General features: G+C 37.3%; 2 long non-coding RNA genes across 2 annotated transcripts; one reads left to right on the top strand and one right to left on the bottom strand.

The window, feature by feature from the left end:
* The first annotated feature begins 25,375 nt into the window (after positions 1-25,375).
* On the top strand, positions 25,376-48,002 carry LOC135411611 (uncharacterized). The gene is made up of 3 exons (XR_010429224.1): positions 25,376-25,956; positions 43,405-43,555; positions 45,604-48,002. It is a non-coding gene; the product is annotated as an uncharacterized LOC135411611 (long non-coding RNA).
* LOC135411612 (uncharacterized) lies at positions 47,116-53,722 on the bottom strand. The gene is made up of 2 exons (XR_010429226.1): positions 50,376-53,722; positions 47,116-47,291 (listed from the first exon to the last, which is right to left on the bottom strand). It is a non-coding gene; the product is annotated as an uncharacterized LOC135411612 (long non-coding RNA).
* Positions 53,723-72,089: the final 18,367 nt, after the last annotated feature.

The following is a 72,089-nucleotide window of genomic DNA, read 5'->3' as shown; positions in this document are numbered from 1 at the left end:
GAAATAAAATGTATTACAGCCAAATTTTCATATTCTTATGATCTCAGCTGGAGAGGATTGTTGGACTAACTAAGGACTGACTTAACTTCTTATTTTCCAACTTTACTACATCAAAGTAAGTGACTAACAGCCAGAATTGGCAATAAGTAGCTAGTCAAACCTCTGAACTAAACAGAGGTAGTCAGCAGAGCACCAGAGGCATCTTTCTGTGTTTTTTATCCAATTAGTGCATACTTAAACAAATTGTAAAGCTATGAAGACAGTGAAGGCTTGTGCCTTTGACAGAGCTTTTCAGTTGTCATTACAGAGCATGTTGATTTTCTATTTAATTATGGGTTCAGTTAGAAGCTTTGGTTTCAAATTTCCCCCTTGGTCACTTGGTTCAGTTCCTATGAAGACCAGCAGAAGGGTGTTCACATAGTAAATATTTTTACAAACTCTCCTGTCCAGATTTCTCTGTCATAGTGGCATACTTCGGGGCCCTTCTGCTATTTTTAAGGAGGCCTCAAAGACAGAATTTGGGAACCATGACAACTCTCTGGGATGGCTGAATGAGGAATAAAAGAGACCTGAGAACATGGGGAAGGTAAAACTCCTGAATTATTGTAGTGGTGGAGAGCAGAGGGGCCCCCAAAGGAAGTAGCTCCCATGTGGACGAGGCGATGGTGCTCTTTGGTGCACAGATCCGATGAGATTACCATCAGAGACCACTGCTCATCCTTTCTGTGTTCTTCCCATCCTCCCTGTATTCGTGTTGGGCATCCAGGGAGTGCTGGTATCCTCAGCACAGCCTTCATGCACCAAGCTCTGGCCAAACTGCTCCTTACTGTTTCTTTGTAGCTGATTTCCCCCTCTTATCCTGGAGCCAGAAGGATCCCAGAATGCCTTAAAGCCCAAAGTCTGTGCCATGGCCCTGAAACCACAGAGCTATTCCAGCTAAATTTCTGGTTCATTCCTACTTACCAGATCCTCAGTGTACCTCTTGCAGCTGGTGTGGCAGATTACACCAGCTCTGTTAACACTTCACAATGTTTCTGGAAGTCCCCAGTTCCAGAGCTAAGGAGTGCTGATATAGACAAGAGATGTGGAAATGTTTACAAAAGCTGTTGAATGAAATCAAAATTTTGCTTCTGTCAACTGTGCTTTAACTGGGATACTAATAAAGACCCAATGAAAACTGTCTCTAGCATTTGCTTTTTTATTATACTTCTGAAAGAGTAAATCATAACAACTCTGTACAGAATCTGCTATTTACTTCAAAATGCAGGTCAAACGCAGCAAATCAAGCTGCCAAGTGATACATTTCTCTTTGACACCATATGTTCCAGCTCCTCTTGAAGCTCCCAGTATCCATCAGAAGTGATGACTGTACATTAATACCTTGTCAATCAGGACATATAGTGCTTCGTGATAACACATAGGAGAGGGGGGAAGAAAGAAAAGTTCCTCTGGATGAGGTGTGTTTGGACAGATAGGGAGGTCAGCTTTTTTACTTTGAAGGGGCAATACTGCACACCTCTTCATGAAATTATACTCACTACTAAAGGAGTTACTCCTGCATTGTGAAATCTTTTGGGAAATGTAAAGCTGCTGTAGCATCTCTTGTGATATTCACTTCTATTTTCTGTGCAGTCAACAGCACCATTTCTGTTTCTCCTTGTGAGAACCAAGACAAGAAAAAAAATGCAGGTAAACTGTTACCACATTCTACTGTAATGAACCATATACTTCTGAAAACCATCTTGAGATTATACAGACTAGGATGTGCTTTTCCCTGGATTATTCCTGGACCCATTGCTTAAAAATTGGATTATTGTTCTCTGTAAGTTTTTTTGCTTGGTGGGCCTTCACAGACTCATAGAATATGCTGAGTTGGAAGGGACCCATCAGAATCATCGAGTCCATCTCCTGGGCCTGTGCAGGACACCCCAAGAATCACACCATGTGCCTGAGAACATTGTTCAGATGCTTGAACTCAGATAGGTTTGGTGCTGTGACCACTTCCCTGGAGAGCTTTTTCCACTGTTCAGCCATGCTCTGGGTGAAAAACCTTTTCCTGATATCTAACCTAAACCTTCCCTGATTCAGCTTCATGCTGTTTCCTTGAATTCTGTCACTGGTTACAAGAGTGAGGAGATCAATACCTGCCCCTCCACTTCCTTTCATGAGGAAGTTGTAGACTGCAATGAGCTCTCCCCTCAGTCTCCTCTTCTCCAGGCTGAACAGACCAAGTGACCTCAGCTTCTCATCCAGACCCTTCACCATCCTCATGGCCCTCCTTTGGATGCTCTCTAATAGCTTTATATCTTTTTTATATTGTAGTGCCCAAAACTTCACATAGTACTCAAGCTGAGGCAGCACCACTGCAGAGAAGATTGGGTCAGTCACTTCCTTTAACTGGCTGGTGATGCTTTGCCTTATGCCCCCCAGGGCACAGTTGGCCCTCCTGGCTGCCGGGGCACTGCTGACAGATTCAACTTGCCATCAACCAGGACCTCTAGGTCCCTTTCCAAAGTGCTGCTCTCCAGGTTCTCATTCCCCAGTCTATACACACAACCAGGTTTTCCCTACCCCAGCTACAGAATCCAGTACTTGCTCTTGTTAAACTTTATATGGCTGGTGATTGCCCAGCCCTCTAATTTGTTGAGGTCTTTCTGTAGGGCCTCTCTGCCCCTGAGGGAGTTGACGGCTCCTCCCAAGTTAGTGTCATTAGCAAACTTAGTATTCCTTCAAATCTTGCATCCAGGTTGTTAATGAAGATGTTGAAGAGAACTGGGCTGACGATGGAGCCCTGCAGAACCCTTCTAGCCTGATGTTACCCCATTCGCTATAACTCTTTGTGCCTGACCTGTGAGCCAGATGCTCACCCATCATGTAACACTGTTATTCAGTTGTAGGGTGTACGTGTTGTCCAGAAGGATACTGGACTGGCTTTGCTGAAGCCCGAAAAGTGTACATCTACTGGCTCTTCCAGATCAACTACCCTGTCACAGAAGGAAATCAGATTCAACAAGCAGTACTTCCCCCCCATGAAACCGTGCTGGCTGTGATCAATGATTGTATTGTCCTCCAGGTGTTTTTCAATACTTCCCAGAATAATCTTTTCCATGATTTTACTGGCACTGAAGTGAGACTGATAGGCCTGAATATTCCAGGGTCCTCCTTCTTGCCCTTCTTGAAAATCAGGACGTTTGCCTGCTTTCACAGCCAGTTGGGACCTCTCCAGATTCCAAAGACCACTTGAAAACCCTTGCTTAGTTCATTATCCATGTTGAAGACAGAGGCAAAGATTGCATTAAACACCTCTTCCTTGTCTATGTCCCTGTTTGTGGGGTGACCATCCTAAACCTGTAACTGGCCAATGCTATTTCTATGCTACTTTTTGCCATTATTACATTTGAAAAAAACTCTTTTTATTGTTCCCTGCATTTCTGGCCTGCTTCAACTTCAGTTGAGCCTTGGACACATGAATTTTCTCCCTGCAGCAGCAAGCAGCATTCTGTATTCTTCCCATGTCACCTGACCTTGTTTTCACTGGTCATACACCTTCCTTTTCCATCTTATTTCCAAAAGAAGATCTGTGTTCAGCCAAGCCAGCCTTCTGCCTCTCCTGCTTGACTTCTAGCATTTGGGAATTGCTGCTCCTGTGCCCTCAGGAGGTGATATTTGAAAAGTGACCAGCATTTATGGACCCCAGCACCTGCAAAAACATTTTCCCGGGGTACCTTGCTTACTAATTCCCTGAGGAGCCTGAAGTCTGTTCTCCTCATGTCTAGAGTTGAGGTTTTGTTTGCACTTTCCCTCTTGTCGACAGAGATTTTAAACTCGATCACTTTGTGTATGCTGTGGCCAAGACAGCCACCAACCTCCACTTTGCTCATGAGATTCTCTTTGCTGACAAGCCACAGATCAAAGAGAGCATCTTTCCAAGTTGGGTCCCTTTAGACTTGTTCCATAAAGTTGTCATCCAGGTTTTTAAAGGAATCTGCTGGCCCAGGTTGTACCAGCTGTGTGATGCTCCCAGTTAATTTCTGGCAAGTTGAAGTAGCCCAATAAGGACAAGAGCAGTTGACTCGGAAGTGTCCCTTAGTTCCTCAAAGAATAATTTGTCGGCATCATCGTCCTGGTCAGGAAATCTATAGTAGACTCCTATGATGACATCCACATTGCTTATCTGCCCAGAGACTCTCAACTGTGCCATTGCCAACTGCGAGCTCCATATATTCTAACCATTCTATTACATACAGTGACACTCCTCCACATCTTCTGCCCTGCCTATCCCTCCTAAAGAGCCTGTAACCATCCAACAGGTCACTCCAATCACAGGACTCATCCCGCCAGATTTCACTTATGCCAATGATACCAAGTCTCTAGGGCTGGGCGAAAGCTTCAAGCTCCTCTTGTTTGTTCCTCATGCTACATGCATTGGTTTTGAAACATTTCAGGTGTGGTACTTTGTAGTCACCACCTCATGAAGCAGATTAAGGGATCCCATTAATGCTCACTTCCTGAAGTTTTGGCGCACTGTCCCATTGGTCGTCACTGCCAAGCCAGGTATTTTCCCTTTCCACCTTCCAAGCTAGTTTAAAACTCTGTCAATGAGCCCTGCTAGTTCCTGTCCTGGAACATTTTTTCTCCTTTGATAAAGGCTCATCCCGTCAGGTGTCAGTACACCAGGTGCTGAGTAGATCATCACATGGTCAAAGAAACCCAAAGTTTTTTCACTTACACCAGTCTTGGAGCCACTCATTGACCTGATGAAACTGCCTATTTCAATCAATGTTATTCCTTGTTACTAGAAGGATCAAGGAAATCACTACCTGTGCTTCTGATCATTCAAACAATCATCCCAAGGCCCAGAAGTTTCTTTTGATTGCTCTCAGACTTCTTTTTGTTATTTCATTGCTGATGCCTTAAACAACCAATAACACAGAGCAATCAGAGGGCCTTACTAGACTGGAGAGTTTTCCAGTCACGTCTCTTACCCAAGACCGTGGGAGACAGCAGACTTCCCTGTGAGTTGGGTCTGGCCCTCCATTCCCCTTAGAAAGGAGTTTCCTATTACAACTATGCTTCTTTCCCTCTTAACAGAGAAGGTCATGATGCAGGTACAGATGGTGGTTTTTTTAGGAGGTCTCACTGTCCAAAAGGACCTTCACCCACCTCATCAGTTTTCTGGTCTTCTAGTTCCATGGCTTCATACCTGTTGTAGATGATGTCAGTCCTACTTGTTCAGTCTCTATTGGCTCCTCCCGTTGAGGTCTGAGAGGAGGTCTTCCTGTTCACCTTGTCTGCTAGAACTGCCATGCAAACTGCTGAACTTCCTGGACTCATCGTGTAGTTTCTAGAACTGCAACTCCTCAATCTAACATATGGTATGTTATCAGAACAGTCTAGGGGATAATCATTCTACTTTACTCAAGAACTTGAGATTTCAAAATCTGACTTCATTTCCAATTGGGCAACAGCCAAATATTTTGAAATTCTCAGAAAGAAAAAGAGAAGTAAAACAGATGGATCAAAAGATTTCAACTGTAATGTTTACACTGGAAGTAATTTTAATATTTTAACACAAATTTGATAAAATTTGTAATTTTTAAACAGAAAAACATGTTTTATTTCAGGAACATGCTCATGGAATATTTTGAGGCTCCTGGAGGTACTTTCACTGTTTCTTTATAGGAAGTTTGCATAAAGCAAACATGGGTTTGAAAACATTTTATTTTGTCTAATGAAATATGTGTATTAAGGTGTATTCTATTTGTTTATTCACTAGACCTTCTATGACCTATCACAAAAGTAGAAAGAATGGTGAGGCTTTCTGCTGGAAAGCAGAAAATGTGAAGCAGAACGTCAGCTGAAGTAAAAGATTATTAGTCTTATTGAAATCTGCCCTCAGAATCTCAGAAGTCCCTACTTAAAATTTCCAGCTATATACATCTGGAATAGCAGGAAGGCATCATGCGCTGCCTTTTGCTCATTTCTGCAGTGCTCAGTTAGATAGGCATTTTCATTAGGCAGTTCTGTATGAGTGAATGTGTGTCATCTAAACGTGGGCATGAAGTTTCAAGTGTAATTTTGACTTCTGTATGGGCAACCTATATATTGTAAATGTATTATAAAGGATGTATATTTTAGGCAGAACATCTAAGTTATGTTGTGGCCAATATTCTGCATGGTCAGATGTTCAAGCTAAAATATTCAGCATTTATAATCGTTAATTTCCGATGAGCTAATTCAAGCCATAAATCAAATAATGTTTTATGTCTCAAAGTAAAAAATTTCCCAGCACAGTAAATATGTAGTGGCTCAAGATGCTTCTACGAAAAATTTAGAAGTGAACACATGGAAGGTATTTTGATTCCTAGAAACACAAACCCTTTGGAAAATATATGTACAACTTTTGGTACACTTAAAAATATGTAGTATGCAATTTTTGAGTACTACATGGACATTTTACTCACTATCTGAATTTAAAACTGTTTTGCATCAGACCTACAGTCTGCCTGTCTTAGCTGCCTGCAGTAATTTCTTAGTAGGGTTGTGTGTGGTGTATGTGCTTAAGAAAATAACATTAGGTTGTGCTATCTGATCTTAACATGCTGTACTGTTGTGGTGAATTTCTTAATGCACCAGGGTGTCCATCAGGCCCCAGATAAAACCACAAAGCCAAGCCAGTGACGCAAATCAGCAGCTGATATAAACAAGTTGACACAAACCAGAAACTAGCTAGCAGTGAACCTCCGGAGATGCTTCTTTTTTCTCTTCCCTTCCTTTTTTGTTCTGGTGTTTTTTTTGTTGTTGTTATTGTTGTTTGGTTTTTTTGTTTAGTGAAGGGAAACATTTCTCAGCAACTGAAATGCTTTTGCATTTGCCTCAAACTTCACAATTAACCTAAAATTGGCTCTGTAATCTGCAAGTTTATGAGAAAGAATGTGATGCAGACTTCTAGTAATAATTTATAGACAAACTGTGGGTTCTGGACTTAGAGTGTTTGTTGATTTTTAGAAGTACTCCAATGACCTGCTTTCCTATTTATATGCCATTTAATAATCCATAAGAATACTCACAGAAGAGACCTTAGTGCTTTATTGAAGTCCTGTAAGTTTTTCTTAATCTCTTTGCTATTAAGTGATTAAATGCATAAAATCATGTTCTTTACAGTTAGAAATATCTCTCTCAGTTTCCTTCTCTCCAAACTGTATCTTTCTTCTAAGGGTATAGGTAGTACTTTATTTTTACTATTTACTTCATAAGCACAAGCATCATCTCATTCGGATTTACAGGGTCATCCTTTGCCAGTGTATTTACTGCAGCCATGTACTATGTTAGTAGTACTGTGTGAGTGCTACTCACAGCACTTTGAGTAGAAGTGCTTTGTTCCATGAGGCAACTTGTCCTGCTTTCCTCCTCCATTCAGGCAAGTACGATCTTCCAGCCTAGGTACAGGTTTGTCTGTGTAACTGCATCTGCAACCATACTGTGCACCAGTAGCATTGCAACCCCCTCACTTGACAGACACAGCCAAGCCAGCAGAAGTGCAGAGGGACATGATCAGGACTATCCACCTCCTCACTTTTCCCAGAATAGTTACTGTTTATTCTGCTGTGTGTTGTTATAAGGTTGTTCAAGTACCTTATTTTGTATAAATAAATCATTATTAAATATGTTTATAACATTATTTTTGACCATCTTGTGACTTGTACTAAATAAACTCCCTCCTGGAAAGCTGTGGTTTTTTTCTTCTACGCATTTTTTTCTGAAAGTGTAATACTCCAAAGTTACTTTATTTTATTTATCTTCAGCTTTTGGGATCTCTTAAAGAGTATGTCACAAATGAAACAGTAGACACAAACTGATCGTAAAGGCTGACAGTATTGAAAGTCATGGCAATATGAGATAAAAGAGAACTCTCCGATCTATTTCTGACTGACACTCTAGTTTTAAATTATATCAGTTTAATTGATTAGCCTTTGTTTGCCAATGAGAATAATTGGCAAATATTTACAAAACTGAAAGATTATACATATATTAAATAGCTAACATTCATTACCAAAAATTCTTTTGAAGAATGAAATGCTGTCTATTTCATATAAGTTGCAGTGAAAAATAGTGTTTGTCACCTGATAGGGAAATGCCTGTATGACCATGCTAATATGTCTCATCATGCTACAGATCTGTTCCTATTAAAGGGACAATAAATACAATGTAAAAGATAGTGCTGTAACAGGAAATTGCTTCCATATGTGGCACACACATGCTAGGAAAAATAGATTTTCAATATCTATTAATAGAAAGATGTCTTCTACTGGATATTATAATTTAATAAAGAGTCCCCAAGGTTAGTTAAGAAATGCTAGCTGTTTTTGCAAAGTTGCTTTTAATGCACTTCTCGCAAAATTTAACCTTCTGACAGAAAGTGGGTTGATATGCAAAAGATAAGGAAACAGCACCTCCTCATATGTCTTTTTTCTTATGATCTTTTATCCACCAAATAAATTACAGATAATATTGCCTGCATTTTTCTAGTCTTCTGTCATTATCATCCCTTGATCTCAATGTGATACATATGATGATGATAAATAGGTATCTTTAGAGGCAAACATGGAGTGTTGAGAAGGTCTGTAGACTGAGACTGATATTTTTTCTCTGACATCCAATTTTCGTGGTTTTACTATCAAAAAAGATCCCCAATAAACAAAACTACAAGAAACCAAAACTTGAAGCTGCTGTGATTAGCTCTGTTCAGCTTTGGGAAAGGGTTCCAGGTTTAAATTCAGATTTACAGGTTATGTATTTAAATTCAAAAATCTACTCTTTTCTACCTAAGCATGTGTTCTGCCTACTGCTCAGTTCATTGCAGTATTAGTAATACACAGCATAGTACCACCTATGTACTGAATAAAATAATAATATATCCTCACTGTGTTGCTGCTTTTAGCACTGGATTTTACATTTTATCTGTTGTAAGAAGTGCTGTTGCAATTTGAAGAACTACTGCTCATGAATCACTATGTAACGGAACTTTTTCATGTGCATGGACTCAGCCAGATGCTGTCAGGCTCCTATGTCAGATGTAGACAGCGCAGAACTATCAAGCTCCAGTCCCTCAGATGCAGGTGGGAGGACACTGAAACTCTGGCTGGGTACAAGCACAGTCAAACTAGAGTTGGTATCTGCAGAGGCAGACTAAGAGGAGTGACCAAATCATATCCTTAAATAAACGAATGAGAGGAATTCTCCTCTTCTTGGTCTGCAGTTGTAGTTCAATTATGAAATGCTGTTACTTCAAAGTGGCAATAACAGCAGCAGAGCAGTTCTGTCGACAAGGTTCTCACTGAGCAGCTGAAGCAAAATCCATATTAATGGATGCTGGTAGCCCTGTAACATGCATGCTCACTTCTGTTCTGCATGGTCCTCATCTCCACTCCTTGCAACTGAAAGGAGAGACCGTGTTGCCAGTGGACTAGCAGAGTGGTGATGGCGTGGGATATGGAGCCTAGGGCAGTTGCTCTGCCTCCTCTCTATTCAGTTTTGCCTACAGCGATGAAAAAGCTTGAATTGTCCAGACTTACAACAATGAGGTAGTGACATCCTTCATGAAGTCAGTCTTCTCCAAGAGCTCTGCTGGGGATGGTGGTTTGAATGTGGAAATCTCCCAGAAAGGAGGACAAAGAAATGACAATCTAATGCAGAAGCTTAAAAACCAAACTGCTGGCAAGCTCCAGTGGATGGGTGGAGGGGCAGCTAAAAAGTTTTATCTACACTGTCTTTTGACAGTTGCCCTCAGCCCAGCGTGTTTAGCCATTAAGGACAGCAGACCTTCAAATGCAATACTCCAGGCGGCGGAGGTACAGCAGGATGTTAGCTACCTCCCTGTATGAACTGGACCAGCCAAGACACTACCTTCAAGCAGCTGTGTAAGTAGGTGGATGGGCTGCAGAGGGTGCCATTTTAGAGCCATAATTGCAGAAGCCTGTCACACCCTGTGTTGACTTATGCACTGAAGCGTTCAGGCAGGAAGCTTAGGAAAGGCAGAAAAAAATGAGATAATATTTTTATTATAATAGGCACTCGTGGAAGAGGAAAGTGCACTGCATGGAAGGCGTATCCCATGATATGGAGGAGAAACTTTTGGCAGTATTCAGGATGGGTTTGAACTGGATTGTTGTCTCCTGAGAGTCCTATGATCTCACCTGAAAGAATGCCCAAAATTAATTTAGAAATCATATACAACAAGGAGGCATATGCAGATAATGGCTCAATCTCACATGTTCTTGAAGGATGAATTGTAACACCAGAGTCCCCAGAGGCTGAAGGGAGGATGTGTGTACTGTCAGCCCTTGCCTGGAAGGTCTAGGAAGTCTGGCCTGGGGGACATATAGAAAAACTATGTACAGGAAATATTCTAGAGCAGTCAGGGGAAGCCTGCCTGCAGTTCCACAGCCTACAGGGGTCAGGGGAATATTGACAGTATGTAGGCCTAATGTGACTGTTTCTAATACAGTCTGAATAGTCTGCAGCTGAAAGGACCTTATCAGGACTACCTGACAGGATTTGTTACAGGATGGGATATGTGCTGCTGCCGTCTTTCACCAGGGACATTATTAGGATGACAGATGATGCTGTTAAAATGGCAGTCTGTAGCAGCGTTTTAAAAAGGTCTTTAGAGTTGCATTTTTGTGTAAGACTTGTATAAAGTGACAGAAAAAACTACACTGTGAAAAGCTAAATGTGTGTTTGTGGAGTGGAAACAATGTCAAACATGAACATGAATAGGAGAAAAATGAAAAAAATGGACCAGTAAGAGAGTAGAGAGTAGGGAAAGGTGGTGCATAGAAACAGAGGTGAATATTTCAAAGGTCTAATTTGAAAACAATCATCCAGATTCCATTTTTTTTTCTAAATCTCATAAAAAATATTGAAACAGTGGACCCTATAAAACCCTGAGGTAGAAATGTTTGGAGGCTTTTTTGTAATCTGTACTTATTTATATTCATTAGTATTTCTGGGGAATACAAATTGCTGTAGAACATGCTGTATTGATATGTCTTGTTCTGACCAGAGCTGAAAAAAAAACAGGGAGTGAAATTAAAATTATATGAAATATATAATGATTGACTGAAATTTAACATGTAAACTTAATAGATTTAAGACATTTTAGATAAAATCAGTAGGTGAGATAGTTATATATTTGTATATCTTCTCTCATGGTATACTAATGGCATTTTAAGGTAGTATATTTAAAATAGATAAAAAATGATCACAGAAGTGAAATTTACTGTATAGAATGGATTTTCACCAGGCAGAATAGTCTAGAATTAATGAGGATTCAAGACAGTATAAACTGACAATATGAAAAAAATCAAACTTAGATGAGATTTAGAAAAGTAAGAAGAGGTAAAATTTTTGCACTTCACTATAATCTTTTACTCTGAATCTGCAGCAGATCAGCTGAGCACTACAGCAAGAAGGATAGTAATCACAGCTTCTAGTCTGATCACCTTTTCTGATCTGGTGAGGAGCTTTGTATGTTCTAATTTCTTCCTGCAAAACCACTTTATGACTGAAAAAAATTGCATCAAATTATTTGAACATCAGCCGCAATTACAAAGCTCTTAAGAATTGTAAGGAGCTGCCTTTATAACTGTATTTATCTGGTGCTGCTGTCTACCTTTAGTGATTCTTCCACTTTCAGTAGGATGTGGATGGGATAGAAGCCTTTGTCTGTACTTGCTGCTTCACTGCAGCTCTCCATGGCCCATGCTTCTTTCGCCAGTCATTCAAGAGCAGCTTGGTCTTTTTCTTAAAGATACATAGTTCTCTTAAGACCTTGGCTAGCTGCTTTGGTGAGAGTTTTCATCCTCATGTTTGGCAGTCATAGAAAACAGTTTTACAAAGCAATCCATACCAAATCTAGTCCCTAGTGTGGGTGCCATCAAGAAACCATGGGAAGATGCAGCTCTATACAAGAATAGGATTAGATAGGAAACCTGCAGGGTATATTCCTTCAATTTTTTTTGCCAATCTGTCACTGTATTTGAAAGAAATTAAAATGTTTTGTAAAATGATGGATGAGAATAATGAGCTTACTGGAGCCACTCAGGAGTTTTAAAAGTGCTCAGCTATTAAAATAGTTAAATAAGAAATGTGTGTAACTGCTATTTGTAGCAGTTACTGTATCTGAGGACATTAAGGAGGAAAATATAGTAGCAAACTTTAGAAGACCGTGAGTGCTCTGGCAACTTACAGGCTCTGTCTGGCTTTATTACCAGCCATATCTTTATAAATTTTAATAATGAATAGAATGAATACTCAATACTAATAAACAATGCCAAAACCCAGATGGCTTTTGTAGAGACAAGCTGCTCTTGCTCATGTATTATGCTTCTTAGAAAGAGTCAACATGATGAGTTAAGCGTGATGAGTTAAGCGTACTTGTATTTACAAAAAAAGGTTTCATCAAGTCCTTTACAATGGTTTTTTAAGAGGCTAAACTGCTGCAGGAGAAAAGAAAAATATATTCTTTCAAGGATAAATTAGTGGTCAAAATATGAGTAAGTTCTCATGGTGTTGCAGGATTTCCACTGGAGTCTCACAAGAGTATGTGCTAGGAAAAGTGTTCAGCTCTTCATAAAGACTAAAAAAAGCAGTAGGACAAGGATATGAAGAAATTTTCCAACAATCAAAAATTGTTCAGGATGGCCAAAACTAGGGCTAGTTGCCAAAGGACATTTGTAATCCTTAGCAGTGGGTAAAAAGATGATGCATGAGTCTTAATATCCTTAGCAGTGGGTAAAAAGATGATGCATGAGTCTTAATATCGATAAAGTACCAGGTTGAAGGGAAACCTTAATTATGTCTGCAAAGCAATCAATTTTGAATGAGCATCCTTTGAAGGAAAAATGTCATGGACTCTTTGGGCAGGCCTCTGAAACATCAGCTTGGATATTACAGCCAAATCCAAGAAAAGAATGAGGAAAGGAACAGAGAGTAAAATAAACAGAGTCATTACACCACTAAATAAATCCAGGATATGCTCACGTATTGAACATTATGTGCAGTCCCAGTTACCTCATTCCAAAAAGTAAATATTAGGATAACCAAGTACAAAATGCTGGTAAGGAGTATAGAACACAGGGAGTTAATAGAGTAGGAGAAATACTCTGGTGTGGAAAAAGACAAGAGGTGAGTTGAGAGGAAAAAGCATAATAAAATAATGGAGAAGGCATGTAAGCAATCATTATGTACTTTGTAACACAGGAACTCTAACAAGAAAACAAAGGAAGCACTCTTTCACACAATGCATGGTTAAGTTGTTGGACTCATAGCCCCAAGATCTTGAGGCCAAAAATATGATTGTTTTCAAAATGAAATTTAAGATTTGTATTGCCAGTAAACATAATGCCCCAAATACACCTTCGGTCTCAGAAGGTCCTTTACTAGATTGCCAAAATCCTTTCTAGAGAAAGGATCACTGTGTTTGTCTGTTTTATACTCCAAGCAACTGCTGTTGGCTGTTGTCAGCACTACTTTTGGCAGCACTGTGTAGCTACTTGCTCGTTAATTTTCTTGTTGTTAACTGAAATTGAATACCTTTTGCGTTTTGCAACTATCAATCAAGGATTTGAAAACTGTAGTTTGGAGGGGCCGAGGGGCTTTTGTATCCTTAATGGTAAAATTTGAAGGATTCTGCTTATCAGGAAAGGTGACTATACAGCCTGTGAAATCCTAGTCCCTTAAAGCTATTGCAAAGTAAAGACATGAACCCCTGTTTTAAAAGGCTTGCTTTTATTTGTTTGTTAAAACATGTTTTGAATATCTGTATATAGAGTTGGAAATATTTCCATTCAATGTTTATTAAGACTTAATTTTTGTTGTAGTCATGTCAGATAAACAGTATTGTTTCACTTCATATTTCTATGTGTTTTCAAAGGATGAAACTACTAAATTCTGCCAGGATATTTTGTGTCCTATTTAGAAATAGGCCAATTTCAAAAGTTTTCAGACTCAGATGGGCTTGTGTAATGATCCCCATTTGAGCTGGGGATCTGCAGAGAACAGGCACTCTCATGAGACTGCTGGTATTTCCTGTTTCTCATCAGACCAGAAATACAGTAGCAGAGGAAGAGCTTTTCTCTTAGCATTGTATGATATTTGAGCCTGAACCTAGGAAGTGCTACAGTGCATAAAACTGAAAGAAAACAAACAAGCAAATTTAGTAACCTTTGCAAAGCCCCAAAAATGTTCCTATTTGGCTTTTGTTTGGACAGCAGTGGTTCACCCCTCCCTAGTTTTGTGATACATTTTTGTTCAGAATTAAGGACTAATGTGCCTGAAGTTAATGCTTCTGAGGTTAACTACATGCTTTTTGTACATATGTTGGCTGAAAAGCTCTGATATAAGTATTTTACATTGTAAAGAAAGAAGTATTGTACAGTGGCACTCAACAAACTGAACTTCCTTTTTTGACTAAAAATATTTGTCCAAACATATCACTTAGTGAGGTATGCATTAAATTAAAATGAGATGTCTGATTTTCTTGATAGAGATCTAGTCATTTCTTTGTAAAATATGCAGTTCTGAATATAAATTGATTTATGCGTAGATTTTAAACATAAAAGGCCAAGCATCAATTTCAGAGTAGACAAGTTTGAACCAGCACGGAAGATTTCTATTGACATAAAGGACTATAGTATCACAGAGTGACTAAATGTGCGCTTGTGTCCATACACATTTTACATTACAACAATTTTTAAAATTCACATTAAAATAATTGTAAAATTTGTTTATTGTAATGATATGTTTGTGTGTGTAGATTATATTCATAATATAAAACTTTCTTTAGGAAAAATAATGCTGAGGAGTAGGTTGTCTTGTCTTTTTATATTTCATATTTATTTCAGCTGCATCAGGCTTCAGTTATTATTTTCACCTTGCCGACCATGTGATTTTGCTGTGGTGAATATGTGCGTAAGTGAGGTTTTTCTTGTGGATTTCCTGCAGATACTGGGGATTTACAGATTGTGCAAAGGTAGCAAGACGGTTTATTATTCCGGATGTTAAGAGATGTTGAAGGCTTCTGAAATGTTTTGTTTAAAATATTCCTCTTTTAGTATATTAGAGGAAAACCTACTGTGAGAGCCCAAAACACAGTATCTAATTATCCTATCTGTGGTGTGTTGCTATGCTGTAAAGCCATTTCCTGTGAATAAATCAGTAACAGAAGCAAAATTGTACTGCTGCCGCTAATTTGAGACACTTCGGAAACTCCACTCAAGATCTTTTCTTAAAGAAAACATAAGTCATATATACATGTCCTCAAATTTTTAATTTTGTTTTTCACTAGTTTTACAAGACTGGAAAAAAGCTTTTCCATTTACAATTGTTACTGGGATTTTCAAATTTGGGTAAAACAGATCATTCTTAATCACAATTCAGTTGTCAGATAGCAAAAGTTTTCCATACTGAGGAAAGCTACTCCTAGTTGCCGCAATAGTGAAACTTCTTTGTCTTGAAGATACTTCAGTGCAGTAATCACAGGAAATGATTAGTGAATCTAGACAAGATGAAGGTACTTCACCATCTGGAGGTGAGCCCACCCATGCTTTAAGCTCCTTCTCTGGTGAATACCGAATCTGCACTGGCCCAGGTTACACCTGTCTGCAACCTGATTTTTTTCGGTTCCTTTCTCTTGGTGATTCAGAACACTGAATTAGCAACATGTCTCCTTCTGCAGTGTTTCCGGGAATGGAGTGCATCAAAACAAAATTCAAAACTTGCAATACTTTAAGAATGTGATTGCCTAAAATCGACAGGCCCTGCCGAAGACTAACAAAGTGGTAGGAATGCTAGAAAAGGAACTGCTAGAAGTAGACACCCTTCTTGAACGTTTCCCCTTTCTGGAGCCCAGACATAATCTACTCTGGGCTTTCAAAAGGATTTCTTTATTCTGTGGAGGTGCAAATCTCAGAGCAGATCTCTAAAGTCTTGCTTTAAAAAGCACATGGGTTGGGCTCGTGTTTATTTTAATACATGGCCAGAGGCCCAGCTGGTAGTACCCATCTTTCATATTATAGGTTACTGCTTAGAGCACTTTTACAGGAAGTACAATGTTTTGGTCAGTGATTTTATCTGCTTAAAGGTTTTTATATTGACTACTTTCACAACCTGTAATAAAATCCTAATCAGAGACTAGAGGAAAGTAAAGGAGAATATTTTTCATTGCATTTAATGAAAGTGTGCGGGAAAAATTCAAGAATTGTTGAGTCAAGAAGAAAACTATGAGAATCGGGAATCGTTAGTAGTTTACTAGCATTTCTCTAGGAGCAAAAACTCATGGTCTCTAATGTCTGTTCTGAGTATCATACTTGTGTTTTACATGGAAGAATTATTTAGTAAAATACAACGGTGTTCTCAGGTGGTATTTAGGGTATAGATTGGACTTCATCAGTTCAAATTTATTAGTTAGAATATATGTGCTGCAGTTTAAATTGCTATATCAACATATCGTGAGTGTACTGCTGAACAGCACTTTCACTCTTAGTGATTTTAAGATGGTTCATTTGCTGCAATACTACAGGAATGTGAGCATTTTGGAGGGGGAACTTCCAGCGTGTTTGAGCCATATGAAATCATAACCAGATATGTAATCAAACTAAAATTTAGACTTCTCTGTAAATTTTCTCATGTAAATCCAGGTGCTCTAATACAGATAATATATTGCTGCTTACCTGGTAATCCTTTGTAGATTTTTAGCTCTAAACTCAGTAATGCTGCCTTTGGTATCTTCTTTAAATGGCACAATATAATCTCTTTTAGCAAAGTGTCTCAATTGGGAAGCAGAAAGAAGATGCAACAGGTAGGCCATATGCAAAGACAACCTGTATTAACCATTACATTACACACAGGTTCTTTTTCTTAAACTCTTAGATTGCCATTCCTTTATTCAAAGTCTGTCAATGAAAATTAAAATTGCAAATATCTGCCTTTGCAGAAAATTCTCTTTGCTTTCAATTAAGCATGATTCTTACTCTCAAGACTTCGCTACATGAAATTTTCAGCAGTATTAAAGATTTTGTGTCTGGCAACTGTCTGGCAACACAAAGAACTTTTAATACTTATGAGTTACAAAAATTTTTATCAGAAAAAACTAAACTCCAAACCTCCCACAAAACATCCAAAAAACCACAGTATTTTTTAAACAGCTCTGAGAGTTTTACAGACATGAGCCTTGGAAGAGACTTTTAGCCAGTGCAGAGTATGGCAGGAAGTTAGGTAGTTTGTTTGTTTTGCTGTGTCATCAGGACACTGCTTACTTAGTATATAGTCCAAAAAAGGGGTCTGCTTTTTAAATGGAAGTATAACTCCATGTGCTCTGTGTTCCCACCAGTCCCATAGCGAATGTTTGTAAATCAGTGATTTCCTGAAGTGGGAGATAAATGAGAATCCTCTGTGATGAAAATATATGCCAGAACTTATGGGAAAATTAAAGCTTCCTATTTTATTTATTGTTTCTGATCATACATTTTCTGTTCCTAGAACTGTGAGTGCAGATGGATTAAAAAAAAAGCAAGGCAAAACAAAACACCAAACCAAACAATATCACTTCCCTTTTTTTTGGCTTGAAATTTGTAAAATACTCTACATATTAAATTCAAGGTGAAAATTTTTACAAGATCTTTTTTTGCCTTAAAGTCTTCTTACGGCTAAACAAAAATTCTAGTCTAGAGAGAGTATGTATTTGAGAGTTATATACACTGAGATGTATTTATAAAGAGATTATTTCTTCATCTCTAGTGTTCCTTACCATGGATTTTATGAGAAGAAATCTCACAATGATCCCCTGAAATGACTGCCCGTTTTTCTTCCATCTGAATATTGGGCTGGCACTGCTGAGATGCGTTGCAACATCTGTCTAGACTGCATCATCTGTCCTTAAAATCTATGCAGTACATAAGGGTTTGCTTTTTACATCCTGCCAGCTCTTCACCCCTCTATGTTCACATCCAGAGAGAGAGAGACTGGCCTTCATGGGAGATAATGCCAGGTAGGTACTAATTTAGGATGCAGGCAGAGTGAAGTCAAATATTATGGCTGGAGTAAAATACAGGATTGTCGAAGGCAGAAGTAAGGAGATATGAGATGAGGGAACGCTCCAAATGGGTGTAGTGGTGTTTGTGCAGTTATGTGTATGTGTAGAGAGAGGATAAGAGAAAAATACCAAAAAAAGAGAGAGAAGGAAGAACATCAAGAAGCTAAAAAGCCCAAGATGAGTGATATTTTTAGTATTCTTAGAAGAGTTTTCTCCTAGATCATCAATTTGCAGCATAAGCAAAACCGTGGTAAGATCAGCAAGCTGTACCCACACCCAGCTCATCCACCTCTGGAGACTGGGATTGAATAGAAGGATTTCCTGGAATGAAATGTGGAGAAATGTTGACCAAAACATTAATAAATGACTACCATGTAGTTATCAAACATACATCAGTTGTCAAAGTCATCATGAGCCCTGTAAACCAATTAAAATGGTTAGTGTACATTTTCATTCTTTTTATGGTAAGAGAGGAGACAGTAATACAATAAAAGGAAGATGTGCCCCAGTGAGGTCTAGAGTTCAAGCAAAATACTTCGGTGTAGTCTGTGAGCCTCAGCTTATCTGCAGTAGGGCTGAAGATATTTCTAAATCAACAAATCCACCCTCAACAAGATAAAAAATACAAGAGAGAGAGAAGCAGGGGATAGGTCTAGCATGGGGCAGAAATGTAGGAGATCTGGTTTCTGTTGCTGTCCCTCTCATTAGCTTCTGGTGGACAATAATGATGGAGAAGTAAAACATTTTCCCATATTCCCACTTTCCCTGCTTACGCTCTTGTCACATCTACTTGATATCTTGTCTACCGTCTATGCTGATATAAACCATACCCACACTGATATTACAGTGGTCAGCAAGCATGTGTGCTATACTGACCCTTGTTCAGCTGCAGGGATGTGTGCAACCCCAGAAGCAGCCTTGCTTTGGGCTACTCAGGGGTTCCTTTTGCCCGTCACAATAGAAAACCTTATAGGCCTTGTAGAAGGGACCCTACAACAACATGATATCTCCGTGTCCCAGCGGAAATGCAGAGAGGCAGCGGGGCATGGCTTGGCATGGCAAGTCTGTCCAACCCACACCACAGATTGTGAGCCAGGGTGGCATAAACCTGATCTTTCCACTTTCGGGGTGATCTCTGAAATAACCCTCAGTTTTCTCAGCTGTTCACGCTAAAAAAATGTGCCAGGCGGGCCTGTAACTCATCATGGACCCAGACCTTCACTTGTAGTGCAGTTTAGATGTAGCCATAAAGGCTAGAAAAAGGGGCCAAGTATGTAGTATGACTTTCTATCTACTAAATAATAATATGCTACATAATAATGTTTCCTTCAGTACACACATTTCTGATCTTCTCTTTTAAAGGAGTAATGCAATGAATTCTGTTTTTCTACATTTTAATATTGCTTTTTAGATATTTACTTTAAAATAATATTAAATTGTAAATTTCCAGGAAACAGTTACTTCATTATTACAGAATTAGTAACTGTTACTGCAGATTTTGGCCTGTTTCCACAAAAATAGGAAAATAACTTTACCAGATGCTGATGAGTCTTTTGCACACTGGGAGCAAGTCTCTCTGAAATAAGGAAACAACATGAAGAATGATGCCATCAAAAAGTATTTCCTTAGGAAAACACTGAGACTCTTCCTTAGGATTCAAAATGTAAATACACGTTTTTCCACTGCAGTGCCATGAAAGGAATCTTCTGTTCAAACAAGGTGACTGTAATGTTTAAAGGTACAGTTGCCAAGTAGTTAAATATGAACTAAATTATTTTTGCTATGTCTGACTATGAATGGAAGGTTACACCTTTCTTCTCTGCTTTCTTTCCTTTACACCCCAGTTTTTCAGAGCAAAATTACCTTCTAATAATTTCTTTCTGGAAGAGGTAAAATGGCAACAACAGTACCACTATTGGTACTGAAAGTTTTTAAAAAAATGTATGAAGGAATACTGGATTCGGATGATTAAATCTTCAATTGTCAATCGGTGGTATTATATAATCCCATTTAAATTAATTGATATAGTTATTATGTAACATGACAGAATTTAACATACTCTGAGCAATTACTAGTTTATTCTGGCTATTTAATTTCTGATAGTAAATTTAAATAAAAAGTAGAACATCAAGCCTTGTAACTATTACCTCTACAAAGGAGATTTTTGTTTTAATCTCCTGCTGCCATCATTTTGAAATAGCTTTTTTTCCCAGGTTCCCCTGCTCTCTTACCAAAACTCAGTCTAGATTTTAATGATTATGTCAAAAATCTTTCACATTAGTCTGCAAGATAATATTTAAAAAAACAATGATCCAATGAATTTTGCAATAGGCGGAATGGAATCATATCAGTGAATATAAAAATTGTATTTTGAAAGATTGAAAGACTACTAACATCAGTAGTGATAGTGAGCAAAGCCCTGTAGCTCTCCTACACTGGTGTAACTAGAAAAAAAGAGAAGAAAGACATTCACTGAATTTATATTGCATATGATCATGACTTCTCTAGGTTACCTGGACTGGTATCTGAAAATCTCTTCTAAAAAGTTGCCAGTCTCTAGGCAGAATAACATTACTATCCCAAGACTGTCGTAAGCATATGTGTGAGTGGTATGTTAGTATGTCAAGCCCAGCTTCTTGAGATAATTGGAATCAGCTTGGAAAAAAACACTGTCAGTGGAAAAGGAAGTTATTCTAAAGCACATATTAAGTGCCACTGCTATTTAATACACACATAATTAGAAATACTATAAATAGAGTAGACAAGTTAGTCTTCTGGTTGCTTCAGCTGTAGCAGAAATGTTTACAGTGCATGATTGTGTAAGTCCCTTCTTGTCCAGCCATATGATGAAGGAAAAGATTGGACATGACCTATTCAACAGCATGCTGACATTTGTATCACGAGGTTAGAGCAACATGAGACAGACGATAACTTACGTAATGAACTTTTGAAAACGTTTTTAGAAGTGATTCCAAGAGGTTGGCTTATTTATTAGGGAGAATCTGATGCTGGGCCCATTGGGGAATTTGAGCAGGGGCCCCAAATATGTTCCCCAATCCTCTTGCAGCAAAGAACCTCAGGAAGAGTGTGAGAAGATGAAAGTGGGATATCTTTGGAAGATTAATTACTGAACATGGAAAAAGAGTCTTGGAGAGTATCACTTCTTCCCTCCTCCTGAAATATATTTCCCATGACCACCAAAATTAATCACGAGTTAGGGTTCATCAACTGAATTCTTGGAGATTTCACTGTAGGCTGCATTATTAGAAAATGGATTACTTTGAATGTTGACAGATTCCTAGTAAAAATAGAAAAAAAATCAATAAAACTTTGGAGATAGAATGAAACAGAACTCCCTTCTATTTCACTGCACAAGTTTTGTGGAGTTTTTTCTTCTTTTTCTGTCTTGTTTTAACCCATTTTGCTTTAATTTTTTTTAATCCACATTTTATACCACTCATAACAGAATGTATTTCTAATTATTTTTATTTGTCTCAGTGTAGTCACATACAAAGTCATAAATACATTCTTTGATCTTCAAATCTACTTGTTAAAACCTTTTTGCTAAACTTAGTTGTTAATAATGTATTTGTTAAAATAAACTACATCAAGTTTCCTTTCTTTTACTGACCAATAAACTGACTCCAATTGTATAAAACATACTTGCTTTTAAAAAAAGAGTCATCAAATCTTAAAGTTATAGTTTGAGATACAGTGTGTTTATTTTTTCACAGAATAGATCAGTTAATAAAAGTATTATGCATATTTTTCTGAGTCAGACTCTTTTTTGCCTTGAATTAGGTCTGATTTTTAAAGGAATATTAAATTTGAAAATAATGATCTTGTAATTATAGTTAGGGCTTATTTACCTTTGAATTTCAGGATATCCTGCAATGATAAAAATGGCATTCTTGCAAAATATTGTTGGTTTTGAGCAACAAGTTCCAATTTTTCCAGTACCTATAGGCCTCAGATTAATAATACCACACTTGGAAAATAGTATGAATTGATTCAAGGGATGTATTAATACAGAAAGAAGGTAAAGGGAATCAGTAGTGAATGCATACCAGGTCCATTTTTTTCCCTTTCTCACTCCCTAAATGATCTAAAGTTGGGTCTTGGACTGTTCTCAGATGTTTTTAAATTCTTTAAAATCCTACTGTGCTTGTCCTTGAAAATCACCTTTTTCATAAGCCCTTCTGAAAATTTCACAAAGTTCTGAGTATTGAATAGACAAATTGATGTACTAAGTCAAGATTAAACTCATCCTTACAATAGGATTTAGTGTATTAGCTTTATAATAGGATTAAACTCTTACTAGCATGAAGTAGCAATGGGTGTAGAGAAAAGTAATGTCTCTGTAATGATAAGTCATACATATTCTAGGACAAGGACTAGTCCTTGATCTTACATCTACAAAACAAAGATTTTGACCACTCCAGGTAAATGTTATTCTTTGGTAAACTGTCAATTTCAAAAGGACTTTTATGTATTCTGAGGGCAAAAGTCAATCAGTGTTGAGAAACATGAAAAAATTCCCCAGTTGTAGTCCCATTAAAGTTAATGCTTAAAAGAAGAGCACCTTAAAATTAACAGAATCGGAATTTGAACTTAAAGGTGGAGGAGTCTTGAGGACAAAAGCACTGTTTGATTGTTGCGTATTTTCTTTACAAATAATGAGCACATAATTGTTCAAGAAATGAAGTTTTTGGAAAGTTTGAAAGGTTAATAATTGAGTTTCAACATTTTGAAAGAAGCCGGGGGAAGAGAAAAGAATAGGATCTTAACCTCTGAAGCAATAAACCTTTGTATTACCCAGGAAGTCTCACTGCCTTCTTGCTAATTGCTTTTAACATCTATAGCCATACTTATATAAAACCAAGAGGAACATAATCCCTTTCCTAGAAGTACTTTAAGTTATACAACATAAAATCACTTTTTATGTGGGAAGAATTAACAAGCACGGGGGGTTTTAGATGTGGGCCTTCTCCTAAACACTCATCAGAGTAACATTTAAGCAGCAAAACAGCATTTTAATGGGTAGTCTCTCTGGAAATGTGTAAATAATTTTGGTCTTGCTTTTTCAGTTTGTTATTTTCTTTAAATGGTTTTACAAATAAATGCTTTGATTGTATTTAGTAACCTTAGCTTTTTGTCATTAATACTCTTCATTAGGAATAACACCATGTCTAAGCTTAGCATGTATTAAATTTGTAAATACAGACCAAGTTTTAACCCAGGATTTCATTTTTGGAGTCTCTAACAAAAGAGATCACATCTGTGATATGTGTTCCTACCTAGAGACCCTGTGGCTTTGTACATCTGGAATGAAACAGAAAAAAGTGCCTTGTTATTTAAATATTTACATTAGCTGGAGTTGACAGTAGCATCTCTTAACACTATGATGGTTTGATGGAAGGAATATCTGATATGTATTAGCTATAGGAGTTTTATCTCACTATTCCCTCTATTATATGAATTTCCATAAATGTGACAAAAGTCAATGTCCCATGAGCACAATGTGGGTTGGTATCCAGAGATGAAATGGAACTTATTATCTACACCCATGATGTTGTTTGCAACTAAGAAGTCATCTTGGACTTTCTTCTGTTTTCAAGTAACCAGGCTGCAAGTAGTGATTAACCATTTTATTCATACCTCTTATTGTTGTTTTTTGTAGTCTGTTCATAAGGAAGAAGTTGCCATACATTGTTTTAGGCATAGTCTTTTCCCCACGTGCCATGATCCTCACTTTCATCGTAATAAGTTTTATGTTACATCGAAGATGAAGCAGAAATTTTATTGACATAGAATGTGATGGTTGGCTTGCAGAAAATACATGTTGCTTTATCAATAGCAGCTGCATAAATGGAGAGCATACATTCCCTCAACAGTAAATAACAGATTACCACAACTTAAGGATAGGTTCACTTAACAATTGTGCTTTCACTTTGAAGGCCATGTTTTCCTTTACTTAAGAGATTATTTTAAATCTCTGCCCCTGTTAACATTAACCTCTAGCATTTCTGATATATCGGTATTTCAAATACTTTTGCCCCAAAAAGTTTAAACAGTTCAGCTTCTCTCAGCTTCAGAGAACGTCGTTTCCCCTAGTAGAAGTTAGTAATTATGATAAATGGATGTACTTTCATGTACTTTCATTTAACAGAAGGGCTTTCTAAATTCACTGTCTTCACATCAGCAATTTACTTATCACTGTCATCTTCAGGTTTATCTAACTGAGGTTTGATCTATTCAGTTCTAGGACTAGCTGCAGAACTTATTTCTGAGTTTGTAGTGTAGGATTCAGAGATTCTTTTGCTAATAGAGAGCATTTTTCTTTGCAAATTAAGAACAAATAATCTTGGGGGCATAGGCCTGAAATAGATCATTATAAAGATGAATGTGACTTTGACTTTTATTAGCAGTTGAATTTCATCCATGCTGAATATTAAGAATAACAGTAAGACAGTTTAATTCTGAGGGCTTGTCAGATTTAGGAGGGTATCTATACAGCACAGTGGAGCATAGCAGAGATACTTCTACTTACTCATGAATGCCCTATTTCTGGAACTTAGTCTACCACTACCAGATTGTTTCAGGACCTTAGCTCTGCCTGACTCTGTGTCATGTGGATGATTTAGATCAGGTTAGCATCAGCATTGACAGAGCTCTATCACATGGTAGAGATACACTTTTAATCCTTTTGCAATTGCTATGTTACTGAGCAAACCTTATGTAACATGCAAATTTTACTGTGTTGCCGCTTTCAACCTAAAAGGCATCTGACATCTCTCTTGAGGTTGCCTGGGACTTTGACAAAAACTCCCTTGCACAGAGAAATCATTTAAACATTAAACTGTATGGCTGCGGTTACTGGCTGATAGGATGATAGCAAACACTACTTTAAGTAATAATTTAAATTTTAAAAATTATGTTAAAAGTGCCTGGTCTTCATTGAGAAACTTTAAGCATTAACAGTGATTAGTCAGTCCCGTTAATTAGATACCTGCTGCACTAGAGCAATAATTTTTAGGCTATACAATATTTCCTTTAAAAAGCTGGATTTTATTTGTATTCCATGTGGTTGTCACTTCTACAGTTAATGGTAATGACATTTTTACTGATGGGGAAGTACACATCATCTGAAAGAAATCCTGAAGGTCAGCCAAGCAATTCATCTGGTAGTATCAGTAAATCTTCTTTTGCTTTATATCATAGTGTAGTGACCATCAAATGCCCTCCCTGCTGGAGGAAAAAGTGCTGAGTGTTGTGTGATATCATCCCTGGGAGGCAGCAGGAAAAAAGGCAGGGTTAATAGAAATATGTATTTGGCCAGTGGATTGTAACAAACCCTAACAGGTGTTGGGCTGTTACCAGCATATTAATCTGGCCAGCAGCTGATGTACTCCTATTTTAAGGTCACTCAGTGCTACTGACTTTTTTACGAAGTCCTCTTGGTATGATGTTTCTCAGGGAAGTTGATTGAAAAGTTTTATAGGCTGACAATGGACTGAAAGGGATTATCATTTACAAGTGACTAAGGGCAATATGGCTGATCAGATCACATTTGAGTGTCTCAACTATTTAGAGAGGATTCTGAGATATTTTCAGCAATTGGTTGCATCTTCAGATCTGTGACTGCTTTCTTTCTTATATTTTAGAAAGAAAAAAATATGTATTTGTATCAGACACAATTATGTTGATGTGGAAATTCCGTCTTTGGAATTTACTTTTTCTTGTATGCTAGGATCTGCTTATTTTCCTTAGAACTGGAAAGAAAATATACAACCCTAAAACATGGTGAAGCGTCTTGCCTTACCCATAGCATCTCTGTGTCAGCTTGTTCTTCTGATCTGCAGGTAAGGTGAAGCTGTGGAAATACTTTAATTTGTAGAGTAGTTTAAGCAATTTTTAATGCTGCATATGATTACAACAGAAATAAAAATACCAGTAGGTTTTTGGCACACAATGATTAACGTCATCTGGAGGTATAAGTAATATTTTGATTTACACTTTATTTCTGTATCTGTTTCTACAACAAATCAATAGCTACTAGACCAACCTGGATAATTTTTGAAGGGAGTTTTTGAGATGTTTTCTTTTATATTTCACTTTGTAGCTTGAAGAAAAATGTCCCATAACATTATTCATTGAAACAAAGTGACTAAAATATTTTCCTCTTTGCCCAGTGAAACGACAATTCTTGCAACTGAAATGATATATCCTTAGGTCATATTATGTTCAGCATAATCTTTTCCTTATAAATCTCTGGTATATAGTTTGCCACACAGTCTAGAAATTGTGATTGATATATGTCTTGTCAGTTATTGATAATGATAATATCTTGATTGGTAATATCTTAACAGTTATACTTTTTCAAGTACTTTTTCAAGTATTGGAGTCTCTGTAGGGGCATCATCAGTATTGTGTCAAATAGCTGCTGCTATTGAGACATTAGGCCAAAATCATGTCCTTTTATTTCTTTGGCAACATCTGACACAGGTATACTAATTCTACGTCACAGCTCTCAAAACTAACATCAGAATAATATGCACTTTTGAATGAGGATGCTCACTGCTAGTTATGCAAAGATTACTAGCACTACTGCTGTATTTGAACATTCTTCTGGGATAATGCAAGAGAACTTAGATGGTTCTTTGGACTTGATGATCTTGGAGGTCTTTTCCAACCTTAAAGATATTCATATTATCTTTGTGAGGTGCCATACACATAGCTCTATACTGAGGAATAGATTATTAGAGCAAGGAAAATAAGAATAAAAACACATAAATGTGCAAACTGTTTTTAAAAAGGTACACATTTTCTGTAATGTGAATTTTTTTCAACTCTCTGTTCTGATACTTTAGGTAATACAAGTTGCATAGCACTAGGTTTTAGTGTCACTTTTTTATGGAATCTCCCTTAGACTTTCTCACTTTTCTAACTTGTTAGTCCCACTAGACATATCAAATTTAGCAATACAATATGATAAGGTTCAGTGAAAACTGTCCATTCTTTCTACTGCAAATTGCTAGGAGGGCCGAGTGCTTTTAACTTATTAGGCAATAGTTTTTGTTAAAATCTTTATAAAGTTGTATCTAATGAGTGAATTAGTAGTTTGAGAACGGCTTTGTTGCTCTAGCATTAGTCATTCCTACCACTTTCATTTCTTACGCACCACTGACTTTAAAAAGGCTGCTTCTTTCAGTTAAGCAAGAGTCTGAAGGAAAAAATAAGCAATTATTTATCTCCTTTAGCTTGCAGTCTTGTATAATCTTGATCTTGTGAGATGTGTTTATCCATGTTATATCCATATCCTAGTTATGAGGATCAAAAAGCCCTAGTGAAAGAAAGGGGAATCCATGTTTTATCTGTATCATGGGACACATAATCCGTCTTTTCTGCACCGTCAGAAGCACATCACCTCTTTTTCAAATTGCCAAAAGCTTTCTGACTCTTTACATTTTTAACTTATGCTTCTAAAGCAGGTACTTCAATCAAAGCACAGTTCTCTAACTTGTGTTTGTGTTTTGAGGGGCTCATAGGGAATGCTGAAGGGTGTGTGGAGGAATGAAGGCCAGGATTTCTAAGTAACTTCTTTATTTCGCAGTCTTTAAAATGGAAAATTTCCATGTCTTAAGAGGCTCTTCTTAGCCTTTCGTGACTCCTTACGGTTGACAACCCCATTAATGTGATAGTTCTTTAAACTATAAATTTCTCTGTATTTAGTCTTCCATGAAGCCTCCTTCTTTGCATATTTGCTGCTGGAATACCCTTTTTCCCTTTTTCTTAGACCTGTTTAGTACAGCTGCTCATGATGAATTCTTTCTTATCTAGAAACTAAACGAGGTAAATGAATTTAAACAGCAATACTGCTTGAAGCTACTCTTCTCTCTACAGAAAGATTCACACATAGAATATTGCCTGTTTCCAAATTGATTTCAAACCTATTTCTGGGTAGTTGTTTTTGAAAGAATCAACAAATCTACTTCATTTAGCTTTATCACCATCTGTAGGAAAATTCTATGTGTGCCAGTACTGCGAAGGAGTATGTTGTAACACATTAGGTTTAGTGAGTGCCAGGAAGGGCTAGAGGTAGAGCAAGACATATGAAAGATAACCTGCCCCTCTGGAGGGGAAGACTTTGAAGTTCTTTGCAAGGACAGCTGGACACCATCTGATAGTTTATAGGAGATGCAATCCTATACCCGCACAGCCCTCTGAGACTCAGGCAATGGCTAGAGGTTTTGGAGTGTGTTATCAGTGGGCTCAGTCTAACTGAATCTTGATTGTTGTGAGCAGTCATCATGGGCTTTGCTAACACAATGTATCACACTCCAAACATGCTGATGATAACCAGTCATTGCTCAGTGGCATAGTAGTTCAGTATTGACAACTCCATCTGAATGACCATCTCTCCTGCACTTTATTTTGTGCTTGTCCTCATCCAATATCTGAGACACGAGAGTCACATTCCAGTACCATGTCACACCATGCATCCCCCTTTGGATGGCTACAATACAATCATGAAAGGTACTGTTACTTCAGATATTATTGTAGGATATGGTAAGGGCCCAAATCAGTCAGTGCCATTAAAATATGTGAATAAAGACAAGCTTCTCTTTTTGGGAATTAGCTCAAATTCAATACTTACCACCAGGAGTTATTGTAGTGGGTTTCTGTGGCTAGGTTTGGTAGCGGGGGGCACTACAGGGGTGCCTTCTGCTAAAAGCTGCTAGAAGCTTCCCCTGTCCAGTGGAGCCAATGCCAGCCAGCTCCAGAATGGATTTCCTGCCCCTAGCCAAGGCTGAGCCACTCAAGAGTGATAGTAATGCCTCTGTGATAACATATTTAAGAACAGAAATGTATTCCAATGGAAAGAATTCCGGCCAGGGAAGAGCGCAGTGAGAACATGTCAACGATGTGTGAACCAAGGTCAGTGCAGAATGAGTGGGAGAAGGTACTCCTGGCACCAAAGCTGAGGCCTCTGCAGTCCATGGTGAAGACCATGGTGGAGCAGCTGTGCCCCTGCAGCCCATGGAGGACCATCGGGGTGCAGAGACCCACCTGCAGCCCATGGAGAAGCCCATGCTGGATCAGGTGGATATCCGAAGGAGGCTGTGACCCCATGGGAGGCCCAAGATGGAGCAGGGTCCTGCCAGGGACCTGCAGCTCATGGAGAGAGGAGCCCACGCTGGAGCAGGTTTTTCCCTGGTAGGACTCGTGGCCTGCATGGGGTTCCCGTGTCGGTACAGCTCATTTGTGAAGGACTGCACTCCATGGAGCAGACCCACTTGACAGCAGTTTCATGAAGAACTGTTGCCTGTGGGATGGACTCATGCCAATGGGGTCCATCAAGGACTGTCTCCAGTGGGAGGGACTCCAAGGAGCAGGGTAAGGACTCCTCTCCCTGAGCAGTGGCAGAAACAACAACTGACCATAACCCTCATTCCCTGTCCCCCTGCACTGCTGGGGGGGGAGGGAGAATATGGAAGAAAGGAGGGGTGGGGAGGAAGGTAGTTTCAAGATTATTTTACTTCTCACTGTTTTGCTCTGATTCTGTTAGTAATAAATTCAGTTAATATCCCCACTTAGAGTCTGTTTTGCCCATGATGGTGTTCAGTAAGTGACGTCTCCCAAGGCTCTTATCTCAACTCATGAATCTTGAGCTGTTTTTTCTCTCTCTCCTCTGTCCAATTGCAGAGAGGAGTGGGAGAGTGGCTGTGGTGAGTACCTGGCATTCAGCCAGGGCCAACCTACTACAGTTATAAAACCTGATGCCAGGCATTCAGTTTATGCTCAGGAAATGCTCTGGTTGTGTCTAACTTGACACAACCAATGTCTGGGCAGTCATTAGCTTGCCTGCCAGAATAGGCTTTAACCTTCCTGTGTCTTCTTTTCTCTGCCATTAGAGGAAGATGTATTTATAAGGCAGAAAGTACACATAAGAGATATTTTTCAGAACTGTTTGAATATACTTTGACTAGATTTTGTTTCATTATAAACACTAATTAATTATGATTACACTTCTTTGCAGGAATGAATCAATTCTGACTCCATTTTGAGTATAATGTAATAAATAGAATAATAAAATAAAAAGAATTGAGTCAAAACCAGAAAAAAATTACCTTGCACCCGAATAACCAATTTATCTGTGTTCAGTAGTGATATGTTCTGTGGCAAGATAGCAGACAGAAAATGGTCTCCTCTTGGATTCTGTCAGCTGATATCAGATACTGTTTGTGTTTATTTAAATATTTCATTGTTTTTACCATTATGTGCACTGCTGTAGTATTTTATACTTTAGCTAGTGTCCATAAGTGTGAACAATGTTCTGTAGTGAAATTGTAAGTGGGTTTGTAGGTTTGGTGAGAAGTCCATCCCTAGGTTCCTGAAAGATTTGTTTAAAAAATGCAGCAGATTTTCATTCTCTTATGTCTGCACACACGTAACAGTTGTTCACCTACTTGGAGATCTCAGTGATAATTTTGGGGGCAGTTTATCACTTCTTATATTCTGAGTCCAGGCTTCTACTTCAGAGATTATTTTGTTCTCAATGCTCTGGGTCTTTGGTCTTTTTGCTTCTGGTGGTGCATTTATTTATCTCATCTTTGTAATTCCATCATTCTAGTGAGACCTGTACAACGCCTCCACTAATTTTTGACCATCTCAACAGAGGCCATGCAGCTATCAATTTCTGTCAGTATATAATTGCTTTGCAGTTCTTCCCAGTTCTTTTGTTAAAATGAGTTAGTAACTAACTTTGCTGTTGCTTCAAAATGAGTTGAGGATCATGTTAATCTGCCATATTTTCATGCTCAAAGACTGCCTTTGCTTAAAATGCAGCTATGCACATGTGATTTGCCTAAACTCTATTTGTGTAATTTTGGTAATAAGATCAGAGTGCTTCAGAGTTCTGGTGTCTGGCTCTAAGTAATCTCAGTGGTCATGAATCCCTAATGATCGCTTTTTCCTCAAGCATAATGCTTAAGCATTTAACATATGCAAACATCATTGTATATTGGTTTTTATATCTGAAAGACCCTGAGAGTTTAAAAATTCTGATATTCTCTTCATTAATTGGTACCTATAGATCTGTACCTATGCTAAAATACATTTGTCTTTAGTTTGTTGTTCTCTGTGAGGAGGCCTGGAAGTATCATACCATAGCTTATTTTTTTTTTTAAGATTAATTTCCTTGCCTCTTTATGGCAGAAGTGAGATTTTTGTGTTCATATACCAGAAAGTGAGAGGTGTATCTGAAAATCCCATTAGAATGTCTTACTGTCAGAAATAAGTAGCCACACTAATTGGCACTGACACCACTAAATTAGTAGTCACAGATAACAGCAGCAATAGTGTTATTTTTCCACTGCAGATTTCTAAAATTCTTATCTATCGACTGAAATGAGATGAAGAATGATTTTCCCACCCACTTCTATTTGACTGTACTTTTCCATGACATTGGAAAATATTATGTTTAACAGATCTCTAATATTCTTCACTTGTATGCATGTAATAGCCATATCTCTTTAGTGCTTTTGTTTACACTATTTGGGCTTTGCCTTTTTTCACAGGATGACAAGTCATCTTGGAGTTTTGTTGCTCTAGACAGGAAGCATTTTTTCATGTCCTTAACTGTTCCTGTTATATTCATGTACTACTATTCATTGAATAATGAATACATTCATTGTATTCATTAACTACTGCTCCAATTGTATATATATATATTCTGTATATATTCCAGAATTTCCTTAAGTTAGGAAATAGTATTGAAGGCAGATGATGTTCTAGGTCAGTCAGTTTATTCAGTTTGAGATATAGTATACCTGGGGATTGAGTTCTTCAAAAAGACTTTGGCAATTTTTAGCTATTTTGCTGCAGCTCTGTCAGGCTGTAATGTTCTCGTGGATAACCTTTTGTTTTATTTGCATATCTATTACAGTAATCATTTCTTTCAGATTTAATCTTAGATTTCTACCTTTTTTTTTCCTGGAAACAGCAACTATTGTTCTTGCACAATTTTCATATTCTTCATACTTGTGATTAGTGTTGCTCCTATGGTCTTCTTAAATTTGATTTGCCATTACTATACGTAGATACATCGTAATGTTAGAATGCCCACCTTTGGAGAAATCTCTGCCACAATACTGTGACTGGAATACAGGTCATATGAGGTCCTGGTATCACTTTGGGAAATCGAAGGGAAGTTAATTTTTAGAACCTTAAGCAGCATGCTTTTGAACCATGTTTGTGTTTTAAATATTGTCAATGAAACCAGCATACATATATTTAAGTATAAAATGCTTTATATAAAACTGATGATTTGCATTTCTATGTCGTGTCCCACCACAGTAATTCCAAAACATTACTGTTTTCCAGTTTTTAGGTCTGATTGCTAGATGTAAATTGCTGTTACCAAAATATAGATAGGTGCTACCAGGATATTCATGTAGCTGCTAGATTAACAGAGAGCTACCGTAGCTTCTGACTCTAACTAGCTTTTTAGTCAATAGCCTTAAATTTGGACTTTTGGAGTATATACTTGTACATCATGAATTAAGCATGTTACAAGTGGTTGACACAGAATAACCAAGGGACAATGTTCAGTAAGATTTTCATATCTAAAACAACAAAACACCTATTTTAAGTAGTAATTTTGATATTTCATTATTGGCCACAGTGTACTGCAAGAGAAAATTGCTACTATGAATATATAAACAGTCCTCTGGATGCTGACAATTTCAATATAGCAGCATTTAATGCCAGTTATAAGGATTTTATCTGTCTGGAATGTCAGTACAGTTCATATGCATATATAGATTTTATATAGGAACCAATGATACTTATTTTGGACCTCAGTTTAGTAAACCTTACTCTGGAGAACACCTAAGCATATGCTGTCTTGAAGATGAAAACATTTTAATAGGTGTTTCAGTGGTTTATCTATTTAAGAATAGTTTTGGGGAGAAACAGTCTTGTATGTTCTCACAGAGAAGGAGTGGTTAAACTGGTTATTGAAAACAAACAAACAAAAGAACCACAAAATTCCTCCCCAGGCTCAAAAGCTTTTTAACTTCTGCAAAGGCAGCAAGCAGAGTACTTTACTTCTGTTGCCAGTGCAAGAATGGAAGGTTTTACATCTATGTAGCTTGGCAACTCTGGTAACAGCATTACTTTGCAAGAGGTGTTTGTTTACTTTGCTGATGTTGGGGTCCATTCTTTTGTATTTGTTTTCTTTTTCTTTCCTGGGGTGATAGGGTTGAAGCAACAGGATGAGAGATCTCAAGCATGCTGCTTGTAGTCTGACAAATATTATAGTCTGGCAAAACTGTATGGTTTCCTTTATCAAGACAGCTGTGTTTTTACATAAATGATCTTAGTTTGGCCTGCAGATGGATTATGCCTGATACTCAAATGTATTACCTTGAAAGGTCATTCTGGATGCCAGTCCAGAAAGCCTCACAGACTGACATATATTCTTGTTTAGTACTTAAGAAAATAGTACTAGAATGAAAAGTACTTCCAAAATAGCAAAGAAAGTTATTGCTACTCACGAAATCACTTTGAAATAAAGATTGCTGAATGGGCTGCTTCATTTTGATCACAGGGAATAGTTAAACTTTTTTGAATTAGGCTCCTGTTAAATAGATTTTTATGTCTCTTAACTGTCATCAGGATTGTTCATAGAAGTATGACAAGACTGGGATGAGGAATAATTCAGAGCAGTCATATATACAACACTGCAATTTGCAGCAATAAAAGAAATTGGTTTTTTATTTTAATAATCACTTTTTATACATAATTTGACCAATGATCACGAAAACTCATTCTAAGGAATGTCAAAGATGAACTCAAAGATATTGCCCTGTTTATTAAAAATCAGTTACATGAAAATCATTATTTTACACTTTCACAGAAGCTGTATGTTCATCACATAATATAAAAAAGGGGAGATTTAAGCGAGAAATGGGTTTATTGCTATCTATGGAAATATTATGTGATTTTCTTTGTACTTCTATGCTAATCAATACGTATAAAAGACCTTTCATGTCATGAAAATTTTGAAGATGTTTTTGTAGGTCTAAATGCTGAAGAATTAATTAAATATGTTCCTGTGACGTGTAACTAGAGACTTACATATCCTATCAACTGGCTAGGTAAGATGCCCAAAAATCATATGCTTTAGTGGTAGAATTCACAGCTGATCATGAGATCAGTAATCTTGAGTCTTGGGCTTTTATCTGATTTGGAATCTGGCTGAGGCTGAGGCTTAAACATCACAATGAAGAATGCCAAAACACATGAAAGTAAGACATGTTTTTAATTTAGTGACCTTATGAAGAATGGAGACGCTCACAGTAACCCATTCAAGCTTTCTTATTTGCAAGTTCAGATTGGATACAGGTGCAGTGAATCAAACAGGAGCCATGTCCCACTTTTGCTATTTCCAGTTGTCTGGCTTGGTTTTTATGTGCTGCCCAAAATAGTATTTGGACACTAAAGCAGTAGATCTGAAACCTTCTAGTCTGGTTTTTCTTCTCAATGTGCACACCATCTATAAGTACGACCCAAGTTTTTACATTCAGATGCATACATACTTGGAACAAATTGCTTCACATTTCCTTAAATATGATGGTTTTGTGGCAAGAAGTGGAAGGGAAGATGTCTTGTGATGTAAACTTCTCAGTATCTTATCCTGTTTTTATCCTTACCCAAACATAGAAAAAAATGTCTGGAAAGAACTTTATGAAGTCATGGTTAATATCCCAGGTACAAAATGCTGAAATATTAAATGTCTTTACAAAAGAGAAGAGATAGAGACCCATGATAACTGTTCAGCATTCTGGACTAACCCATGTAAAATTAAATCTGCATTGTAGTGAATACTAAAAGACAGTTAAGCGACCTGAAGTCTATTTTTCAATCTCCTAATGTCACATGTACTTCCATTAGAATATAATGGAATAGGAATTGTTCATAATCAACCATCAGATTGTCTTGATAGCAGAAACAGAAGGGATTCTCACCTAAACAATAAAATTGTAAGTAATTATGAGTTTCAGAAAAGTTCTTTCAGGAAATTGGTATTTTTCTTAGCCTTACACCGTATAGCACCAAGCAGCTTTAAGTCCTATCTCCTATGTGGAGAAAATATAACCATATCCTAGCAATTCTTCTATGTATTTTGCATCTTCCTTAGGAAGACTGGGCTTTGAAACTGTAGGCCATTTAAAGTCTTGTGTATCCCTTCCTTCCTAGAATTAGCCCCTGCAAGACTTGACATTGTCCTTCCTCAGCTCACCAATGACCAAACGATCTGTAAAATATTCACTTTTTTCAAGTGTGATTAGGCTGTAAATTTGGGCACTTGTCTTCATATTCATATTTGAGACAGAACGAACAAGCAGCAGTTTCCTGAAGCATTTTTCACTGAAAAGTTGAAGGCTTCTTAATGTTCTGTTTCTGTAAAGCACATCTGCTTCATACATTAAAATGTTGACAGTAAGTGACTGGTGAAGTTACAATTTGTATTTCATGTGACTGAATCTTACAAAACTAGAAATTAAGAATTCAGCTCAATGTAGAGTTTCAAAGAGTTGAGTAGTATACTTTCTAATTTACATACTTGCAGCAGAGATATTTGAAGTGCTCCTAATCTTCCAATATCATGTTAGATTTAGATAAAAAAATATCTTAGATGTAATCCTTATCACTGTAACTTGATAGAATATACTTGAATTAATTGGTTTTTTCTATGACTGCATTGAGCAAATTTTTTTCATTTTGACTTGCCAGAATCTGATCCAGTCAGTATCACAAATTTTACATATATAAACTGATAACTCTACCTGCTGGTTTCCGTCACCAGCTCTCTAAGATTTCTTCTAAATAATACTGGAAGTAACCTAGTGATGGTATGCAATCAGATCTAACACCTTTCTTGAAGCGAATAATTACTAGGTATGAGTCCACTTTACAAAATGCCATCATAGTTAATGCAAGACACACATGGCAAAACCAAAACCATATGAGCTCTGAATTGTTATATTTCTGGACAGTGTTAGAATCTTTTACCCATTCTTTGGAAATAGTCACAAAGACAAAGTTGGTGTCACACATGGTTTAGACATTTCTTTGGCAAATATCTATGTTTATGTAATAAAAAGGGAAATTGGGATATGAATAGGTAATTAATTTCTCATTATTCACCTCCCTAGTACTGGACAGCTTGAAATATTTCAGATATTTATAAATCACATGAAATTAATAGTTACTGCTTGTCAGCACTTCAGGGCAGATCATTGTTTGCATGTCACCTTAAAAATACATGTAAATACATTTTTGAAAACTAGCATAACTTCTGAGTGCTTCATACAATGATAGAACTGAATGTCAGAGGTAACTACTTGCCTCCTTAGTAGTCATGATATGATTTAATTTTTACCAAATGCCAAGGAATGTAATTGACACTAATCCCTGATTGTTCTGTTTTTGTTAAGGACTGTCAGTTCTGTTGGGAATATTTTAGCAACATGAAGAGGTGTAAAGAGTTGTGATATGGCTAAATAGAGGCTATTATTTCCCTGTACTTTTATTTCAACTCTTACCTGGTCAGTAAGTTGATTCATAGTATTTTTTTAAATTAAGGAAAAAAAACTGCTCTAAAGCTCATTTTTGTATTCCGCTGTCGCTTACATTATACTGAGGAGTCTCTTCTGTTAGTTATGTCTGTGGAAAATTATTTTTCAGCAATTAAAATGTGCTTGCAAAGACATAAGATCATGGTACAGCATAGCTGATTTTAATGTTCTCAGAACACTTTTCAGACCATAAAATTTATCATAAAATCGGTGTTGTCACTAAGCTACATAATGCAGAAGTGTAAATCAATGGTCTGGAAATACAGCAGAAATCATGCAGAGGCAAAAGTAATCATAGTCTTCCTAGAAGACACATGGTGAGATCCAGTTAGCTTAAATCACATACAGGCTTCAGCTAACAGAATTGCTTCCAGAGATGCTGAAAAAACCCTTATTCTGGCTGTAGAGAAAATGAAATGCTGCATTTACAGAGGCTGCTTCACTATACGCCCAAATTATATCTATCCATGCTGGGGGAGAACAGACAGCCACTTGTTTCTTGGTCTACACAAAGCTAAGAGACCAGCTACTCAGAGGTAAAACATTATGTATGATCTCACCAGTAGTCATGAAGGCTAAAACTAAGGCAGAACTCATCAAAAAGAAGTGTAAAGAAGACAGACAGTGTGAATGCAAAAAAAGTCAGACATGGAAAATTCTGTCAAGTTTGAAAACAGAATTTCAGCAAGATATCTATACAGTGCCCAGACTTCCAACCACCCTGACAAAGAACTGGCTAAGCTGGATGCTCATGCAGGACTTTTCTCTCATTTGTGACACTCAATGCAGGGCCTGGGAATTAAAAAAAACCAAAACACACAACCAAAACTAAGAGCATATAACAGCAAATAAATGCATGTATAAATAGACTAAGTACATAAACGAGGTGGACCTGTTTCCATCAATATAAAGAGGAAATTTAGAGTGCAAAACAAACATTTTTTTTTTAATCCTACGTAATTTAATACATGACAATTTTTGCTTTCTCTGTTATCAAGATCAAATGCCCTTTTCAATAACATAAGATGAATTCTCAGTAAAGGAATGCCCTGATAAAACTTCTTAGTCTGTGGAAGGATCACATGAACTGGTCTAATAATCTCTTCTGTCCTTAATCTTATTATCAATTTTGTTTGACTCATGGTTTGTTTCTTTATCCCTTTTTATCTTAATATTTCATGGTTTTGTGTTAGCATTATGTATATTTATTATTGTTATTTCAATGGTATCCAGTGAATACACAAGTGGCAGTAGGCACAAACTGAAGCACAAGAAATTCCATTTACTCACGAGAAAAACCTTTTTTACACTGAGGGTGATCAAAGACTGAAAAGGTTACTGTTCAAAACCCATATGGACATGCCTCTGAGCAACCTGGTCTAATTGTCCTTGCCTTGAATAGGAGGTTTGATCTCTAGAGGTGCCTTCATTAATGAGGCCCAGTTTGGGGGGTTTTTTGTACTTAGATGAGAAACCTCTCCCTTGTATTAATGTAGCAAGAAAGCAAAATTAAGTTTCAAGTGTAACTAGGGAGGGCTGCACGATGAAAATGCAGTATGGACTGGCATCAAAAAATGCCATAGAACGAAGGACACAGGAAACACGTAGTCTAGTGCAAGTATGGTCTTGTCATTGCTAGTATCTGGATAACATGAGCAAGTGATTTTTCTCAAGATTGATTTCCAGACTAATTAGTCCCTTTTCCACCATTTGTATGTGAGGTAAACATTTCTAATCTTTCAAGAATGCTCAGATGGGAGAGTGCATATGCAATCTTCATAGTCCACCAGTCAGAAGTCACTGCACTGTCTGAGAAGCTGTCAGCTCCTCTTGTGCTCTTCCACCACAGCTCTTGGCTGTCTGTTTGTAGCTGTCAAAGAGTCAAACATTTCCTGCTTGGCGGCCGGATGGAAAGGAAGTCCCATCTGCTTCCTGGTGCTGGAGGTGGCGCAAAGAGCAAGGCGGCCAATAAAAGCAAATGTACAAAGTGAGACAGGATTTGATGACCTCTCAGAGTGAAGCTTTGTGTCATCCTGCTGGAAGGCAATCATTGTTCCTGTGTATAATTAGATGTCTGACTAACACTGTACCACAGCCTTGCAACAAAGAGGATTAGCGAGTTTAAAGGTTTAGAGATTCTTGATTCTTGTTTCCTTTTTCTTTCATAAATGATACATTTATAGACTTGGATCAGTCAGGATTGTATCACTCATCACCTCAGAAATAAAGACTTTTACTGGTTGTTTAAGATAATTTAATGCTTATGAAAAGTGCCAGACAAGTTGATAGCCTTAAAGCCTTCCTCTTCTCTAAATTCTCTGCAGTGCCTTCAGACACTGCTTGAAACATGTTTTCTGCATCTTAAATCTGTCTATTTTCTGACTGGTCTTGAACCCTAGACTTGTTGGTGTAAATCACTATAATATTGTAAAATTAATTTATACTGAGCTGGCTTGCAGGACATAGGGCTTTTGTCCAGAAAGTGTAGGTATGTGGAATGTCTCTCTCTACTGAGTACAGAAACAGCAAACGTGCTTAAACTAGCTTGGAGGTGGTGCATTCAATAAGATCTATTTCTACTATTTGAATACTTCCTCAGACACTTTATATTGTCAGAAGACAGGTTTTCAGTGAGCAAAGAGCCATATCAAGCCAGATCCACATGATCACATCCATACTGGTGTTGTACTGGTCTACATCTTGCATCACAAGAACTGCTACCAGCTGTGCAGTGCTTCTCTCTCTAACTGTGGGACACGTACCAAGGTACTTTCATTTTTTTATGAGTTTGCCAGTTTCACATTCAAAGATGTGAAAATATTATTGTTTATATAAACAATCTCCATGTGAAGATGCTCATTATTAATGGAGGCAGATCTGAATACAAAATTTAAAGAAACCCCCCCAACACTACATTGACAGCAAGAGCTTTAAATGCAAATTTTCTTAAGGAGTTGAGGTTATAAAATATGGATTTTTCTCTAGTGTAAATGATAAATGTATCTGCTGTTCCATTGTTTAGTTTATGTTTTCTGTGTTAGCCCCAATTTTATGGACTTTGTTAATACTGCACTACAGAATTTATGAGAGACTGGTATCATGGCTTTCTGGAAAACCATAAACTTGAGATACTTTTTTTTAATTACATCTTGACTTACATATTATTAAAGAGCAGTCAAAGTAGATTGATTTGTGTCAGTCTTAAGGTAGGTAATTTGCTTTACTTGTCTGTATTTCTTGTTAATGTCAGTTCATTTCTTTTGAAAGCTAGGGATTTGGTTTTGTTTGGGTTTTTTTCTATAGCCTTATCATGCTTTTTTGTGTTTGAAGATAATTTTTCCCCATTATCTTTGATTTCATTGTTATTCTTCTCAGCAGTACAATCAACAAAGCATACAGAATACACTACCAATGCCAAGTTATCTTGCAGTTGTAATAGGGAGCTCTTTTTTCCTTTTCCCAGTAAAAAAAAAACAGAAGAGATGTTACTATGAATAGCTTTTAAACTACAAATTTTGGTGTTTAGTGTTTTTATTTTCTTTCTTATAAAAAAAAAGGTCACAGATTGAACCATTGCTGTCAGTCTCTTAAAATCTAGATCACGCAAACACTATCATAGCCATTAGAAACAGTTTATCTGACTATAGTGTTTATTTTATCTGGTGCCACCGCTCTAGATGTCACGTCCACTTGCCCCCAGGCCACGATCCTGCTTTGTAAATGGCACTGTTAGGACCATTCACCTGGTAGCTAGCAGTGGTGTCAGGCATGGTATCTCTGATTTGTGCTAACCATGGTTTTACAGACATAGCAAGGAGGGAAGAGAGCTGTCACAAGATTGTGTAACTAGTTCACTGTTATTCACTTCTTTTATATTTTCTTCAAGCACTGCTGAGTTTCAATTCAAAAATATTGAAAAGCAAGATTATTTACTTTTCCTTGTTCTCCAGTTGTCTTATGTGATACATATTGGGAAGAAAAATAAATCTACATTCAATAAAAAATCAGTTTATTGAACTAGAATATTAGTACTTTTATTTGCAAAGAATTTTTTTTTTAAACATATGATTCTTTGACGTTTCTAGAAGGGGATAGCAAGATATGATGGGATAATTGGCCAAAACTTCCATCTGAGTCCATCCCAGAAAAATCAAGTCATGAAGCATGCAAACTTCAGCTTGCATTAAGAATAATTTTGAAATTGAAATAAGTCTGGTTTTCATTTGAAATATTTCACTATTTGAAATTCTGTCACAAGTTTTGTCAGAATTGCCTGTAGAAGATATAATATAGTTTTATAGGCTCTACTCAAGACACAATAATCTAGTTCCAGCAGAAAATATCTTTTTTCAGTATGCCTGATCCTTTTCTCCAGTGTTTCAGCCCTCAACACAGCAGCAGTTCATCTGCTAGGACAATGAATGTAGTAATAGGAGAGAGTTTGGGAAAGGACACGGTGGGGAGGAAAGTTATGTGACAGATTTTTTCACTGCTGTATTTAACGATACAAGACATAAACAGTGGGGAAGAAATATGGATTCTAGCAGCAGCCTTCTGTATTTCTGCAAAGACAGGGAGCAGGGTGACTTAGTAGAAAAGAAAACCTGGAAGCATCTACCAACAGGGCCTAGGCAATAATGAGCAATATTTTAAAGGTATAAGACACCATATAATTGCTATACCTTAGGGAGGACTTGAAGTGCAAGACATGGTCCAATATCACTTGACTTTTCACTTTGCATCATGGTATGATGCGCTTCAAGGACATGTCGTGGATCTCCACGTGATATTTAGGAGGTCAGAGATGTTAATAAGAGAAGGATGACATCTGCATGGTTCTGGAATTCTAACAATTATTTTATTAACAACATTTAATAGCATCAAAATACTCAGTGTTATTGCGCTTTCTTGGTCTCAGTCTTGTGAAAGATTGAAATGATACTGCCTATCATTTAATGAGACAAACACTGAACATGTCCAATAGCAGTTTTTGAAGCTGTGTGTGTGGAGGTATAATCATGGCCAAATTGCTTGTCAGATCTCACACAGAGTCCAAAAATTGATCTTGCTGAGGTCAAGATCAGAAAAGAGAAATTATTAGAAATACGGGATTTAAAGCTGTCTCTGAGAACAAAAAGGATGATTAACACTGGGCTGACTGAAAGGTACCTTTATCCTCACGCTGGTGCCAGTTTGAACACTTGAACCAGTTTTGGCACAGACTTCTCTGTCATGAATAACTGAGTACCAAACAGCAATGGAGATTTTAAACCAGAGCCAAGCACTTTCTTTTTATTTAAGTATGGGGTATTTCTTGGTGAGGTCAGTGTCTGAAATTGAATCTATTTGAATTATGCTGCCCTACACTTCTTATTCTAAAATGACTTGCAAGGCATTGAAGTGTTTCTGTCCTTTAAACCTGAAATGCTCAGGTTTAAAAGTAATTTATATCATTTAGAGTACTTGCCCATTTTCAGTTATTGAAATGAAGTAATTTACAGTAATTCTGAGTGTTTGGACATTTGTTTGTAAAGTAACATTTCTTGTAATTTCAGAGAAAAAGAGATATTTATCTTAGAAGTTAACTGGAAGCAATTTGTATTTTCTCATCAAATTTTCTTACTTCAGCAGATAAATAAGTTGAGGTTTAGTTTGAAGGAGAGTGAAGAGCTATATGTAATATAATTGTCTCATCTCTATAAGGAATTACAATGAAGATATATTTTAAAAATTAATACTATGAGGTGAGGCTATGAAATGTTAAAATTTGAGATGGCAGTTGGTCTTATACGAAATCTCTCAACCTTCTTATGCAAACCCGTCTTTACTTCATCAGTTACGATTATATCGACAATCTTTATCTTTGCCCTGTGTACTGTTTTCGTAGCCTATCTTATCTCTTATTTCTGTCCCACTCAGTAGTATCCTGTGACTTACTCCCATCACAGTTTACTCCCTTCTGTCTGACCAAGTTCTTTTCTCCTCTACTTTTAACTCCCTAAATCAAGGGGTATCATTGGGAAACCCAATAAAGTGTTTGCTGACCTTAGTTTAAGTGCTCAGACTTTGCACTTGCAGCACAAGTCATGATAACATCATGTTCAGCCTCTTAGGGGTGACAACTTTGCAGAATTAAACTGTTAAAATCTTGATCTATTGAACATGTGTGAACTTCCTTCTCCACACACCCCTCTCCACCCCCCAATAGTAGGAAATTTAATCAACTAGGGTCAGATTTCAGAGGGATGCCAAATGGCACATCCTTGATATGAAGTGTGCTCACTCCTCCCTCTGTCCTAGGTTTTAATCTGAAATGTGAAACACTCATTTTAAGGTCACTGGAGTCAGTTCACATGGACAAAACTTCTTTTTCCATAGCCTTGTCCTTGAAAGCAGCCAAGTTATTTTTACTGTAATATACCCAAAACAAACAAACAAAAAATTTAGAACTTGTCAAATGGAGACACCTAAGATGGAAAATTTTATCCCAAATGATTGAAGCTTGGCAATGTTACGAATACCTGAAAAAAAAAAGCCATTAAATGGGAGGTGTCAGGGAATCTAAATAGGTTTTAGTGTTAGCTTTGGCTTTAAAGTATGTATTAAAACCATTAGTTTACAGTTCCCAAGGTGTTAATCAAATGCATTCATTTTCCTTCACAGTTGTCCGCAGATATAGTAACCTAGGCAGCAGCTCCATCACAGGTAATGGTGACTAAATATAGGTGCTAATACAGTGCCTGTGCTTTGGTCTTCTGGTTGTCTGTAAGAAGCCCAGCACTATTCCTATGCTTTGATGACCCACAAGATCCATGTAAGTCTTGAAAGTACATGGTGAGCTGAATCTTTACTGTTCAAATGATTAGTTAGCATTTTAAGTTGGCCAGATGATGGAGAAGTAAAAAGTGTAGGTAGAGCAACCAAAATTGCCCATTCTTGTTGTCACTGAAGGTCACTTAATAAAAAGAGATCCTATGTGCTCCTGATCTTGAACAGATTCCTATCTGTGCAGGTGGGTTTTTCAGACATCCTTTGGCCTAAGATATGGCATGAAGGGTTAAATTCCGGTAGGATCAGTGGAACTGATCAGTGCTATTTAAATCAGAGTTTTAACTTATTATTGTCCATGTTAAAAGACACAGTTCTGTAGCTATTGCTGCCCAACTTCAGATTTTTCAGGCTTTGAACACCATTTGAATGGTTCTTTCCAAAGTTTTAAAAAAAATAAATATAAACCCCTCTGTTATTATCAAAAAAAAAAAAAATCATGTTCAGATTTAAGTAATATTTTTTTTAAATATTTTATTTGAGAAACTCATGGACATAGTAAAATACCATTTGCTCATGGAACCACAGCATGCACTATTACAATTAAACCAGAGTATCCACATGTAAATGAACTTTTCCTTCAAAGTTCACAGGATGTTCACATTGGGTCCATTTCTTCAAGACAGGATCCATACCATTTTTTGTTTTGCCTTAGTTACCACAGTTGGTATCTCAAAAGTACAGCAAAGGATTAATTTTTGTTTGTTTTTTTCCTTTTTGATTTTTCCCTGTAGAATAACCATCTGAATATATTGTGATTACATTACTCTTTTTGAGAAATGAAACAAAGATACTGAATTTTAAACATTAGTTTATTTCCTCCGTTAACAAAACAAGAGTGGTCACAGTAAAAGATTTTCTAAACTCTGAAGGAACATTGTCTTTCACTGCAAAAAAGTGTTGAAAAATCAGCTGCTCAGTATTGACATTTCCTGTGTCACATCTTCACACGAAGTGATGGACAGAAACGGTCCCTGAATTGTGTAGAGGCAAAGATTTCTGACAGCTGAACAGAACTTAGTTACATTCCAAGATAATTTGCCAGAACTGCAGAAAAATAATAATACTACCCAAATTATGCCATTCTTAAACCATTTAAAGCCTGTTTATTTATCTGCTAAATTAGTTTTAGTAACAACAAGGAGTTTGTACACTTTTTATACCAAAACTTTAGGCCCTGACAACATCAGGAGGTAGGCAAGGTTCTGTTTGCCCAGTGCTTGTGGTTTTGCTTTCCATCAGTATTCTGTCACAGGGATCCCAAAAACATTTGAGTAGACTACATTCAACCCTAATGCAGACAGTGTCTCATGATCTCACTTACCACATGATCACTGAGACCATTTCACATACCCTGTCATCATATAACATTCCTCTGGAAGGAAGGAATTTGTTTACACGGGAAACATCTCATGTACTTTAGGATTTCTTTTTCATGTGATACAGCAGAGGAAAACAAAGATAAAAGTCATTTTTCAAAGAGGAATACAAACATGCACCAAGTAAGCCTTTAGAAATACTTTTCCTAGCTTTAATGCCATCAGAAATGTTTATTTTGGATTTTTGGACATTTGAAAACAGATCTCCCCTTTGCAGCAAGAAATCTGAGACTGGTATATACAGTCATGCCAACAGCGCTAGTTCAGCACACTGTTTCTGCTAGGACCTCTATCAGCTGCTTCAGAAAATGTTACAGAATGAACTGGCCACAGAGATGTTCTTCTTAACCCATGTTAGTTAGATGTTGTTCTGCCTTGAAGCCTAACTCTGTCCACAAACTCCTGTGGGCTTTTAGAAATGCTTATTTTGGATGTTCTTCTTACCCACACATGTCCAAGACTTTTTTTGAGTTCTGCAGGACTCTTGACCTAAATCATACTTCATGGCATGAATCCCAGACTGATTGCATGTTCTGGGTAATTGTTTCATTCATATTCCATTCCCCACACCACAACTGGGAAGCAAAGTTTAGGTTAAACAGCTAGCTACATATGCCAACTCTACGATAATGCTTTTTTTTCTTTCTAAATGCAGTTGGACCCTACCAGCAACTCAGTATGGCCAAGCAGCTGCAGAAAATACTCATTTCTGGATTACTCATCTGAGAGCGTCTGCCTTCTCTTATACCTGACTGTTCCAGCTCCTATACCTGATTACCACAACTCCCACTTTCCCTGGCTCTCCCTTCCCTTATATTCTTCAAACTTATCGCCCTCTAAAATAAGGCCATTTGAAACATTTTGTAGTGACAGAGGCAGCTGAGTTAACCCGTGTAATGTAAGAAACATAGGTAGCCCCAGAAATGCCAAGGCAGTGAAAAGAATTCAGAAAGTTTGTTTGGAAGGCCAGAACACAAAAAACTTACAAAATACCTAACAGTGTGGTTTCCACACCGCCTGAGGGAGAAAAAGGCCAGTTCCCTCCCTCTCAGGGCCTCTTTATCCTCTCTGTTTCTCCCCCGCCTTCCCAAGGCCTCTGTGCATGTCTGTTAGGGCTATTTCTCTCCAGCATAGGAGAGAGAGAGAGATAACATAGGTCTCTCTGTAACCCCCTCTGGACTGCAGAAGGGGAAAAAAAAACATCTAACCCTCTTGAGAAGGCACTTTGCAGTCTTCCTAAGAGAAAACAAGAATTTCCAGCTTTCCTGTTACAAATGCTTCCAAAAGCAAACTACCTCTACAATCTTAATTTCTCAAGGAATCTGACTCTCTCTTACACTTTGCCATGTTCCTTTTTTTCTGGTTTTCATTTTTCATAAGGACTTCAGGATAAAGACTGTATTATTTTAATGTTTGCAAATTATCTAGGATATAATGTTATAGTCCACATTTTTGTCAGCCTTAAAAAGAGAGAAATCTTTCAGACACTACGATTCACCACCATTGTGGCTACTGACACATGGGATAATACACACACAAAAATACAGAAGAGTGGAATGTGTCCCTTATTTTTTGTCAATTTTTCATCTGGATTGTAATTCCATTCAAAACTACATATTAAAAATACCATCATATCTTCATTAATTAGTGTTAGCCAGGGTAGCACTTCAATGTTTCATACACTGAAATTTAGTTGGCTCTATTTTATACCCTAACATCCACTCAAGGTACTGCAGAGTATCCTTCCTTAGTTCACACCAATAAGAGGAGACTGGCTATACAACTAAGAGTTTCTACTCTTTAGAGAGAGAAGGAAAGGACCAGTTCAGGAAACAATGCAGGCCACACAGTGTTGACCCAGTGCATCCTAGATAAATGGTCTTCTGACATGAGACACCTGACAGAGATGGGACCCCTGTGCTCACACCAGTACAATGCCCATCCTTCCTTTTACACAGCAGGATCCAAAAGCAGGCTGTGAATCATAATGGAGGCTGCCTCCAGATACCTCTAGAGTTGACCTGGAGGCTACATTCACTGGAGCTTGGGTGTGGAAAGTGCTAACCTGGAAGAGGTTATCCTCTCCCAAGACTACTCACCTTGAATTTCTTGGCTGCTTCCTTTTCTTCTACAAGGTCTTAGTTTGTGGGATCTTTTTTGCACTAAGTTTGTGTGTCACCTTTGATTCAGAGAAAGAGAAGGAATGGGAGATGCAGACATGATCAGAAAGCTAAGGGTGAAGACACATGTCCATCTGCAAGACTGAGGACTGACTGCTGGGCTGACAGTGTGTCTGGAAAACCATGGTTCCACATGGAGTGAGAAGAGTTAGCATTAGCATCTCTGGAAGAGAGAGAAGGAAAGAAAGTAGAAGAAGAGCACTTGTCCCTCAGGTATTGGGATAGGAACTTGAGGTCCAGGTGGGAAGGAGAGTAGTACTGTGATGTCCTAGTTAGAACATCTGGGACCAATTCATCACTGGATGGGTGTAACCCAAACTGTGTATTCTATAGCCTTCCATGCCATTTCCCAGAAACTGTTATCAATAGAGCATTTATACTCTCTGCCCAGAGCAGCCTGACTCCTCAGGCTATAAACTAGGCGTTAAGAGGCCTGCGAGATAGGAAGATGTTCCTGTCCTCACACCCTTTTATGGAATTCCCTGCTCTGAGGGAAGGATTGAGCATTCCTGCCTAAACTGGAGAATATATAAACTTGGAGTTTTGAAACCTTTTTACCACTCGTGGGATCCAGAGGAAGACTGCAGCTCATCGCTCTCGGCCAGACTGCAGCTCACAGCTCTCAACCAGACTGAGACCACCACCCTCAACTGGACTGCAATCGTCACTTTTGACCAGACTGCAACAGCTCTCCCACCAGCAGGTTTTTCCCCTCTCCCTTTACTTTGGACTCAGGGGGGGCCAAGGAACACCACTTTGTTCATGCCCCAGGGTGCTGGGTTATACATTTGGGTTTTGTGGGTTAAGACCAATTGTTTGTCTGTATAATTATACTTATTGTATTATTTTATTAAATTGTTATTCTGACTTATAATCTCTCTTCTGAGTTGAGTTCATTTCCCCTGCTGGTTAACTTTTAAACCAGCACATGTGACTACAAAATTTAAAGAGAATTGTGTTCTAATCAGAAAAAAGACAGTGTTCCAAGGGTGTGATTCTTATTGTATATGTTGGAGGCAGCAATGGCCATTTAAGGTATTAGATGTGATCTTTAAAGCTGTGGATACTGTAAAAGAAAGTATTAATGTTGCTTGAGTTTCTGCCCTTCAGTTTTGCATTACTCACCACTGAAATGCAGACAATTACATCAAAGCGGCTCAAAAAAGGCTCTTGCAAAGAACCAAGCTTGAAAAGAAGGGATGCTGTATCTCAGCCTCAGATAAATTGGCTTCAAAGCAACTAAGAACTATGTTAATAGTGGGTGGCTCCCTCCAAAATAGGATAATACTGTGGAGGTTTGAACAGTAAAAGGAGGAGAGTGAATTTAGGGTGAGGTAAACGCTAGGCTAAACATATAATAAGAGACTGGAAGACTGGTTTGAACCACTGGATATTTTTCCAGTTATATCAATAAGGCCAACATTTCGCATAATTTGTTTTGTTTCAATTATTTATTTTTCCTCAAAATATGTTTGTATTAGTATAGCATTCAGGAAATATGCTGGTTTGATCTCAAGAGCACTAGAGGTCTACTCCCAGGACGAATACCTCAAGGGCAGCAAGAGATCAAAATGCTTCATAGTGACATACTTAGGGTCTATTGAGTCAGAATCTGTTGTCCTTTTTTTGACAGATATTCTGTTTTTCATGTGATCCTTTTGAAGTCATGGGGCTATCCATTGTTTCAGAGATTCAAAATCTGACAATAGAAGAGTTCCTTCTAAGGGGAAAATGCTGATTATTTGTTCCACCCTTGATATTTTGGATAGCATACTTCACAGCCATGCTAACTGGGATGACTCTTGTTTTTGTGATGTTGAAATTGTTGGCTAAAGCCTTCATCTGCGTAATTCAGTATTTGATATTTCATCTGGAGGAAGGAGAGGAAGGAAGAAAGGGCAGTCTGACTTTTTTCTTCAGTTGAAGTTTTGTTTTCACAAATAATAACAAGCATATTAGCTAAAGAACTAAAAAAATAATTAGAGATTAAGGTTACTTTCAAGGTTCTTTTATAGTGTGGTATCATTAAAAGCAAGGAAGACTTGATATAGCCAATGCACAGAATTAGTCTAGTCTGTACTTTATATATAAACATGCGTGGTATCAGTAGGAATTCTTTTTATATATACGAAAGGATAAGCAAATCTCTCAGTTTATATATTCTAGGAAAATATTTGTTTGCTGAGTACATGCTGAGCATCATTCCTGCCTTTTCTTAGAATAAGCCCTCATCTCCCTGTGGTTAGCCAAACTGAATACACAGTTCATATAGTTTAAGGATTACTTAATTTAACAAACCTCCATCCGTTGTACTTTGCATTTATGATGCTGGCACATCACAACAATGGCCGGATGTGCATTACTAATACAGTGTTTTTCGGTTTGATTTTGCCAGCTTCATATGATATTTTTATCTGAATCATATGTGCAGCACTGGATTGTTACTGAGACTGTACAGTTAGCATGTATAGAAGGAAAACTTCTTTCTTCCTTTCCTGTTAACAAGCGGAGTACTGATGAGAATAGTGCCAGACTAGTTTAGTAGAGGCAGAAATGCAGTATAAGCTAGTCATCGCTCCCAAATTCTGTCTTTTCAGTCTAACACCAGATAATGGAACTGCACTGGTTGACAGGAACTGCAACTTCTCTCCTAAGGTAAAAGGGAAGATCTATGTGGCTAAGAGTGGCAGAGGCAACAAGTGGGTGAAGTTGTTTTTTGTTTACCCTGATCATTTCCATGGTGCAGTTTATGAATTGACACCAAAACAATTTGTGTATCAGTAGTTACAGACTGCTGTGCAAAGGAATCATAAAGTCATATAATCATCAAGCTTGAAATAGACCTTTAAGATCATCAAAACCAACTGTCAACCCAGCACTGCCACTGTAACCCCTAAACTACTAACCTGAATCACCCAGGACCACAACAGACACCTTGTAAACACCTCCAGGGATGGTGAAGGAACGAGCAGGCTGGGATAATAACAGCAGATAACATCTCAAGCTTAAAAAGCTTTATTATCAGAAAAAAACATACCTAGAATCCAGGCCTAAATCTCACAGATTCATCTTCTTTTGTCTTGCTCCTTACCTTTGGCTCCTCTGCCCCCAAACAACAAAGTTCTGTATATATCAGGAATTTGAAACAGAAAAATTTTTGTGACACATCTATTTAAGTTACCTTTCTTGTATATGTGCTGTATACACCTTGAGTCACTATCTCTATACATGTTTCAGTTATTCTTACCTGGCAAATTCATAATCCACAGCCTCAACATCTGAGAAGCCATTCTTTATAGTCTGCAGTTCCAGCTCAGTCATGGTCACAAATTGAAAGTGAGATGAATTTAGGAATGAGAACAAAGGCTCATTCGTCTGCTTAAAAGCCACAGGGCTTCCATTTATTCAGCTCTTAACTTTCTTAACTTTCTTAACAGCAAGGTGGGGAATGAGCCAAGAGGCAGACAGAGCAGCAAAATTATTTACTCAGAGCAACTGGAATTAGATTAGATATTAGGAGACATGGACCTGAGACAACAGCAGGTTTAATGAAAGTGCTATGGGAACATAAGTACATTGATAAGGGCACTTGGGAGAAGTAAGAAAAGAAGTAAGAAAAACCTTTCAAAAGGCTGTGAAAAGGGTTAGATAAACAGGACGACTGATGCAGGCATTCAAAGAGTGGGTTGCTCTGCAAATTGGGTTTGACAGTAGCCATGTCTTTATACTCCACCGTTTGGAAAGATAGATACAGGAAAAGTCTGGCTGGTCCCTGAGTTGGATGTGTTCTTCCCATGAGCTGGCTTCATATGTCACATTTGTGAGGTCTTTCTAAGCAATATTTCTTCCTTAATGGGACTCACCGCATTATCCTTTGGCAATTTCTACCTTGAGTGTGTCATGCTGGTGATCATATCCAGTGATTAACTCCGAATTCAGGGCAGTTTCAGAATGAGTCTGATCCTTCACAGGCAGTCACCAGCCCTCACCCCCCAAGAAACCTGAGGGTGTTTCTGAGGACATGATGCTTATCCATCTCTCTGGTTATCAAGTTGCTCATGGGGACAGGGGTTCAGAGGAGGGCTGTACATGGACCAGCATGCCTTGGACACTAGGGAACAAGAAGAGAATATCAATATCAGGAAACCTAATTCTGATTTGCAGATCATCAGCTGCCACGTACCTATGCATAAGCTCGCTTTATGGCATCTGTTATGCTAATCCTAAAAGTTACAGATATCTGACCTAATTTCCTAAGACAGATCTTCATTACCACTGTCTGACTAAATCTCTGGAGAATGCTATAACCTCCAGGAAAGATAAACCACAGAGATGGGAAGGGGAATGGAAAAGGGAGAGCTTCCTGCAGTGAAAGATGAAAGGGCAGATTAAAAGGCCTTCTTTAGTAAGGGGACAGGATACATCAGACGCTAGCCCTGATCAGTCGAAGGAAACAAATGCAGGAACACACTGCACAAGAGACATTATGGTTGAGTAGGAGGAACAGCCCCTGTGGGATGGTTGCCTTCTGTAGAAGAAATTGATGTGGATAACTTTTCAAGAAAGAGAAATAAATATTTTTCAGGTGAATAAAAGAGTCACAAACTGGTATGTTTAAAAAGACACACTGCCTTATTTTGAAAATTAATATTGAAATCAGGTGAAAATTAAGATTTAATAAGAATATCACAGTTACCCTAAAACTGTCTCAGAGGAAGCAGATAGTCAAACTGATAGTCAAATTAGACTTTAATACTTACTGCTTTTGCTACCTTCAGCACTGACCAATTTACTTCGAAATTACTGGCACCCACTGCACCAGACTTTTACATTAGCAGAACTCCAGAGGCAAAGTTAGAGTTCTTCATTGTTAGACTCAAAGCTGCCATGGTACCAGCAGTGCAGAGGACATGATGGTGCAGGGATATGGGAGAGGCCAAGCTAATACAAAGAGACACTTAATTTCCTTGGATAGCTGAGAGAAACAGGCAAGCTTTACAGTTCACATGCCTTTCCCAGTCAGTACTCCAATAGTCAAGCTGAGTGAGGGTGGTTCAAGCATTCAGTTCATATCGATGCCTGAAATTGCTAAACAGAATTCGAGAGCCCCGTTGCTTGCAGCACTGGCTCCCTCCACCTGCTCTTTGCTCTGTCTCCTGCAATGACAAGATAAGCCACCACTGAAGTGCATATGCACATGAGCAGGGGGCAAATGTGGAAGTCAGTGCTTATCTTTCATCGCAGAACGCTTCCAAATCCATGAAAGAAGATCACTATAAAAGGTGTTGGTATTTATTTTATGATATTACTAGTACAGCAGCTGCTGGACAGTATGCGACATCACTTCAAATGTTCTCAGCAAAATTTGCTATTTGTTCTGAGCACTGATTGCTTGGATAAACCCTGTGAAAAGTTTGTGCACGCATTATGATATGGGCAAAAATACATGTTTTATCAAAAATGCCATTTGTTTGAATAGAGCTATAAAGTATGTTAAAAGTATTTTCCTGAAGGCTTCAGGTCTACTAAATTGACCAGGCTGATTGCCTTAAAGTTAAACCCAAGAGAATAATATATTTTGAATAATTTGAATGTTACATCTTTTTCTCCTCATGAGATAATAAAAAATATCCTTTTTTTCTCAGTTGCTTTTTGGAAATATTCAAACATTCTATGATATAATTGAACTCTAAATTTTATGTGAGGGTTTGGTATTTATTTCAGTATGTTGTCTCATTGTTAATGTCAGATGTCATATGAATTCATTATCACTTTCAAACAGATTAAGTATAAAAATGATTTATTGTGAAGAATTTTGTATTGTATGATTGTTAACCCAACAGCTGTCAACACTAGCACATTTAATGCAATATTTTGTGTTCAACAAAAGTTTAAACCACTTCATCCTCACTCTGATATCTACAGAAGCATCAAAAACAAGGGGCACAAACATGAATATAGCTTGTAATGGAAACTATTGCCAAGTTGGTGTCAGTGAATTATTGCAGACTTTTTTGTAGTATTCAGTCTTCTCTGATGAATTGTTTGATTTAATCTTTTGTCCATCATTTTGGCAAAAAATGCCACTACACTCTATATTCTGTGTGAAAACATCCTTGATCGTAGGAATTTGGAATTTGTACTCTTCCTGCTCTAACTTATTTTCTCCCAGAAGCTTCTACAATGATGACAAATTAGAAAAGCAGGTCCTAACCTGAATTGAGCAGATCTTCCCAGTCAGTGTCTCCTATGTACTTTCAGATAGTAATCTGTTATCCTACAAGATATTTCATTTGAGTCCTTTGGAGTATTCTTTCTCAAATCTCATGAATTTTCAAGTCTGTGAAATTTCCCATATCTGTGGATCAGATGTGAAATTTTACTTTTCCAGTGCTTAATGAGTATATTTACACAAACTGTCAGAATCTGCCACCATTTTCTTTGCCATTAACCAAAGACTGGGTTAGAGCAGTGATTGTAAATCCCATTCACTACAAATTGCAACATAAAGTTCTGCATAATGTCACACTTGTGGGGCAAAATCCGCCCTAGCTCATAAACTCCAATGGGAACAAAATGCTTTGATTCTTATGGACTTCTCTGAACTGGGATCAACTGAAGGAGAAGATTAGACATTAAGAGCTAATAGTGTAGAGTTGAGCAACCTGCACAGAGATGGTAGATATGAAGTGCAGCTTTCAAACTTCTCCTAAGATTGGATGGGTCAGCATTGCCATAATAGACTCAATGAGAACGCCACAGTTGATCGTGGAGCAGTTGTACACAAACTGTACACTCCATAAACTGAGATCGAATACGGTGAAATAATGGCATCTCTAAGTTATTGTCTATGCTCAGTATTCATTAAATATCTCTTTTGGAAAGTGCTTCTCAGAAATTAGGACCTGAAAAAGCACACTTATTTTATAAGTGTATTTTATAAGCTGATTTTATAAATCTACTGCAGGAACAGATTTATGTAAGAGCTCCAGTAGGCTCTCTTCTTTGCCTTGTATAGGTGTATGAGTGCTTTCTGAGCTCCCAGGCTAGGCACAGTCCCACAGGCAGGGACCTTGGGACCTACTGTAGGTCACACTGCTGTCAACTCAGAAATGCAAACGGGGGCTGCAGTCTCTTCAGTTTTCTAATAAATCTGTGAGTGCTTGGGGAACAATAGTGACCTTTAAAGGAAATCTATTATTTCTGTCTAATTCCAGAGCTGGTTTTAGGCAGGACCCTCTGCTGTGGAGTTTAAAGAATCCCTCTGTGTTTTACAGTTGTCCTTAAAGTGGTTGAGCTGAGATGTGCAGAGGTTCTAATAAGTAAACCAGAAAAGGGAGAAGTTGTGGGACAGCAAACCTGATTGGGAGAACAGGGGTGACAGGGCTGTATGTGAAGCTGAGGAAGCTAGAGATGGTAGCAGATGCTGATCACCCATCAGACGAAGTGTGTAAATACCTCTCGCAGTGTGAAAGGTTTTTTAGGAAATCACAAAAACCTTTCAAAAAGATGCTGACTAACTTCTGCTTGCTCATGCTGGCAGATGTGGCTCTTTAGTTCCTACAGGAGCCAGGCGAGGCAGTACCTTTCCTCTAGAGGAAGTTAATCCCAAATAGGCTCTCCAAGGGCATTACAAGTGTGACCACCCTTTCAGTGAAGAAACTTTTCCTAATATCCAAACTAAACCTCACCTGACACAACTTGAGGCCATTTCCTCCTGTCCTGTCTCTTGTTACCTGAGAGAGGAGACTGAGCCCACCTTGCTACAGATTCCTTTCAGGTAGTTGTAGAGAGTGATAAGGTCCCCCCTGAGCCTCCTTTTCTCCAGGCTAATCAACCGCAGCTCCCTCAGCCACTTCTCATAAGATCTGTGTTCCAGACCCATCACCAATTCCACTGCCCTTCTCAGGGCATGCTCCAGCAACTCAACGTCCTTGTAGTCAGAGGCCCAGAACTGAACACAGGATTTAAGAAGTGGCCTCACCAGTGCCAATTACAGGGAGTGACATGTCTTGAAGTTCTATCCATTGGGAATTCAGTAAAATAATGAAGTTAAATTTAAGGGTTTTGATGAGGGTCCAAGGGCTTTTTCGAAGGATGAAATGCCCATTTGTTGTGAGCTGATGCAGCTAGTGGAGCTTTCCCTTTGTAAGGCCTGTTCAAAGCATGACAGAAACTCTACAAGCCCAAAGTATATGACCCTGAATTCCTTGGGCGCTCTCCCAGTGGGAGGGCTTGCTGCACTGGACTCCAGCCATCACCATCGGTTTATGGGTGTCATCATTAATTGCTAACATTAAAAGAAATGAAAATACATTTGCACTCTCCCTTTCTTAGAAACCCAAATACTAGAGGCACTGACTTTCATGAAGTGCTTTGCTAATATGCATACCCTAGTTTATCCCATCAGATTGGACTACAGCTCTGTGGGACATGCTGTACTTCCTCAAGGGCACTCTTTTACACAGGCCAACAATATCAAAACCTCGTGGACAGCACGAGCCAGTCCTTCACATGCTTTCAGACTGCAAATTCATTTAACCAGCAAGGGCTGCAGTATCTCTGATTAAAAATTATATATATAAAGACTCTTCTGATTTTTTTATTCATTATGGGGTCCTCTTGTGAAATGCAGATTGTCTCCCATGGGCACACATAGCAGGGAGGAGTGGATATCAGCAGTGGCTCCAAGCTAGCATCAATACCCAAAAGCACAAAGAGGAACCCTAACAGGTTAATTTATTTTCTTCTGCAATTTTTTATATTTGTGCTCTGAAGTTTGGAGACACTAGAATTCATCAGTGAAACATTTGCAAGAATTTAGTAAGAGAAGAAAAGTTGTATCTCTTTAACCATACTGAAAGAAAGTAAATTTTTTCCTTTTTTTTTTTTAAATGGGAAAAAAGATCAAGACTGAAGCAATAAGGAAAAGAAAATCAATTTGAATAAGATCATCAAAGTCATCAATTCTGGATAAATTTGTAATCAATTTGATCTGTTCTATTTTGAAAATTATTTGGTGCTTTGTTAATGTCAGTCCCTATATCAAAAAACCAGAAGATTCTGACTGCAAGACAACAAGGTAACTCTCTAAGGGCAATTAACATGGATCTGTTTGTCAGCAGTAGTAACCTCTGTGTAATTTCACATACAAGATCTTGGTTTACCTAATTTCTATAACATGCTGCTGTCTGGAGAGAGTATGTTCTCTGTTTAGGCAGCAGTCCTGTAATCTGAGCCACCTGAGGAAAATCAAGATTACTGTTTAATCTGCTAATCTTCCTCCTTGAAGGTATCTTCTAGGCAAATTCAGGAAGCACAGATATTTCAAGAAAAAGGCAGTAAATATTAAACTAGCATCTTTGAGATTATTGCAAGGAATTTATTCTGTATGATAGACAAACCTAAGAGGTGTTTAAGACTTTTAGCTCTTGAGCACTCTCAATGGAGCAGTTGCTGACCTCAGAGTGAAAGTAACCCTTTGGTTAATATAATATCAAAAGAAGGCAGTCTTGGTACTAGTCACATTAATAAATTTCTTCTTTTAAAAAAAGATTAGAAACTTTTAATTCAGACTTCACAGTTGTTTATAAAGTGCACAGTGACTTACTTGTTCATCAAAAAGATATTTAGTTTCCTTCTAGATGGAAAGTTCATAAAATTCATTCGTAGCTGAGAAAGAAAGTGGCAAGCTACAGATTAACATGCTGTGGGATGCATAACGCACTGCCAGTTATACAAGCAGTAAATGGGAAAATACTGAGCTTTTATATGCATATTCCAAGAAGAATATAGCTCACCAAGAAATATATTAAACATATAATTGAGCTAACATAATACACTGAATAAATTTACCAAATTTATCATATTCAGCAGAATAAAGAAAATGTAATAAAATGGGAGCCAACCATACTGAACAGGATAAAAGTCTTCATGAAACTGATAAATGGGTCACTGCGCCAATCAAGTCTAATCAGTCAGTAAAGCAATTAAATGACACTTGTAACAAGCACGTGAAAGATACTTAATCAGAGTTACTACAGGGACAAATGAATTGTGCAGTAATAGATTTAGCTTTGCAAACTCCATAGGTGTGTTGGTTTTGAACTATACATCAGTTTCATAAGACTTTTACCCTGTGCAGTATGGTTGGCAGCCATTATATTATATTTTCTTTGTTCACGTTATTGTGATGCTGCAGTAAAAAGGGTTGGGGGTATTACTACAGTTCTAAATGAGGATTCTTACAAGCTCAGGTGGTGACAGTTTTGAAGAGTTTGTCCCCTATATGGTCTTGCCTGAGAAGGATCTGAAGGGAAGTGTAGATACAACATTCATAGAACTTAAAAATAACTCAGTGACTGTTTTTTCTTTCCACCTTGTTACACTGTTAATCTCACAGCAATTACTTCCTGCTCTCCTTTCAAGATTTCAGTTTTTGTCCCCAGATTGTTTACATTTTTACTCCTCGTAGGCTATTTGTCACTTCAACATTCTAGCAAAAATATCTTCAAGTAAAATCCCTGGTCAGTTCTGATATTCATTATATTCATTTCCTGAAGATGGTCAAAAGATGTGCTTGTTTTAGACAAGCAATTTTTCCCCATTCATTTTAGAGCTATTGTTACAATACTAACTTTGTTTATTGAGGTCTTTTAAATAGTACAAGAGAAACCTTATCACTGTACACATTCAGTAACAAGGCAGAGTTCTGGAGTATAGGACCTTTATCTCCACCTTCAGCACCTGTGTCACCACCAAAACAGACTGTATCTCCACCTTTGGCACTGACTTTTGTGAATATGGGGAGAAAATTTTTTTGTTCTGTGTCTCTGTTCTCCCACATTTAAAATGGAAAAATCAAATTATCAACAGTTGTCTCGACATTTGAGATACACAGATAAAAAATGCTGGAGAGATACAGATGTTGAATTCTAATAAGATAGTATAATTTCAGTGTGTTGGGGAGATTAGCTTTTTTTAAACACCCTTAAAAACTTTGAATAATTTTCTAGAGGGAGGCTGTGTGACCCACAGAAACTGATTATTCAAACTAATTTTATTTTTTCTCTCCTTGTTGATAATTTCTGGACTTTCATTCTTTGTTGACACGGTTGTATTTGATGTGAAGACTTATTGTGTCAGTACTGTACAGTGTACTCTGTAGTGTCCTGGTGTATAATCATTGTTGGAACTAATCTAGACAAAAAATTTTGTTAAATTAATTGTTTGCACCTTGATGGGCATTTTAACAAGATTCAATTATGAAAGATTTCTGCAACTTGAAAAAAAATCCCAGGGCAACGTACCACAATGTAAACTCCTAGAGGAGAATTGGACTTCTGAAATGGCTCAGAATTAGTATAGTCCTTAAATGGTTATGGGAAGGGCCACTACCAAAACCAGAATACTTTCATAGCAGTGTTATATGACTCCTATCTTGTTTACTGCAGATGCAGTTTAGAGTGAGAAGATTGGCTGAATGAGTGAGAAGTGTTTTTGCCACTGTTACACAATTAAATTTCATGTCACAGCAGAACCAGATGCAGAATTTCTGGCACAACATCTTATAGGCTAGATAGCTGCTATAAGCTTAAGACCTCCTACTATGATATGATTTCAGACAGCTGTGTTGGTTTAATTCTGCATCATTTTTTGCTGTAGAATATGATAAAATAGAGGTGGTGTGTTGAATTTTCTCCCTCCAAGAACTTCGTAACACAGAAAAATGGCTCAAGTTTAGGTATTTTCATATAAAAACAATACATTACACATGAAAAAACAGTTACATATTGAAGCAATTACCTCTTGATTTTTGTCTACTATATTTGCACATAATCTTTGCACTACAACGTTTAAACCTTCAGAGTGTTCATCTTTGCTAGGATTCGTGTTTGGAGTCATTAATAAATGTATGACTATTCATAACAGAAAAAACTCTGTCTTAACAGAAAATTTTTCTTTCCTTTCATGGTTAAATCCAGGAGATGATTCAATATGACAGACAAATTAAACAAAAGAGAACTTACCTTAGAAAAAGTAATTATTTCTCTTCTCCCAGGAAGAGCCTGAGGCTAAAGTGTTTGTCAAGTTTAAAACTCAGAGTCTGGAGCAGGTCAGGTTTGGAGCAGATTAGGAAGAGTGTCAAAGAACAGAACAAAGCACAATTGCTTCTTTTTTAAAGAATGGTAGCTCTTTAGCTGAAGCTTCTGTGTAATTCCCGACAGCTTGTGTGCAAGAAAACATTATATGAATAAAAAAATTACAGAGAATTTACTTACAATTGCTCATAAGTGATTTCTTCACCGAATGCAAATGAGTGTGTTTCTTTTTCAAAATAACCATGCTATTATTGCAAGCTTTCTTACTTTCTTATTCATTGCTGCTTACTTTCTCTCTTCATTGAAGTCACACATTTTCAAGTGCTCAATGACCAACATTCAATCAGAAGATGAATATTTTATCAGCCTAAACAACAAGGAATCATTAATTTTAAACTTGGCAGTGGAATATGAGCCAATATTGTACATGAAACAATGATTTATCAAGGAAAATAAAGCAACAGGTTGTAAAAGTTAAATGGTTAAAACTTAAGACACACAGATATAGCAGTTCTCCATTAAGGAATTATTTGAACTAAATATACAGTTAAATAGCAAACTACAGTAGATTAAGTAGAACAAGGACAAAATACAGATTTTTATGAGGTTAAGATATCTTATTACATGAAGACTTTACTGAGTCAAATTCATTCCACTGGAAAATTATTTTTGTGTAGGAGAAAGAGATGGAAATGCTGAACTTTACATGGATAAAAATTATCAAGTTTTGTAAAATTAAAAAAAAATGTAAAAAATTTCCCCCATCCACAAAAAGAGAAATTTTTATACGGACAGATGAGTATTTTACAATTTACCAGCCAGATTCGGGAACGTGCCTTAAAAGTAACAAACAAACAAACAAAATGCACTAAAAGACTTTATATGGATAAAATATTTAATCTTACTATCACTTAACTTTTTTTTTCTGGTCCCAAGGTTTTTCACGGGAAAATGCAACAAATTTTAGAAGTTCTTAGTACTTCCTGGAATTTCATTAAATGCTGTCATGCAATTCTAAGAATTAAGAATCCATGATAGGGACAGGAAATACTTTCCAGAGGTCTCAAATAGCAATATTACAGAAGATTGATTTGTCACTCACACAGAACAAATAATCAGAAGACATCTTCTGTTGGAGGCAAAGAAAAAGTGACCCCCTTGCAAATTAGACATAGATTTATTTATTCTTACTAAAAACATAACCTAGAGAAAAGAAACATCTTATGTGTGTTTGACATTAGCCACAGTCCTCTGAAAACATTCTAATGTGCACAGTGGCTTGTAGCGAAAAAAAAAATAATTATTGGGCTTTCACACATGGTGTAGTAAACACTGACAGATACTGTGTAGTATGCCATGATATTAAATGTTCTATAGTGAGTAGAGGCTTCCACATGTAACCACTGGGTTCCATTGTCCCTTCGTCTAAACAACAGAAAAACTACTCACAAAGTAATATAGAACTTCCAGAAAAAGCACAAGATGTGATATCAGGTTGTATCTAGCATGATTATTTTATAGAATAGTACCAATGAATCATGAATTGTAGGCAGAAATTATTTTTGTTTCCAATTAAAATTCCTTCACTTACAGAAAACATCAGTCACCAGTGCAAGATGTCAATGTAAACTCATCCAATGTAGTTTGTGCTATATATTTCATGTTCATCGTTATGAACAAAAGCCTTTTTATTGTTTGTATCTAGCAAACATAAAAGTAGAAAAGAAAAAAGAAGATAAAAATAGTTACATTAAAAAGGTTCCTTTTATCCACAATTTAATTCCTGGAATTGTTATTCTAAGATAAACCAACATGTTCATCAACGGTATTTTAAGGTCATGCAACCGTAAGTGCAGTAAGTCTTTAGAAAATAATATCCTAGGACGTCATGCAGCAATTCTCAGTCATTACTACTTTGTTATTTCCACAGGGTTAGAGTTATACACATATTTAGGTGAGAGTAGAAAGGAAGGAAAAAGTAGTGGAGACTTCCATATTTTAATGCAGGAACTAGACAAAGGAAGAAACAATTCTCCCTCATGTCTACTTTTACAAAGAATGTTCTCTGTCAGCCCAACTAATCTCAAAATCATAGAATCATAGAGTCATTAAGGTTAGAAAAGACCTGCTGTATCATCAAGTCCAACCTTTGACTGGTACCATCATACCCACTAAACCATATCATGAAGTGCCATGTCTGCTTGTTTTTTGAACACTTCCAGGTATGGTGACTCCAACACTTGCCACAGGAACTTGTTCCAATGTTTAAGCACTCTTTCAGTGAAGAATTTTTTCCTAATATTCAATCTGAACCTTCCTTGGCACAGTGAATGTGATTATATGAAAAATACACAAATAATATAATTTAAATAAAATAAACACCAAGTTTCAAATCCTGAATCCTGTTTTAATGCTATCTTTGATGTCACTGAATATCTCTACTTCTATTTATCTATAAACTTAAGTATTTATGAATGCAGGATTTTCGAGGAACCATTGAGAAAGAATTAGATTAGTTTAAAATGGAACAAATTTTAATAGTAGAAAGTAGTAATCTTGTTAATAATGAGAATAACCTCTGTCAGACAGATATACACTATCTGCTAATAAGAAAAGAGAAGAAAAAATCAGCGTAGGTTAGTTAATTGGACCACAAGTCCTGTATTTGTTGTGGCTGTGAAGAAAAAAAACAAAAATCATCCATATATCTCTGTACATATCCACAGAGGTATCTTCTGGAAAAGACTGATGAGTCTGTGGAAGACTTCATGTATAGAATTGCATGCAGTTCTACTCACTTAATTTTTTGGCATATTTGTTCAAATAGAATACAGATGTAAAGGAGGCCTGCAATGGCAATCAAGGAGATGGACAAACTATTACACCAAATAAGAAAAAAAGACTTGGTGTTTATACCCTAACTAAGTGAAGACTGAGAAAAAATAAAAGTTGTTCTCTACAAATGCATTGGGATGGTGTATTTTACCAGAAAAAGAGAATAACTATTAAACTTGTCATAAAAAACTTATGTGGGACATTGGAATAGTATTTCTAACTGCAAAAGGTACAAGACTCTAAAAGAAGATCCCAGTAGGAGTAGTGTAGGTAGACATTCTAAACACTTTTTGATTCCTTCATAAAAAGGACTATATGACATGGAACAGCAAGAGATTGATACGCTTTTATGCTGTCAGATATATAAAATTAACATTATAATTCCACCTAAGTTTCGGTCATAAAGATGACTTTTTAATGACAGACAAGAATTTACCTGCTTGGATAACAAAGGAAAATTCGAGAATGCACATGGTATTAAGGGGGGGGGGAAAGTGAGTAGAACTGCATACAATTTTCTGATGAATGCTTTCATGGAACCCTTAATCTTTTCTAGAAAACACCTCTCTGGATATATCTTGGGATTTTGTTGGCCTTTTAATAGAATAGAATTTCATTATTTAATGGAGTTTTCATTAGTTTCATAGAAACTAATGGTTTGGGTTGGAAGAGACCTTAAAGATCATCTAGTTCCAACCCCCCTGTAGAGTCACCTTTCACTAGACCAGATTGATCAAAGCCTCATTCAACCTGGCCTTGAACACCTCCAGGAATGGGGCATCCATAACTTCTCTGGGCCACCTGTTCCAGCGTCTCAACACCCTGCCAGTGAAGAATTTCTTCCTAATATTTATGCTAAATCTTTCCTCATTTAATTAAAAACTATTATCCCTTGGTATTCTGAATTTTTCTGTAGTTGGATATAAAGTAACAAGAAAATAGTTCAACGCTAACTATTTGTTTGTAATACTTGAGAGTGATTCTATCTGTCCTCGTGCATGGATGTTAGCTAATCAACTAGCATTCAGTCCAGTAAGCCTGAGTTAATCTTGGTAAACTGTAGGAAGTAGTTGGATATATGTAAAGACTGTACCTGTTCCTTTTATTGAATGTTTCTGTTTTTCATAACTTATGTTTACCAAATACTCCAGTGTTGATGCCAGGCTGCATCACATTCCAATATTGCTGAGGAAAGTTATTCCCATCTTTGGTTTGCAGATGACTTTAGTCTATTCTGAACACAGACCAGGGCTTTTTCCATTTTGAGATAGGTTGTTTGCACATATTACGAGGCTTTGCATTTAAATCATTCCAGAAACCATAGCTGGTACACAAGTGACACCTGACACTTAACCACTGCATTTTGGCAGCATACAAGCGAAACTGAATTCTCACAAATGCCCATGTGAGTTTCCAGATGCAGCTGAAGATATGGATTGTTTTGCAAGAATGAAGTGGAACCTACATAATTCACAAGCAGTTTTATACTCTCTATCATTCTGCCACAGCTCTGCTCGGTAGAAGCATTTGAGCTGGATTAAGAAAACAGAAAAAAGAATAAGTGAAAAAGAAAGGCAAAGAACAAGCAAAGATAAGGGTTTTTTCTCATCAGGGACCTTCAGCTTTGAATCCAGTTTTTTTCTGTCTCATTTATAGTCTCAATAGTACCAAAATTTAATTTTCTTGTGCGCACATGAGAACATTAACCTCTTTACCCAGGCTGTGAAAAAAAGCAAATCAGAAGAACATGGCATTTGTAAGAAAGGAAAATGTTGCTGGATTTTATTTTTATTGTAGATTTGCTTTGTTGGTAGGAGAGTTTAGAAGCACCTTTAAATATCAGGTTAAAGATTGAGATACCTACTCTGCTTTTATATGTTAGATTTTACAACAAAATAAAAAAGGAGTTGCTTGCATTTCAGTAGGTAGTGTGTGACTGAATACCTGGAGGCACCAACTATCACTTCTGTTCTCCAGAATACAAGATTTCAGTCATAACTTCTTTTCTTCAACATCCCAGCTGTCAGTACTGAAAACATCTTTTTATTACACTCAGGATATGGAAGATATGTATAAAATCTAATGTCAAGGTTTCTTTTGTTTGTTTTTAATTCCAAAGAAAGGCTCTCATTCTTTCTTGTGTGGGGATTTTGAGGAAGATGACAAATAAATTACAAAGCTTGAGAAAATTGTTTCCAGACAACACTAGAAAAGAACAAAAAGCCACTGAAACCATTTGACTCAGCCTTGGTTTCTTCCAATGTAAAAAAAAATAAAATAAAAAAAAATCCATCTGGTCTCAGAAACAGTGGATTAACTTCAGAATGAACTGAGATTGTGATGAGTAAAATACAAGCTAAATGAAAAAACTTTGCTTGTGTGCATACATGTGAAAAATATAGATACCTAACTGTGGCCTTTCAGTACCTAAAAGGGACCTACAAGAAAACTAGAGAGGGACTTTTTACAAGGGCATGTAGTGGTAGGACCAAAGGATAATGATTTTCAATTAAAAGAGGAGAGATTTAGATTAAATATTAGGAATAAATTCTTTACTGTGGGAGCGGTGAGACACTGGAACAGGTTGCCCAGAGAAGTTGTGGATGCCCCATCCCGGAAGTGTTCAAGGCCAGGTTGGATGAGGTTTTGATCAATCTGGTCTAGTGAAAGGTATCCCAGCCTGTGGCAGGGGAGTTAGACCTAGATGATCTTTAAGATCCCTTCCAACCCAAACCATTCTATGATCTATGAGTCTACAAAAATAGTTTCAATGAAATATTTTCACTTTGGGAATCAAAATATATTAATTGCATCAAAGCATCATTAGATCATGTAACAAGTGTACCAAAAAAAGTAATAGGGGAAGGCCTGCACATCTTGATGCATTAGTCTCCCTTGGCTTCCTCCTGTCATGACGTAAAATATTAAATGCATCTAGTTTAGGGGCTGACAACTGCGTCTGCGTCAGAATACTCCAGGGATACTTCAGAACTGCATAGTATAATGGTAACATGTATGTGTGGTTGGGAGAGTATTCCTGGGAGACAGCTGTGAGAGTCTGATATTCCATGCGTGATACCTGACATCTGGCTTTCACTAAATGGGCTTCTTCATGACACTGTGATCAGAGGGGAGTGGGTTGGCTCAGTTTAGAGCATGGTGCTAACAGTGCCAAGGTCATGGGTCCAATCCCCGTTTGGGCCATTCACCTAAGAGCTGGACTTGATGATCTTTATGGGTCCCTTCCAACTCAGAATATTCTGTGAATATCAAGAAATATATTAATATGTTCAATATTTCAGTTATAGGCTCGTCAGAGAAATTATATTAACATTTAGTCCAAAAGCATTGATATGTTTTAGCTATAACCACGCTGAACATAGTACAAAATATAGAAGTATGAGGAAGTGTCCACCCTGCCCAACTCACAGTATAACTTCTGAAATAAATGTATAATTCTTGGAAAGTGGATGCACAATGAAGTTAAAGGGCTTGCCTAAGTAGCTGGTCAGAGATACCACCAGGAATACAACTGCCTAATGCCACTCTCTGATGCCCCAGCTACTGAAATACTGGACCAACAGTTGACTAAAACCTATTCTTACTTATTAATGAAAATGTAAGAAGCTGTCTTACTGAAAACATGTTCCAATTTATGAAAGCGTCTATTTATCTTGGGGAGTTTGCCTGTGATTTTCAAGCATAAAATTCAAACTATTGCTATATTTAAAATAAATGAAGTGGCAAATGAAAAATACATGTTCCCACCTTACTAAGCTAGAAAGGCAAATGAAAAATGGAAGGTTTTCCTTCTAGCCAAGGCTTCTCAAACCAGAAATGAGTCCCAAAGAGAAACAGCAGTGTTGGCTCCTTCAAAAGCAAGGGCCTGAGGCAAAGCGAGAGCCTGGTAGTGTTTTCATCTGCTTCAGCTCAAGCAAACAGACACACTTCTCAGCTGAGGAATGCAAGGCCCTTGTCACTGGGTCAAGTCTTGGGAGGGGAGCGTGGGCAGTGCCCTTTCACTCCACTTTCACAATGCGGTGGAAAAAAAGACATCCACCCATATACTTGCATGCACGTGCCCGCTCACACACGTGCACAAACAGTATGTGCACGCACAGGATCTTTTCAGTGTTTGCTGAGCTACCTGACATGCTTCACTTTCCCCTTGTTTCTTTTTGTGTAATCCAGCTAAGGTAGACTTCTCTGAGCTGGAAAGGAAATATCAATAATAAGGGTTTCTGTCTCACTGAAACGACACCTGACTGCTTTGTATGAATTGCCTGTGCTGCTGGATATCCACTCCTACTTCATAAGCATATTCTTCTGGCATTAATTCCATTGTTATGAATTTTTACCATCCTTCATCACTATCTGAACTGACATTAGTTTTGATAGAAAAAAAACAGTTCAAGAAAACCTATTTGAGCCTTCAAAAACATTTGATGAATGATCAGAATAAAAAAATAAAACCAAACATTTACCAGGAGAGGTTCAGATTAGAGATTTAAAAAAAAAAAATCACTGAAAGAGTGGCTAGGCATTGGAATAAGTTGCCTAGGGAAGTGGTTTTGCCGATTCTGGAAGTGTTCAAGAGGTGACTGGATATGGCACTTGCAGATATGGTTTAGGGATGATTATAGTGGTGACTGGATGATTTGAAGGCCTCTTCCAATGCTGATGATTCTGTGATATGTAAGAAAGTATTTTATAGTTTACTGTGTAATCATAGAGACACACATCCTATAAATCACTGAAACTATAATGGGAATTTGGCAAGGACAGTGCCAAATGACACTGGAGTGCTGTTAATCGTGATTTTCATTTAAGCCTATGATTATTTTTGAGCTGTGTGATTTACCTGAAAGAATCCTTTAATCAGGTTATTTATCTGAGTTTCTTGGGGTGATCAGCCATAGTGGGGCACTTAAAAACATGGACCTACATTTTGCTGAAAAGTCTCATTGCTTTCTAACCAAGAATTCTTAGAGGAAAACTCTGAAGATGCAGATGAGAAACTCTGTTTCTGGTATCAGCGGCAGTAAATCAGCAAATGCAAGGTCAGAAATAAGATATTTGGATTGAGTTTGATAGTTGATTCTTTGAAATCTTGTTTCCCAAAACAAATACACACACTTATTTCCTTAGGCAGAAGAGTCGTATCTTCTCAGTCCTATCTCCTTTATTTCACCAGCTGTTCTCCCTATGCTTGTGTGGTCTCAGCAAAGCATACTATATCCTTCATTACTTTGATTCTCTCTAAACAGTGTAAACTTACTTTAGTTTAATAAGTTTTAAAAATCTTACTTTGGTTTAACTTTGGTTCAGGAGTTTAACACCCCTGAAATGCAGCAGAGTACAAAACTGATGCTATCTGACAGTGCTACATTCAGAGTCTGCAGCAGACCAGCTGTGCTAGAATGCAAATGCTCATTCCCATCCCAGCTCATTAGAGCTGGAAGCAAGCTGATAGTCATGTTTTCCCTTGCCTTTCCTTTGTTACTCAATGTATGCTTTGGTATCGGCACACCAGCCGTTTTGATTGAAGGAGGGATGGAGTCAAGATTATCAACATTCTCCAGAGAATATTGCTGTGGACTTCCTGGATCTCCTAGTATTTGATGTTAATGCATGTTTCTGAAACCTTCACTTTCTTTTTGGTTGTTTGAGCAGTTCTCACTGATTTCAAGAGAATGGATGATCACATCCAAAAAGCAATGTTAAGTCCAGGACAAAGTGTATACCATTCCAAAACAAGGAGCCATATGTCTATAATTAAATTTGTTAGGATGATGGAGAACTATGCAAATTTTTAGAAGCAGTTGAATTTAGGTTTTATATACAATCACTGGCTTATCAAAAGGCTCTCACAAGACATGAGAGCAAAAAACCAAAGCTGGTTTTCATATCATCATATTTTAGCAGCCAGCACAGTGATTACTACCTTCTGATAAAATGCAGCCCATAGGTATCTTTCACTTCTGACTTGCATTTGACAATTTTTTTAAACCAGCTAGTGGCACTAAGTCATCTTGTTTGACTTCCTGTGTAAGACGTGCTATTTCATTCTCTAACTCATCTAACAAGTTAGTGCTATGGTAAAACGTTCTTAAAAAGACACTCAGATATCATTTGAAGACATCAGGACAGCAATTACTTTCTGTTGTAGTTTTCTGCAAAATGATTCAGTAACATGTATATTAAATATTTATTCTTAGAGTTAATGCAGTACTGCTGAAATTTTCATCAGGGCTTACACCTCATTATGACAATTTTCACAGGCAGGTACTACAAAAGGACTGGATGGGTTGCCAGTCAATGCAATTATTCAAAGAAGCGCTAGTCCCTTTCTTTTGGCCAGACCCTATCCAAATTGACTCTGAATTCTCTTGAAGACCCTATCTTCCCAGGATTACTTATCTGTGTTGATTTAGTCCGCAAATTAAAGTTTTAGTAATTTGCTATTTTGTTGCCGAATTTCACGCTGTTAGAACAAGTTTTGTCCAGAGTTACAGCTTACATTTTGGTTAAACCAAACTGTACTATGGAAATATTTTTCTGTACCTGTATGTACACATCTGAGCCTGCAGAACCTGATATTTGAAAGAATTCAGTAGAATAGATATATGTGGTTGTGTTTCTGGTGAGTAAAGGCTAGTGAGCTGAGCATGCAGTTCAACCAGATAATGCCAATTTTAACACTTAAAAATCACTTTAAGTTCTTTGAGACAAAATGTGTTTTGTATTTGGACAGGGGTATAAATGGAAAAAAAAAAGAAATCAAATAAAGCAGTAGTGTACATATCCTTTGCTCACTTTTCAACACCCATACTTTGTACGCTACAAGCATTTTTGCCTCTTCTCCATAACAAACTCTGTATTTTGAATATACAGTTAGTCACAACTCATACATCTGCTGTTGATATTTCTCAGGTCTGATTTCATTGCTTCATTGTATGTGAGTTATTTCATGATTGTTTTATTAGCTTTTACAAGTGGAAATAAGACTACAGTGAAAAGTGCCATTTGTAGGAATGGCAGATTTTCCTAATAAATTTAAAAAATACTGTGAAGATTTTCTTAGACGAAAAAAGATTATTATTATTTTGAATGTGGAAAAAAAAGACTACTTCTTTTGGGAGAATTAATAAATTAAATACTTAAACTTCACTCCATTATTAAAGTTTAAAGTTAAATATATGTATTATGCAGCTAAAAGGATAGCTTTATGTAAATTGGTCACAAATCAGATTTTTAGCAGATTTTCACAAGTTCAATACTTTCCATTTCAAACCACAATGAAATGAGTGAAATTCAAAATTTCCTCGGAAGATAAATTATATAAAAAATGTTCTTATATTAGGCCATTTTCTTTGGATTTTCTTATTTCAGTTTCTCTGCTTTTCTGTAAAGGCTGCAAAAAATAAAATGAGAACTTCAAAATATTTCTGAAAAGGAGCAACTATTTTATTTTACTTTTTTAGGGATTGGATTCTTATCTTTGCGTGAAGCATTTTGCTTGTGATAAATTTGCCAAATAGAATAAAGAAATCCTTATAAGAATTCTAATGATCTTGAGATATTAGAAAAATATGTTAGAAATTAAACCTATGAAACACTAAAAGAATCTCAACCTCCAGCTCAGCTCTTCCTGACAGAGTAGATCAGCAGCAACCAACCAGAGAACAACAGCAACTTTCTTTTTTTTTTTTTTTTCAAATTTCTGGGCTTCAATTGTATATGATCAAAGAAAATTATATTTTTTATACAGTGAATGGCAACTGGAATGGACGAAATCTGTTTTGCTCTTTTATCTCTTATCTGGAACTTAGAGGTCTTCCAGCTCTGCTTTTCAGCACTTGTCTTATTAAATATTGGCCCAGAATGATTGAATAAACCTGTTTCAAGATCTCTTTATAGTTTTTAAAAAAAACTAGATTTTTAAAAACTCTGAATGTTTCCTGCAAAAATGAAATCAAGTTTCTCTGTGGTTTTTTGTGAAAGAAAAATTTTGCCAAATGTTTCCTCTTTTTCTCATTCAGTTACTTAATTTGTGGCTTTTGATCTGTGCCATGGGCTGCCCTCAACCTTCTCCTTGTTTCGAATTTTTAAAAGAAGAATGGATTTAGTTGTGTGGTAACGCCTGCTGTGTGGGAAGTATTTACTGATGGAAATCTGAACTGGCAAAGCTTTAAGTCCTGTTGGAGCAAGAGTGTAGTCAAGAACATTTACATAAAGAAATAACTTTTTAAAGTCCAAGTATAATTTTTAGACTAGCACTTAAAGGTCTAAGATGTACTGAAAGCTAGACTTAGATTGACGTATTTTGGAAGTCAAACTAGAAATGTTCCATAAGCCTCCTTAGCTGAAACCTGCAAAGTGAGACACTTCTCTGTTGAGTGTTATCTACATTCATATTATGATGTGTTTTTATACTGCAGATGCTTGTCAGACTTGTTTTGCCTTAGATATGCCTGGAAGATGGTGTTTTTCCTCTACATGCTTGTGTCCCTTATATCGTCTCATCTACTCAGCTGAATCAGAACACTTAGACAGTGAAACGAAACGTTTTTGCCAAAAACCCCTCTTTCTACACTTTTTTTTTTCCCAAACAAAATGCTTTTCATATTATTTCATTCACAGGTTTTGGGTGGGAGTGCTTTTGTTTTGTTTCCTGTTAATTTTTCCAGCTCTGTAAAACAGTATAAAGGTTGCACTCAGCTCTGACCCCATAGTACCTTTTGTTCTTTTTTTCCTTGTGGTACCTTAAAATTTCCATTCATGTTAATTAATATTTTACCACCACATTTCTATCATGACCTTGCCAGTTTCTGTTGGTAGTTTCATCCTTCATCATCACCATCTTTTAACAGACATGTTTTTGCCATGGACACCTATATTTAGGCTTTGAACAGATGTTGAAGTTGCTGTTCTTTTAATTCCTGGGCACAAGCAGACTGTGATATGTACGTGCATAAGTATTTCTTGGCTAGACACTGTCTTCATTTTGAATCCAGATAGTCAAGAGTTTTTCAAGTAGTCGAGTCTTTGGCACTCATGCTGACTACTAATCCATCTTTGTTGTCAGTTCTGGAGGAGACCTATGACCTCAGCTCTGCAGGTGTCAGTCTTCTAAACTGACATTTAAAATACTCTTGCATCTTCACTCTCCTTCTGTTTTCCAGGTAGATAAGAAGGCAGTTCCCTTTGACCACGGGTGCACTGGCAGGACAAGCTTGGACAGAGTGCTGAAGAAGAACGCAAAAGAACCCCAGTCACTGGAATTAAGTTCCTTTGCCTTCAACACTCATCCATATGCATTAACACTGTGGGTGATCCCATGCACTTCTTATACTCGTTAATTACCTAAAGGTAAAACTCCTGTTACAGCTTCTTCTGAAAGACAGGGTGGGGGGACTGGAGTAAAAACAGTCATTACTGTGTAGATCCAGAAATTCTATTCCTATGCAATAACAATGCCAGAGAAGAGACGAGAAAGAGTGGTGTGGTTCTGTTCTGAGTAAAGGGAGAAAATAACTCACAAAAGTCTTTGATGAATTCTAGCAGTATGAAAGCTGTTCAGATCTTCAAACTAGTTCTAATCTGTATTATTGCAGCAGCAAGGATGGGAATGAAGTGGTGTGAGCTGAAGCTGTTCCTCGAGTAAGAATGTTTCACATAATACCTCAGAGTGTAATACTGCCAGGTACAACTTATAATTATATTTTTTTAGTTTCCTTCACTTTCATAGGTTTCTAGTCTTGAAATCAAGAACTTAAGCTCTTGATTTCCTTGATTAAATTTTAGTTTGTGCTTCTAAGCTTGTGTGGTGAAAAGCCTGACTCTGGATAAAAATTCAAAGAAAAACCAAACCAAACTTCCCTAGAGAGTAACTAATTCAGTAAAACTGTTTCTACAGGCAACAGCCTTCCTCCCTGCAAGAATCTGATATATGACTAGTCTGAGGACTAGTTTGAAAGTACAATGAGCAAGTATTACGGTTTAGTGGCAGAAAGATCATATAT

This window comes from Pseudopipra pipra, chromosome 3 (assembly GCF_036250125.1).
Source record: "Pseudopipra pipra isolate bDixPip1 chromosome 3, bDixPip1.hap1, whole genome shotgun sequence".
Classification (NCBI taxonomy): domain Eukaryota; kingdom Metazoa; phylum Chordata; class Aves; order Passeriformes; family Pipridae; genus Pseudopipra; species Pseudopipra pipra.
This window is presented reverse-complemented; position numbering and strand designations above follow the sequence as displayed.